The sequence below is a fragment of the Rutidosis leptorrhynchoides genome, chromosome 3 (genome assembly GCF_046630445.1).
Source record: "Rutidosis leptorrhynchoides isolate AG116_Rl617_1_P2 chromosome 3, CSIRO_AGI_Rlap_v1, whole genome shotgun sequence".
In the NCBI taxonomy this organism is placed as follows: Eukaryota; Viridiplantae; Streptophyta; class Magnoliopsida; order Asterales; family Asteraceae; genus Rutidosis; species Rutidosis leptorrhynchoides.
This window is the reverse complement of record NC_092335.1, coordinates 426,948,044-427,020,132: the sequence shown is the minus strand read 5'-3', so window position 1 is coordinate 427,020,132 and position 72,089 is coordinate 426,948,044. Positions and strand designations below refer to the sequence as shown.

The following is a 72,089-nucleotide window of genomic DNA, read 5'->3' as shown; positions in this document are numbered from 1 at the left end:
AACGAGATGAAGTTGGTACCAAAATGAAGAGGATGAAGAGAGGATCACGAATATGTAATTTATTTTGTTGTAAGCCTCCTAGGTCGAATTTAGATGATGATTGAATGAATTTGGTAAATGGGTATGTGTTCTTGCTAGAGAGAAAGAGAGAGAGATGGAGATGATAATGAATGGGTGAAAGGGGTTTGACCCTTTGACCTAGTCAAGGGTTTGATCCCTTGTCAAGTTTAGTCTCTCAACTTTCGTTCGGGTGCGTGAATTACCTAAACGAGATAATTTAAAACGCGTATCAACGGGAGATGTTATAAACATATAACGGAGTTTAAATTAATATAACGTAAAAGTAAATGGAAAAAGGCGGGATGTTACATATAGCACACAATAAATTTGATACAAGATGGTTGTGAAGATAATTCTAGCTAGTACACAAGTCGTTCAGCAAAGGCAATAAAGACACGTAATTCATACATCTAGAAACAAGTCATGCATTCTGGTTTTACTAGGATTACTTCCCATCCTTGGTCTTGTGGAACATAACCGTTATGGCCGTTGATAAGACAGCGTGTTGTAAATTCGTCAAAGGGACGAGGGTTACGTAATGTCCAACAGTCATGTAACAATCTAAAAACCTCATTTCTTACCCCAATTACCGACTCCGTCACTTGTGGGAACGTTTTGTTTAATAGTTGTAGCCCGATGTTCTTGTTCTCACTTTGGTGAGAAGCGAACATTACTAACCCGTAAGCATAACATGCTTCTTTATGTTGCATGTTAGTTGCTTTTTCTAAATCACGAAGTCCTATATTCGGATATATTGAGTCAAAATAATTTCTTAACCCGTTGCGTAAAATAGCATTTGGGTTCCCCGCAATATATGCGTCAAAGTAAACACACTGTAACTTATGGATTTCCCAATGTGATATACCCCATCTTTTGAACGAAAGCCTTTTATAAACCAAGGCATTCTTGAAACGTTCTTCAAATGTCTTACAAACTGATCTCGCCTTAAATAGTTGTGCCGAGGAATTCTGACCGACTCTAGACTAGATTTCATCAATCATGTCTCCGGGTAGGTCTCTTAAAATATTGGGTTGTCTATCCATTTTATATTTTTATACTGTAAAATAGACAAGAGTTAGATTCATAAAAAAAAATACTTATTAATACAAGTAATTTTTACATATATCATAAAGTATAAGCACACTATATTACATATATTACACCACACGAATACAACTATCTTATTCTGACTCGCTCGTTTCTTCTTCTTCGGTTTTGGTTCGTTTTGCCAAGTTTCTAGGGATATATGATGTTCCCCTAATACGATCTGTCGTTTTCCACATTGGTTTAGAAAAACCTGGTGGTTTAGAGGTTCCCGGGTTATTGTCACAACTTAAGAAATACGGGTGTTGACGATACATATAAAGTTCATCGGGTTTGGAATCAAATTTCTCTATTTTTATGCCCTTTCTCTTATTGTTCTCTTTTGACTTATTAAATTGTGTTGGGTTAATTTCTATAACATCATCGGAATCCTTGTCGGGATCCGATTCATCGGAGAATTGGTAATCCTCCCAATACTTTCCTTCCTTGGCGGAAACACCGTTGACCATAATTAACTTTGGTCGGTTGGTTGAGGATTTTCTTCTACTTAACCGTTTTATTATTTCCCCCACTGGTTCTATTTCTTCTTCCGGTTCCGATTCTTCTTCCGGTTTCGATTCTTCTTCCGGTTCCGACTCTTCTTCCGGTTCCTCTTCGGGAACTTGTGAATCAGTCCACGAATCATTCCAATTTACATTTGACTCTTCATTATTATTAGGTGAGTCAATGGGACTTGTTCTAGAGGTAGACATCTATCACATAATATCAAACACGTTAAGAGATTAATATATCACATAATATTCACATGTTAAAAATATATAGTTTCCAACAAAATTTGTTAAGCAATCATTTTTCAAGTAAACACGGTCGAAGTCCAGACTCACTAATGCATCCTAACAAACTCGATAAGACACACTAATGCAAAATTCTAGTTCTCTAAGACCAACGCTCGGATACCAACTGAAATGTCCCGTTCATATTGATTATAAACGTTCCATATTAATTGATTTCGTTGCGAGGTTTTGACCTCTCTATGAGACGTTTTTCAAAGACTGCATTCATTTTTAAAACAACCATAACCTTTATTTTATCAATAAAGGTTTCAAAAGCATTACGTAGATTATCAAATAATGATAATCTAAAATATACTGTTTACACACGACCATTACATAATGGTTTACAATAGAAATATATTACATCGACATATGTTTCTTGAATGCAGTTTTTACATAATATCATACAAACATGGACTCCAAATCTTGTCCTTATTTTAGTATGCAACAGCGGAAGCCCTTAATATTCTCATGAGAATAAAAATGCTTTAAACGTCAACAAAAATGTTGGTGAGTTATAGGTTTAACCTATATATATCAAATCGAAACAATAGACCACAAGATTTCATATTTCAATATACATCCCATACATAGAGATAAAAATCATTCATATGGTGAACACCTGGTAACCGACATTAACAAGATGCATATATAAGAATATCCCCATCATTCCGGGACACCCTTCGGATATGATATAAAATTCGAAGTACTAAAGCATTCTGTACTTTGGATGGGGTTTGTTTGGCCCAATAGATCTATCTTTAGGATTCGCGTCAATTAGAATGTCTGTTCCCTAATTCTTAGATTACCAGACTTAATAAAAAGGGGCATATTTGTAACATCCCACCTTTTTCCGTTTACTTTTCCGTTATACTAATATAAAGTCCGTTATATGTTTATAACATCTCCCGTTGATACGTGTTTTAAATTATCTCGTTTAGGTAATTCCCGCACCCGAACGAAAGTTGAGGGACTATACTTGACAAGGGATCAAACCCTTGACTAGGTCAAAGGGTCAAACCCCTTTCACCCATTCATTATCATCTCCATCTCTCTCTTTCTCTCTAGCAAGAACACACACCCAATTATCCAAATTCATTCAATCATCATCTAAATTCGATCTAGGAGGCTTACAACAAAATAAATTACATATTCGTGATCCTCTCTTCATCCTCTTCATTTTGGTACCAACTTCATCTCAATTGGGTAACTTTCTAAAATCACTAGATTTTGTGTTCTTGATGTTTTTAACTTATAAAAGTGTTAATTAGTGTCTATGGCTCAAGTCTAACATGAATATATAATTTATATGCTCGATCTCGTTGTTTTAGTGTAACTAGCATGAACTTGAATTTTGGTGTGTTGTTCTTGAAGTTTGGATGATCATATGTTGTTAGATGTTAAAAGTTCATGTTCTAATTGTGTTCCTTGTATCACTAGCTTCAATTTGATGTGTAGGTTGCCTTAGAAAACTTCATGAACTTGATTATTGATTTTGGTGAATTTGGGTTAGGGTTTGATGAATTTGAAATGGACTTTTGATGTATTGAATGCCATGGATTATTATTGGTAAGTGTTTAGTTGGATTGTATCCTTGATTACCTTCGAAACGGCATATCATTCATGTAAATTGGTTGCCCGAATCATTGAATTGCATTTATGAACTTGTATGCGGTTAATGTTAAGCATTAGATGCGGTTTTGGTTGTTGTAATAGGTAGATTGATTGATGAAATGTGTTTAGTTGTTTTCCTCGTCAAATTACCTTCCCAACGGTATAAGATACTTGTCTTGATTGTTTGCGGATCATAAATGGTGATTGTTTGAAGTTAGGTTCGTGCATAAAACTTAAAAACTGCCAGAATTCTCTGCACAGGTAATGGCGCGGCGCGCCATATACCCGCGCGGCGCGCCATTCTGGTCTGTCCAACTTGATCAATTTTTGAATAATGTTTGCTATGCTACGCACCTCCGATTCACATGTAACTTGTCCTAACATGCTCATACATGATTAAAAACCTCAGAAAAATAGTTCGGGACACGACCCGAACGTGTTGACTTTTTCGTTGACTTTGACCGACCAAAGTTTGACTTTTTGTCAAACTTAACCAAATGATTATGTAACCTTCCTAACTTGTTTATATACTTGTATCTTGCATGAAACTTGACAATTTGATTTCACATGCTAAATAATCGAGTCGTAACGAGCCATAGGACTAATTGAACATCCTTGACTTATCGTGTTTACCGTTATTGATACGACCTATTTGTTTAGGTCAAGACTAGCACTATCCTTCGCACACGTTACTTTGTGAAGTACTTTTCATACGTGTACTCAAGGTGAGATCATAGTCCCACTTTTACTCTTTTTGAACTTATATTTGGGATGAGAAAACATAAACGATTCTTTTGAACTAAGTGAACACAAGAACGGGAAAACAAACATTCTACATACGAGTTTAGAACAAAAATCCTCAATTCGATTATCATTAGTTACACTTGCCGGGTGTAAGCGAGAACTTATGTTATATGGCCATATGGGTTGACAACCCTCATCTTTGACGGTTCGCTACCGTCTACGGATGAAATATATTTTCGAGAATCAGTGTTTGTTCTAGCACTATGGATGGGGTATACAATGGATGGAATGTTAAGCTTTGATAATTGGGTGCTCGTGAAACAAACTTTTGGAATGTATTACTATTATTTCATTAATGCAAATCTTGTGGTTCACTTGTACTTACTTACTTAAACTTATGATTTCACCAACGTTTTCGTTGACAGATTTCTATGTTTTTCTCAGGTCCTTGAACGATACATGATACATGCTTCCGCTCATTATTTTGATACTTGCATTGGATGTCGAGTATACATGCATACATGGAGCGTCTTTTGGATACTTTTAAATTGTGTCGCATAAGTTTCATTTGTACTTAAAACTTTGTATCGTAACTTGTGGTGGAACTATTCTTGTAAAACTTGAACAACCTTTACATTTGAAATGAATGCGACATATCTTTTGGTCAAACGTTGTTTTAAAGACTTATGACCACGTAACGGGACCTAAGTAGACGGCGCCGTCAACGACGATTTGGTCGGGTCGCTACAGATGGTATCAGAGCGTTGGTTGTAGGGATTTAGAGTTCATTAGTGTCAACCCCGAGTCATAGGGTACATTGGTGAGTCTAGACTACAACCGGCATATAGACTTGACGTAGGAATTACTTGACTACTTGTGCATTTATACTCGAACGCTTCTACTCATATCTACTCTTAGTTCATCTTAATCTCACGTTGTTTAATTTGATTGACGCGCCACCTTGACTATATGAAATGATGTTGAATGCACATATGAATCAGGGTAATATAATTTCCGGGATTATATTACGGTGACTCATATGAACGTTCCGACATTATGACATAAAGAATTTAAGGCGAGTCGAGGAAAAACTTCTCTTTATCTTTATTCTATATCACGGTTAGTATTATTGAGAATACTAATCAATGATATTCTTGTGTCTTGAAGGAACAATGGCTCCTCGTCGTGTACGCCGCAATGAAACTCCCGAACAAGCTCTCGAACGGATGATAGCCACCGCCGTAGATGCGGCCATGGCCGGTCACTCATCCAACAACAATAATAATAACAACCACAACAACAACAACAACAACAACAACAACCAAGGAGCCGGTAACTCTAGCGAAGGGTGCTCCTACAAAGCTTTCATGGGGTGCAAACCCCACACTTATGATGGAACCGGGGGACCGGTTGTGCTTACTCGTTGGTTTGAACAAACCGAGGCCGTCTTTAGCATAAGCGGTTGCCGGGATCAAGACAAGGTCAAATACTCCACTCACACTTTCTCCGGAATTGCTCTAACATGGTGGAACACCTATGTTCAATCGGTGGGTACCGATGAAGCTCATGCCCTCTCTTGGGCCGATCTAAAGGAAAAGATGATTGTTGAATATTTTCCGCGCGAAGAAACCCGAAAGCTTGAGGAAGAACTAAGAGCTTTGAAAGCGGTCGGAAACGATCTTAAAGCTTATAATCAACGCTTCGCCGAACTATCCTTGATGTGTCCTAATCTTGTTAACCCCGAATCTCAAAGGATTGAGCTCTACATGCTCGGTCTCCCAAAAAGCATCAAACAAGGGGTGATGTCATCCAAACCCACTACTCATCAAGCCGCTATGAACATGGCTCGCCAACTAATTGAAACGGTTGACGAAATCGTAGTTCCGGCACCTAAGGCCGAGGATAAATCGGGCGGCAACAAAAGAAAGTGGGAACCCTCCCAATCAAGCAACAACAACTTTGCTAAGAAGCCTTACACCTCCGACGGCAAGAAAGGTTATGCCGGGAACCTACCTCTTTGCAACAAATGCAACAAACATCACTTTGGCGAATGTAGTAAGTTAATTTGCCACCGGTGCCAAGGAGTTGGTCATAAGGCCAACGATTGTAAAAGTGCCACTCCCGTCGCTCGAAAGTGGCCCAATGCACCAAAGACGGGCACTTGTTACGAATGTGGACAAACGGGTCATTATAGAAATGCATGCCCAAAGAAGAAAGATAACCCCAATACGCGCGGCCGAGCTTTCAACATAAACACCGAGGAAGCCCGGGATGACACTGAACTAGTCACGGGTACGTTTCTTCTCAACAATTCTTATGTCTCTTGCTTATTCGATTCAGGTGCCGATAAATGCTTTGTGTCCAAGACTTTGACTCATTCTTTTAACACTCCACCTCTTCCATTAGATACCACTTATACCATTGAAGTGGCTAACGGGAAACTATTAAGTGCCGACACATATTACCAGGGGTGTACGATAAACATTTTGGGTAAGGAATTTGAAATTGATTTGATACCCATGGAACTAGGAAGCTTTGATGTAATAATCGGTATGAATTGGTTAGTCAAAACGAAATCTCACATTCTTTGTGATCTTAACGCAATCCGAATTCCTATCGAGAATGGTGAACCTTTGATCGTCTATGGCGATAAGAGTTGCACCGGACTCAACCTCGTTTCGTGTGTTAAAGTTAGAAAACTACTCCGTAAGGGTTGTTTTGCGATCCTTGCTCACGTTAAGAAAGTCGAGTCCGATGAGAAGCACATCGATGATGTGCCAATTGTTAGTGACTATTCCGATGTATTTCCCGACGAATTGCCGGGTCTTCCGCCTCATCGACCGGTTGAATTCCAAATCGATCTTATTCCGGGAGCCGCACCCGTAGCGCGTGCACCATATAGACTCGCTCCATCTGAAATGCAAGAATTGCAAAGTCAAATCCAAGAACTACTTGATCGTGGTTTTATCCAACCTAGCCATTCACCTTGGGGCGCTCCGATTTTGTTTGTTAAAAAGAAAGACGGATCCCTACGAATGTGCATTGATTATCGTGAACTAAATAAATTGACGGTTAAGAACCGATATCCTCTTCCTCGCATCGATGACCTCTTTGATCAACTACAAGGGTCTTGTGTATATTCGAAAATCGATCTCCGCTCGGGTTATCATCAATTGAGGGTTAAGGGGGAAGATGTCTCCAAAACCGCTTTCCGAACTCGTTATGGTAGTTATGAATTCCTTGTCATGCCATTTGGTCTCACTAACGCACCGGCGGTGTTCATGGATCTTATGAACCGCGTGTGCAAACCGTATCTCGATAAATTCGTTATTGTGTTCATCGATGACATATTGATTTATTCTAAAAATGAAGAAGAGCACGAACAACATCTCCGACTTGTGCTTGAACTTTTAAGACAAGAACAACTCTATGCCAAATTCTCCAAGTGTGAATTTTGGTTAAAGGAAGTTCAATTTCTTGGTCATGTTGTAAGTGACCAAGGTATTAAAGTCGATCCAACGAAAATCGAAGCCATTAGCAAATGGGAGACTCCTACTACTCCTACTCACATTCGTCAATTTTTGGGTCTCGCCGGGTACTATCGTAGATTCATCGAAAATTTCTCTTTGATTGCACGTCCTCTAACCGCATTGACTCACAAGGGAAAGAAATTCATTTGGGCGACCGAACATGAATCCGCATTCCAAATCTTGAAAACGAAGCTAACCACCGCTCCTATCTTGTCACTTCCCGAAGGCAATGATGACTTTGTTGTATATTGCGATGCCTCAAAACATGGTTTTGGGTGTGTATTGATGCAACGAACGAAAGTCATTGCTTATGCTTCTCGACAACTCAAAATTCATGAACGAAACTATACGACACATGATCTCGAACTCGGAGCCGTTGTCTTTGCACTTAAAATGTGGAGACACTATCTTTATGGAACCAAGAGTACTATCTTTACCGACCACAAAAGTCTCCAACACATTTTCGATCAAAAGCAACTAAACATGAGACAACGAAGGTGGATTGAAACCTTAAACGATTACGATTGCGAGCTTCGTTACCATCCCGGGAAGGCAAATGTAGTAGCCGATGCCTTAAGTCGAAAAGAAAGAGTGGTGCCTCTTCGTGTCCGAGCCTTAAACATCACCATCCACACAAACCTTAATAGCCAAATTCGGGTAGCCCAAGATGAGGCTCTCAAGGATGAAAACATCTCTCTCGAACACTTGAACGTCCTCACCTCTCGATTCGAAGTTAAAGAAACCGGACTCCGATATTTCGCCGGAAGGATTTGGGTGCCTAGTTATGGGGACCTACGAAGCCTTATTTTAGATGAAGCCCATAAGTCACGATACTCGATTCACCCCGGTGCCAATAAGATGTACCACGACCTTAAACAGCTATATTGGTGGCCGAACATCAAAAGGGACGTAGCTACTTATGTTTCCAAGTGTTTGACATGTTCCAAAGTCAAAGCCGAACACCAAAGACCGTCCGGACTACTTCGACAACCCGAGATCCCGCAATGGAAGTGGGAAAAGATAACGATGGATTTTATCACCAAACTACCAAAAACGACGGGCGGTTATGATACCATTTGGGTTATTGTTGACCGTCTCACCAAATCCGCACACTTCCTTGCCATGAAAGAAACGGACAAAATGGAGAAACTTGCACAACTTTACATTAAGGAGATCGTAGCCCGACACGGTGTACCTTTATCGATTATCTCCGACCGAGATGGCCGTTTCGTTTCTAGATTTTGGCGTACATTGCAAGAAGCGTTGGGAACGCGTTTAGACATGAGCACCGCATATCATCCTCAAACCGATGGACAAAGCGAACGTACAATTCAAACCTTAGAGGACATGTTACGAGCTTGCGTGGTTGATTTTGGAAAAGCTTGGGACAAGCACTTACCTCTCGCCGAGTTCTCTTACAATAATAGTTATCACGCGAGTATTAAAGCCGCACCTTTTGAAGCGCTATATGGCCGCAAATGTCGTTCACCTCTTTGTTGGGCCGAGGTAGGCGACGTGCAAATCACCGGACCCGAACTCATTCACGAAACCACCGAGAAAATCGTTCAAATCCGAGATAGGCTTAGGACGGCCCGAAGTCGTCAAAAGAGCTATACCGAAAAATGACGCAACGATCTTGAATTTCAAGTCGGTGACCGAGTAATGTTAAAAGTCGCACCTTGGAAGGGTGTAATCCGTTTTGGGCAACGCGGGAAGCTAAATCCGCGGTATATTGGTCCTTTCGAAATCTTGGAGCGTATTGGAACCGTTGCTTATCGTTTAGATCTTCCGCCTCAATTGAACTCCGTTCATCCTACCTTCCATGTATCTAACTTGAAAAAGTGTCTTGCCGAACCCGATATCGTCATCCCTCTCGAAGAACTTACTATTGATGACAAACTTCATTTTGTGGAGGAACCGGTTGAAATTGTGGACACCTCCGTCAAGACATTGAAACAAAGCCGAATCCCGATTGTCAAGGTTCGTTGGAATGCCAAAAGAGGACCCGAGTTTACTTGGGAAAGACAAGATCAAATGCAAAGGAAGTATCCTCATCTATTTGTGAATTCAGAAACGCAAGATCTCGAGGAAGAAACAACGACTACTATGCCTACTTAAATTTCGGGACGAAATTTCTTTTAAGGAGTAGGTAATGTAACATCCCACCTTTTTCCGTTTACTTTTCCGTTATACTAATATAAAGTCCGTTATATGTTTATAACATCTCCCGTTGATACGCGTTTTAAATTATCTCGTTTAGGTAATTCCCGCACCCGAACGAAAGTTGAGGGACTATACTTGACAAGGGATCAAACCCTTGACTAGGTCAAAGGGTCAAACCCCTTTCACCCATTCATTATCATCTCCATCTCTCTCTTTCTCTCTAGCAAGAACACACACCCAATTATCCAAATTCATTCAATCATCATCTAAATTCGATCTAGGAGGCTTACAACAAAATAAATTACATATTCGTGATCCTCTCTTCATCCTCTTCATTTTGGTACCAACTTCATCTCAATTGGGTAACTTTCTAAAATCACTAGATTTTGTGTTCTTGATGTTTTTAACTTATAAAAGTGTTAATTAGTGTCTATGGCTCAAGTCTAACATGAATATATAATTTATATGCTCGATCTCGTTGTTTTAGTGTAACTAGCATGAACTTGAATTTTGGTGTGTTGTTCTTGAAGTTTGGATGATCATATGTTGTTAGATGTTAAAAGTTCATGTTCTAATTGTGTTCCTTGTATCACTAGCTTCAATTTGATGTGTAGGTTGCCTTAGAAAACTTCATGAACTTGATTATTGATTTTGGTGAATTTGGGTTAGGGTTTGATGAATTTGAAATGGACTTTTGATGCATTGAATGCCATGGATTATTATTGGTAAGTGTTTAGTTGGATTGTATGCTTGATTACCTTCGAAACGGCATATCATTCATGTAAATTGGTTGCCCGAATCATTGAATTGCATTTATGAACTTGTATGCGGTTAATGTTAAGCATTAGATGCGGTTTTGGTTGTTGTAATAGGTAGATTGATTGATGAAATGTGTTTAGTTGTTTTCCTCGTCAAATTACCTTCCCAACGGTATAAGATACTTGTCTTGATTGTTTGCGGATCATAAATGGTGATTGTTTGAAGTTAGGTTCGTGCATAAAACTTAAAAACTGCCAGAATTCTCTGCACAGGTAATGGCGCGGCGCGCCATATACCCGCGCGGCGCGCCATTCTGGTCTGTCCAACTTGGTCAATTTTTGAATAATGTTTGCTATGCTACGCACCTCCGATTCACATGTAACTTGTCCTAACATGCTCATACATGATTAAAAACCTCAGAAAAATAGTTCGGGACACGACCCGAACGTGTTGACTTTTTCGTTGACTTTGACCGACCAAAGTTTGACTTTTTGTCAAACTTAACCAAATGATTATGTAACCTTCCTAACTTGTTTATATACTTGTATCTTGCATGAAACTTGACAATTTGATTTCACATGCTAAATAATCGAGTCGTAACGAGCCATAGGACTAATTGAACATCCTTGACTTATCGTGTTTACCGTTATTGATACGACCTATTTGTTTAGGTCAAGACTAGCACTATCCTTCGCACACGTTACTTTGTGAAGTACTTTTCATACGTGCACTCAAGGTGAGATCATAGTCCCACTTTTACTCTTTTTGAACTTATATTTGGGATGAGAAAACATAAACGATTCTTTTGAACTAAGTGAACACAAGAACGGGAAAACAAACATTCTACATACGAGTTTAGAACAAAAATCCTCAATTCGATTATCATTAGTTACACTTGCCGGGTGTAAGCGAGAACTTATGTTATATGGCCATATGGGTTGACAACCCTCATCTTTGACGGTTCGCTACCGTCTACGGATGAAATATATTTTCGAGAATCAGTGTTTGTTCTAGCACTATGGATGGGGTATACAATGGATGGAATGTTAAGCTTTGATAATTGGGTGCTCGTGAAACAAACTTTTGGAATGTATTACTATTATTTCATTGATGCAAATCTTGTGGTTCACTTGTACTTACTTACTTAAACCTATGATTTCACCAACGTTTTCGTTGACAGATTTCTATGTTTTTCTCAGGTCCTTGAACGATACATGATACATGCTTCCGCTCATTATTTTGATACTTGCATTGGATGTCGAGTATACATGCATACATGGAGCGTCTTTTGGATACTTTTAAATTGTGTCGCATAAGTTTCATTTGTACTTAAAACTTTGTATCGTAACTTGTGGTGGAACTATTCTTGTAAAACTTGAACAACCTTTACATTTGAAATGAATGCGACATATCTTTTGGTCAAACGTTGTTTTAAAGACTTATGACCACGTAACGGGACCTAAGTAGACGGCGCCGTCAACGACGATTTGGTCGGGTCGCTACAATATTCGATTTCGATAATTCAACCATAGAATGTAGTTTCACGTACTTGTGTCTATTTTGTAAATCATTTATAAAACCTTCATGTATACTCATCCCAAAAATATTAGATTTTAAAAGTGGGACTATAACTCACTTTCACAGATTTTTACTTCGTCGGGAAGTAAGACTTGGCCACTAGTCGATTCACGAACCTATAACAAATATGTACATATATATCAAAGTATGTTCAAAATATATTTACAACACTTTTAATACATTTTGATATTTTAAGTTTATTAAGTCAGCTGTCCTCGTTAGTAACCTACAACTAGTTGTCCACAGTTAGATGTACAGAAATAAATCGATATATATTATCTTGAATCAATCCACGACCCAATGTATACATATCTCAGTATTGATCACAACTCAAACTATATATATTTTGGAATCAACCTCAACCCTGTATAGCTAACTCCAACATTCACATATAGAGTGTCTATGGTTGTTCCGAAATATATATAGATGTGTCGACATGATAGGTCTAAACATTGTATACGTGTCTATGGTATCTCAAGATTACATAATATACAATACAAGTTGATTAAGTTATGGTTGGAATAGATTTGTTACCAATTTTCACGTAGCTAAAATGAGTAGTTTTTACCAATTTTGTTTTGCTCGCCATTTCTTCGTTTCTAATCCGTTTTGAGTGATTTAAGCGGCCACGGTTTTGTATTGAACTTGACTTAATGAAACTAAATATAAAAGGTATAGGTTTATAGTCGGAAATACAAGTTACAAGTCGTTTTTGAAAGAGGTAGTCATTTCCGTCGAAAAAATGACATCTTGATGACTGTTTTGAAAAACATACTTTCACTTTGAGTTTAACCATGATTTTTGGATATGGTTTCATGTTCATAAGAAATATCATTTTACCAGAAGTATAGCTTTTAAATCAAAGTTTTTCATAGTTTTTAATTATCCAAACCAAAACAGCCCCCGGTTGTAACTACGACGGCGTAAATCCGGTTTTATGGTGTTTATCGTGTTTCCGGGTTTTAAATTATTAAGTTAGCATATCATATAGATATAGATCATGTTTATAGTTGATTTTAAAAGTGTAGTTAGAAGGATTAACTTTATTTGCGAACAAGTTTAGAATTAACTAAACTATGTTCTAGTGATTACTAGTTTACCACTTCGAATATGATAGCTTTTTATGTATGAATCGAATGATGTTATGAACATCATTACTACCTTAAGTTTCTTGGATAAACCTACTGGAAAAGAGAAAAATGGATCTAGCTTCAACGGATCCTTGGATGGCTCGAAGTTCTTGAAGTAGAATCATGACACGAAAACAAGTTCAAGTAAGATCATCACTTGAAATAAGATTGTTATAGTTATAGAAATTGAACCAAAGTTTGAATATGATTATTATCTTGTATTAGAATGATAACCTACTATAAGAAACAAAGATTTCTTGAGGTTAGATGATCACCTTACAAGATTGAAAGTGAGCTAGCAAACTTGAAAGTATTCTTGATTTTATGTAACTAGAACTTGTAGAATTTATGAAGAACACTTAGAACTTGAAGTTAGAACTTGAGAGAGATCAATTAGATGAAGAAAATTGAAGAATGAAAGTGTTTGTAGGTGTTTTTGGTCGTTGATGTATGGATTAGATATAAAGGATATGTAATTTTGTTTTCATGTAAATAAGTCATGAATGATTACTCATATTTTTGTAATTTTATGAGATATTTCATGCTAGTTGCCAAATGATGGTTCCCACATGTGTTAGGTGACTCACATGGGCTGCTAAGAGCTGATCATTGGAGTGTATATACCAATAGTACATACATCTAAAAGCTGTGTATTGTACGAGTACGAATACGGGTGCATACGAGTAGAATTGTTGATGAAACTGAACGAGGATGTATTTGTAAGAATTTTGGTTAAGTAGAAGTATTTTGATAAGTGTCTTGAAGTCTTTCAAAAGTGTATGAATACATATTAAAACACTACATGTATATACATTTTAACTGAGTCGTTAAGTCATCGTTAGTCGTTACATGTAAGTGTTGTTTTGAGACCTTTAGGTTAACGATCTTGTTAAATGTTGTTAACCCAAAGTTTATAATATCAAATGAGATTTTAAATTATTATATTATTATGATATTATGATATATTAATATATCTTAATATGATATATACATTTAAATGTCGTTACAACGATAATCGTTACATATATGTCTCGTTTCGAAATCCTTAAGTTAGTAGTCTTGTTTTTACTTATGTAGTTCATTGTTAATACACTTAATGATATATTTAATTATCATATTATCATGTTATATATAATATAACAATGTATTAATATGCTTCATATATATTTAGTAAGACGTGGTTATAACGATAATCGTTATATGTATCGTTTCGAGTTTCATACGTCAATAGTCTCCTTTTTAAGTATATAACTTATTGTTACTATTTTTAATGAGATACTTGATGATCATTATATCATGTTAAACATATATATTTATTCATTTATGTATCATCATGTCATATACAACTTATAGCGTTCGTGAATCATTGGTCAAACTGGGTAATCAGACGTTTACAAAATTTCTGTTTCAATTAACCAAGTCTTAACAAGTTTGATTGCTTAACATGTTGGAAACATTTAATCATGTAAATATAGTTTTCATTAAACATATAATCATAGAAAGGTTCGGAAAAGTTCGGGTCACTACATCGGTTATACCCGTATTCCTCCTACCCCTTCTTTCATGGAGGTTCTTCGTCATTAATCAATCGGTATTAGCCAACTGCACCCTTATGGTGCCAATCGTATTTCTATCTTTGAAATATGGTGTCGTGCAAACGGTCGCAAACCTTCTTTATCCATTTTTACCAACCTGTTTCGTGCTTCGATGAGTGATGAGAGTTGGTATTCTTTCGATAATGTCTGCAAGTTTTGTGTTACCCCAAAATAGGGTGTGAAGGGAATGTGGAAAAAATCCTTTTTCTTTGTTAAAGCTACTTGCGTTCTTGAAGAATACAACAGCATTCTTATCTGGTATTCTGGCAAAAAAGGAGAGAAAAACAAACCTCTGCCGATTCTTCCTGAGGAAGATAAATTTTACAAGTCTTGCCTTAATCTACTGCTTCCATCTCACGTTTATCCTAATGTCCCACTAGTTCTTGGCTTCATTTCAACCCACTGAACGCACTCTGATAAGCGTCCCGTTATTATTAGAAACAAAAAGGGTATATCCCTTTTTTATTTGCATTACCTTGGGCGTATATTTAACTCCTTTTTTCTTATACGTTAATTTCGTCTTGTATTGCAGAAATGGATTTGAATGAGTTTATGATGTTGAAGGCGTCTGATAGCGTTGTTTTTGGACAAAAAGATCTGCATGAAACTGACCCCGATGTTCAACCAGAGATTATTAAGGTTCCAACCAATCCAGTTGCTCCTGCAACTTCAAAGCGCATAACAACTAGCCTGCGTCAAGAAAGAGAGACTGATGTCTCTTCTTTTGTTGAAATTCAGTAGTCTCCTACTGTGGAAACATCAAAAGCGGCCAGAAAGAGGCCAATTATCGATAAGCACTCGTTATGCTTTATTTACACATTCAATAACAATTAATCTGCATGCAAAGTTAAATGTTACTCCCAATTTTTGCAGATATTAGCAAGCCGATTGAAATTGACCAGGAGGTTGAGTCTGACAATCGTGCCCTTGTTTCGGAGAACCATGCATCTCAAACATGGGAGGATACTACCCCAAATTCTCCTGTTTTTTGTCAATTGATTGTTGATCCTAATCTTTCCCGCAAGCTTCCACCATTTCAAAGGCGCACCGATTTGTATACTGATGCCCCTTCACTGGATACTAGTCACAATAAGCGTGCCCGACTTAACATCCCTACTAGCTTTTCTTTGTCTCCTGACATAAATCTGGATTATTTTGATGAGTTCTTTAAGATATCTGTGCCTACCTTTACTCAGTAGTTTTCGCATCTTGGTGCATGCGCTCCTTCCAACCTTACTGCGAACTTTGAGCATCTGTCCCCTGTGCAAGACCTTCTTATTGACACGCAGGCAATGATGTTCAATCTTGTCAAAGATATTAGCCGCTTGAAATATAAATCCAATTCCATAATTCTTGGTCACAAACATCTGTCGCGTGAACAAAGGGAGTTTGCCAAACTTGATGCTAAAAAGAAACAGTTATCTGAACAACTTCACCAGTCTGTTGCAGCTCGTTTGAAGGCGGAGGAGAGGAGTTCTCATCTTGAGGGTGAATGTCAGCGTTTGATGAATGAAATCAGGCGTTCGAAAACTATTCGAGCTGATCTTGAGACTCAAGTGAATGATCTGTCTTTGTAACTTGGTACTGTGACCTCTGATAATTGCCAGCTTAAGAAGCAACTTGATGAACCGGACGCGAAGAACAAAGCAGTTGTAAGTGAGCGTGACAATCATAAGGCTGAATGCTCAATCCTTCAATCTGAATACTCAATTTTAAGATCTAGTCTTCCTGAAATTGCTAAACATATCATGGCCTGTCCGAGTGTTCACGTTCCTTTTGGTCATGCCATACTTGCTGCACGTGCATATGAGCGATCCCTTTTCTAGGATGTTGTTAAATCAAACCTTGCTGTACCGAACATTATTCCGGTCCCCATTTCGAATGAGCTTGTGGAAGATGCCACTGGGAGATGCAATGAGGCCTGTGTTGCTTTAGCGAGCTTGAGAATTCCTCTTTTGGAGGAATTTGCTAAAAACAGGGATTTTACGTCGTGCCAGGTGGTTGATGACATGCTAGCTTAGGCTTGCATGCGGTTTGGATTGGAAGGGAAATGATTGTCCGCTTCCAAGTTGTTGTTTTGAGTCAGCGAGGGATGGGCCCAGCAGTTTAAGGGTTTCGCATCTCTATATCTATATTTATTTATTTCCTTTTTTGTTTGAAAAAGCAGGGTATGCGTATGATCGCTGCGGGCGAGGATTGTATATTCTCCTTAGTGTAGGGCATCGTTCCAATTAAGCCACCCCAAGTATATTAGTATGTTTGTAGGAAATAATTATCTTGATCGTTTTGCGCAAGAGTAAAATTCTATCTTCTTAGGCATCTGCTTTTTCTTTCATGCCGTCGCAGTGTAAGATATTTTCTTTTGCTAGAGGCATTAGATTTAAGTACCCTTGCGCTTAGCGTTAGGCGTATGTAACCTTTTTTTATGGATATTTTATTATATTTGTGCTATATGCTTTCATACTTATTGCAAATTTATGAGCGGTTTTCTTTAAATACTTGCACTTGTATGCGCATTATAGCATATGAATAAATGTTATTTGCATATGACGGGAGCGACCCCTCTATACACGTATAATCTTTTTATTCTTGCGTCTTAGCAAATTAACACTAAAATTTAAAAAGCAAACCAATGCTTATACATATTATACTCTTGATAATTGAAAATTGTTTGCACGCATTGATAATCCAATATCGAATCCGTCTATATAAGCAACTCAATGCTTATTTCAAGAGTCTTCCGGACAATCCAATGTGTGTGTTATTAACAAGTAACCAAACTTGTATTTTATAGTCATGACTTTGCAAGTCTCCGTCTTGCGCGGTGTACAAGCATTTGAAACAATCCAATGTTTTACTACTGTCACCATTGGAAATAGTACTAGTAACCAAACTAAACTATGCTACTTGGGATTCGCAGTGCATCCCTGTGCAGCCTGGGGCTCCATAATTAAATTTAAATGCAAGCATTATTGGCTTAAATTGATTGATTCAATTTATTAAAAATAAACGACAAAAGTCTTTATTTAAAAATATAGCGAGTATAACAAAATGTCAACAGATGTCTGGGTGATCAATCCTATTGTTGATATCTTTTGCTTTTTTATGCCTTCTAGATTTATGCAAGGGGCATCCTGCCAAATTATTTTCAAGCCATCGTGCCCCCTTTGTTCTTTTTCCCGGTAACCATATTATCTGGGTTATCCACTGCACAGTAACTTCTGGGTGATTTATTGTTCACTGCCTTTACCGCCATTAATCTGGAAGATTCATCGCCTTCTTGCAATTTAACCCCGTTACTCTTTCGTGGCAGATTTATGTTTTTCCTTGACTCTTTTCCGCTTGCATCAATCATTTCACGAACCATCTTCAGAGGTTTATTTTTGATTTGGTGTTTGTTCAACCCATCACTTAAGTGTCGTTGTTTTAAACGCCCAAACCTCCTGCTGATATATTGTCCAAAAATAAATTTCAATTTAGCTTAGGGTAAAATATTTAACTTAGCTGTTATTTTATGTATGTAATTTTACCTCCTCTTGACAACCATGTTTGAATGACATCAGGAGATGTGTGAGTGCTCATACTTTGCTCTGTAATGCATTCTTCAGGCACATAATTCTTTACAGCTGCACAAATTTTTGATGATGCGCATGCTCCTTTATTTGATTTGATGTATGCGTACACCTACGCATTTCGCTTTTTCTTTGGTGTGCGCTTTTTCATTAAGCTCACGATGTGGATGCGGATCGCTTTGCCGCTTCCTCTTGGGATCTCATTGATTATTTCAAAAAAAAATCGGAGAATTTCCCAATCCTGCACCTTGTTTATTCTAATAACGGGTAAAAAAAGAATTATAACGAATTTTTGTGCATTTACGCCATACATTTAAGCATTTGTCTTCATCGTTTACTCTTTTGCTGAGTTAGATTTTGATTGTGCCGTGAATTTATACTTTAGCTTTTCCAAGAATTATAAATTGCTTATCTTACGCAACATCAAATACTAAATCAAAATATTTGTACATACGACATACCTGTGAGCAACGTGCGTCTTCCAATGCCTGAACTTTTTGCTGTTCATCCGACTCTGCATTTTTGCGACCCTGCCTTATGCCCTTTTGTACCATTCTCACTTTTCCATCCACTTCTGACTTTATAGTTGCGACTCCCCACTTTGTTCGGAATCTTAATAAACTGTGAATTGTGGATGGTATGGCTCCTAACTTTTGCAAGGTTTTTCTGCTTAACAGCGCATTATACTCAGCTTTCGACTTGACTATAGCAAACTCAATGTCAACATCCATTCTATTTTCACCATTGTTATCGTCTCGTACCTCTAACTTAACCCTAACCGTCCCTAATGACGGGACTTGTTCACCAGCGAAATCGTATAAATTAACTGCTTGCTTCTTTAGCTGTGACTTAACAGATCTAGGTAGCGACATATAACAGTGCTCATATATGATATCCATGTCACAGCCAGTGTCTATATACAGACCTTTAAGTTCCTGATTACAGCTTTTGATGTACCCTTTAATCACTATGGGTGCATTAAACTGCTGCTTTTCATTTGCTCCGAATGAGATTGTCGCATCTTCCCAATCTTTCACTTCCTTTAGCTCTGCCCTCATGCTTTTATTCATTACCATGTTTATTGTTATTTACGCTTCTTTTGCCTTTGATTCGTTCTTCTTTTGCCACGGGTATACTTTTTCTTGCTTTGACTTATTACCCTCTGTTTTGGCGGATTTCTTTAGGTGCTGCAATCTCCTCTTTTTTAGTTGTGCGACCACCTTTTCAATTAACTGCCTGCACTTGTTAGTTTCATGACCGAAATCGTCATGGAAGTCACAAAACTTGGTTTTGTCTTTCTTCGCATAATAGGGTAGCGGCGCCGGAGCTTCAAAGGTTTTACATACTGGCTCAGTTGCTAGTATTTCCTTTGGTGTTTTGCTGAGATCTTTTATGATTGCGTAATTGTCATCGTGGGCGCTTCTGCTTTTGTAACTGCTTCCTCCTCTGTTATTGCTAAACTTGCGGTATTTGCTGTTACTATTGTAACTTCTACCTTTTAACGTGCTGTTATTGTTATACCTCTTTGCGGATCCAGAGCTTTTGCCCTAATCACGATGGTGATCATCATCATTGTTCCTTCCCGTATGGCCTTTTCCTCAATTTTGCGTTATATCTTCTTGCGCCCGCATATAATCATGCGCCTCTTTTATTGCTTCCGCGAATGTTTACGGTACTTTCCTCCGCAACCTCTGCCATAATGACAAGTGTCTGTCTGTATCAAGGCAATGAATAAACCCTGACACCTTCTGGCTCTCTGGTAGATCTGGTATTTTTGCTACTTCCTTTGTATATCTATCAATAATCTCACCCAAAGATTCTTTGGGTTTTTGTTTGACGTCATGGCATTCTACGTGCGTTCTTCTGCGTGCGCGCAAACTATGGAAGTTAAGTAGAAATCGAGATCTTAAGTTCGCATAACCTGTTATGCTCCTGCGAGTTAGATTGTTGAACCACTCCCGTGCTACTCCTTGCAACACAATTGATAACATATGACATGCTACCGCATCTCCCCAATTGTGGGTTCTTACAATTCCTTCAAATCTTTGTAGGAAGTTATCGAGGTCAGATAACCCGTCATAGCTTCCTAATGTTAATGGTATTACTGGTGCCTCCAGAAACGGGTGATTTGCTATGTGCGCGACAAATTTTTCTGTGGTAGGAGCCACTTCCAGAGATTGTCTTGCTTTATGCCCTTGCATCACTGCAAACCAATTTTGCATGAACTCCTGGAATCGTGCTAGTTCATTAAGCGCTTGCGCTAGGTGCGGAGGTGCAAGTTGCTGTAGTTGCGATATGAAGTTATTTGAACTGCTTGGCTCTAGAGGGTCATAAGGCACTCTTCCCTGGTCACCCTGATGTTGAATTTGCCTCAACTCACATACGTTTAGCTGCGGTGATGTATAAGTCATTATTGCTTGCAGGGGCGCTACTGTTATGTATGAACCATCCAGGTTTCTCAAACCCATTCTCCTAATTTCTTCCTGTGCGCTTGCCGGGGTAACCCTTAAAGTTTGGGTTCCCGGTTCTATCGTTGTGATAATTGAAAGGACCCATTCATACCGATTATAAACGATTCCCAATAGTTGATTTCATTGCGAGGTACTTGACCTCTATATGATACATTTTACAAACATTGCATTCGTTTTTAAAAGACAATCTTTCTTTACATCGAAAGTTCACGACATGCATACCATTTCATAATATATCCAACTATAATTGATTTAATAATAATCTTGATGAACTCAACGACTCGAATGCAAAGTATTTTGAAATATGCCATGAATGACTCCAAGTAATATCTTTAAAATGAGCAAATGCACAGTGGAAGATTTCTTTCATACCTGAGAATAAAAAAGCTTTAAAGTGTCAACCAAAAGGTTGGTGAGTTCATAGGTTTATGTGATGACCTGTCCAAATCCATTTGGACGAATACATCATTCATTGATTTCATAGTGAGGTTTTGACCTCTATATGATATGTTTTGTAAACATTGCATTCTTTTGAAAAGGGCACACCATAAATGAATATATAAATCCAAGGTTTTCGACATCTGATGATTTCTACGTATAGACAATCACCGTATATAATAGTTTTTAACAATACATTTGTTGACAATACAGTCAAATAAGATACATGGTGATGATTTTGTGAATGCAAAGTTTTCTTGAATAAAGCATGTATGACTCCATGCACATAGCTTGTATAACGTATAAGCAAACAGCGGAAGACTTCTAGGAACCTGAAAATAAACATGCTTAAAAGTGTCAACAAAAAGGTTGGTGAGTTCATAGTTTTAATGTTGCGCATAATCTGTATATAAAGGTGGATCACAAGATTTCAGTTGTTTCATCCAGAAACATTTATCAAATATTCTACAAGATTGAGCACCCTGGTAACTAAGCTTTAACGTTATAATAAGTACCCATGTTTTAACATACATGCAACCAACATGTACAATACACGCAATCCAACGTGTACTAAACTCAAATAGGATACGTCTGTTTTATAGTTCAGGCTAGGGTTTCTATACTTGGAACAGACGGGGATGTCAAGCCCTATGGATCCATATACAACTACTCGCGCCCACCAGTTCTTATAACAGGCAGTTACTAGTTACCAAAGATAAGGGATTTTCGGTTCAAACTCGGTGTAGAATTTAGTATGTACTTGTATCCATTACGTTTAAAATAAAGTGCATGTATTTTCAGCCCAAAAATATATATTGCAAAAGCAATTAAAAAGGGAGCAAATGAAACTCACCTTAGCAGCACATAAGGTCATTCATCGAAATGTGACCGAAAATCGGAATGCAAAATAACCGTAGATCTCAACCTAGAGAACATATGTTGGTCAATGCATGTCTCACAAGCAAGGTCTGGTCATAATGTATCATAATCCTAATGCTCGAGACCGACATGCAAAAGTTAACAAAAGTCATCTCAAAAGTCATCTCAAAAGTCTACCTGACCCAAAATGATCTTTAAATCTATACATGTTTATTAACATAGTATATGTCTTGATAATTGAACGAAATTATAGTTTATTAAACTCAAAATATCATTTATTTCAGGAGCTATATTATATTTGAATTATCATGGCAATCGAAAATATTTTATTATTTCACATAGTTTTTAGTGTTTATTAAACTTTAAAACATGATAAGTCAGTCAACTTTGACAATTATTCAACAAAACAAGACGTGCCTTATATAGAAATTCATTTACTCGATTAGTAATATCCAAAAATCCAATTTATCAATCTCATAGACAAGTTGTTTAAATATTAATTTGCAGTTTCAAACACGATTTCAATTAATGTCAAACATAATTCAGTTGACCATATCTTTTAATCCGTTCATCGAAATACGCGATTTCTAAATGAAAAGTTATTAATTTTTCGATAGCTTTGCAACGACATGCATATCATATACTTTATATCAATAGCATATGTATCAAATTTGTGATTCATCATAAAACTATCTAACGACGAAATTTAGCGTACAAACATGCATAAACATATATACTCGAGCACTAGACATGGATACACTATTAATATATAAAAGATAAGATATAAATGCTCACGTATCAATATTGTGATTCAATATTGTAGGAAAGTACGTAGACGTATCGAAAATGATAAATGCTAGGTTGACCTATGACTCATGATCATAACCCTCAAGCAATACCCATAACTTCCATAGCTATAACCCATATTTTCCTTAGCTCTATCCCGCTTGAAAAATACGTTTGAATGTACTCACTCATAACCTCGTCGTAGTATTTTATGTAAATACTTACTAATACTTATATTAATTAATAATAATTATATTAATAATAATAATAATAATAATAATAATAATAATAATAATAATAATAATAATAATATAAATAATAAATATCATACGGAGAGAGTAATATGTGTTTATGTGTGTGTGATTGAAGTCAGAACTCGCGAGCTTTATAGAACATTTCTGTCCCCAGCATCCATGCTATCGCATGGATTGTTAGGCTTATAGCCATGCGATCGCATGGCCACCTGTCTCCAGCTCACAATATTTTGTTTTCTTATTTGTCGACATATTTTTATAATATATATATAATTTATATAATTTATATTAATTAATTATATATTATATTATATTCTCGTGCATAGTTGATTTGTAATATTTGTTCCGATGACTCGTACGTCTACGTTCGACTTATGTCCCGGTTACGGTTTTTCGAACGTCCTTTCGTACGCTTAAAAAACTTGTACTTTATGTTTCGTGATTCGTACCTTTGTCAAAATATAGTCTTAAATTATCAATAAACTATATTACTCAAAGTGTATCTTGAACTTTCGAGTGTTTTGATTATTTGCTTCTTTAAATTATTTTCTCGTTATTTATCAAAGTATATTTAATAATATTGTTTTAAATCAAAACGTTTTATATCTAAGTTAATATTATATTTTATAACATTTGTAAAATATACATACATTTTTATTTTGAAATAGTGTTTTACTGTAGCAAAATGATTTTTACTGTAGCAAATAGTGGTTTTTGAAAACACTGTAGATTTTCGGGTACTGTAGCAATTCGAAAATATTGTAGCAAATTAGTGTTTTACTTGTTCATCTTAAAGGTTTTAGTTAACTTATCTAAATATCAATCGAATCAATAATCAAATCTTACTATCGTTTACTAAATAACTTGAAATTATATATATGTATATATCTTTATTTAATATACATAAATCAGTTTTTAAATACACATTGCAAGTTATTTATAATTAATTTTAATATTCCAACTTATTGTATATATATATATATATATATATATATATATATATATATATATATATATATATATACACAAATAGGTGTTCGTGAATCGTCGGTCAATAGTCAAAGGTTAACTGAATATATAACATTAGTTCAAAAATTTTAAGAATCAATATTACAGACTTTGCTTATCTTGTCGAAATCATATAAAGATTAAGTTTTAAATTTGGTCGAAAATTTCCGGGTCGTCACACTACCTACTCGCTAAAGAAATTTCGTCCCGAAATTTGATTGGGATCGTCATGGCTGACAATAAGTATGTCTTCATGACTCATACGAGTTGAAAAATAGAGTTTTATCATCATTGAGTAATATGGATAAAACAATTCGTTTATGTGAAGAGTACGAGTGAAGCTATCGCAAAAGAGTGAAATGAGAAAATAAAGTTTCGTCATATCTTTTGACGTAGATAGGGTTGATTTCCGGAGTTTAAGGGATTTAGAGAAAATCTTCGTAATAAGATTTAATTCTTCGGTAATTAAGGAAATTAGAATCCTCTTTGGTTAAATGCGATGATCTGTCCCGATTGCTCTATCTAATATTTCACTATAAATCCACCCTCTTTGTTTTCTTATTTCCACAGCTCACATCTTCTATTCTTTCTCCCTCAATTCATACTTTAAAGTATTCGTTAATATGCTCCATCCAGTTCTGGTTCTTGATATACTCCTAACTTTCATATCTGTCATTCTTCTTTTTCATCTGCCGCCGGAAGAATCTATTTACTTCTACTATACTCTTGGTTTTATAGTGTTTTTAGTTCTCCCGTGTCTTTATATTGCTATATGCATTGATATACACGGTTTGTAATTTCTGGGTTGTTGTTGAGCTTTATATCTTCCCTTATATTTCGATGTCTCTGCTTCTGTCTTTCTATAATCATTGACATTCACAGTTAATGCTCTCTTCTATTTGCTACGATTTATACTCCCATTTCTATTTCGGAGCTTCATGTTTTTATTTTCTTCTTCCCGACTTCAAGTCAAGCGAATAATGGTCCAGAATTCGTAAGTATGGAGTTTCGAATGAATATGGCTAATGTTTTAAGAGATAAATTGTAATAGCATGATCTTGATTGGTTAAATTACCAGAATTCAAGAGAAAAGATAGAACTATCAAGAAATTATGTTCTTGATATGTTTATATATTAGATAGAATGTAAGAGTCATGTAACATAACACATGATGATGTTATGGTCTGTGAATCATCACATTCCATTAGAAACTCAGCATGACTTACTGTAATATAATCACGTTGATCAAGTGTCATTATATTATACTAACTCATGCTTCAGTTCCCAACACTGCTTCAAAAATATTCATAATTTAAACTCGAAGGTTTATAGAATATAGAAACTAAACAGTTTCCTTTTTGATGTAATACAGATAACGCGAGGAGATAAATGATTTCAGATAAGAATAGTTATGAAAATATCTTCAGAAATATCGAGGATATTTATAATGAAAGATATGATGATATCTTAGAATTTCTAATATCAAAGGACAATAAAGAAGATTTGTCCGTAAAGATTTAGAGTCAGAAGCAAGGTATTCGTTAATGACTTCAGCAGATACTGAATCATTTGGATTCTTTGAAGGCAAATTTAGTTTTTGTGATTTGTCAACAGTCTCCTTCATAGTTTGCTCAATTCGTTTTTCAGTTTCAAATCTGAGCTTTTTCAACACACCACTCTTTATTATCAAACTTTTGGCCATTAAGACCATTCACAGTTTTGCTGCTTCATCAGCATTCATAGTTATCATAACAGAATCGTCGGTTATCAATCCGAGGTGTTTTCAAGAGTTCGAAGGGTTTGAATAAAGATTGTAATTGTCAAGATACATATGATGTTTTAGAATTTTGAATGATACAAATATTTTTCTGGGTTTTATGAATAGAAGTGATGTCCTAGCACAATTCTAAAGTCAAAGTATAGCTTTGAAAGATGTAGGAATCTAAGAGTGATATCTTCTGTTAAATCTTAACTTGGATTCTGATTTGTCAAAATCAGAATATGTAATCAAATTTGGGTGAGAATGGTTGTTTTGATTTCTATGAAAGAATGTATATCGTTGTGAAAGTAGTGAGTATAGTTGATGATTTGCTGAATCAAAATCGAACATATTAATTGTGACTTTATATATCTCCCGGGTATTACCTACCCGTTAAAAGTTTCACAAGTAATATTTTGTATAAAAGAATTTTCTTTACAGTCTTTATGAAAATATATGTATGTATATTTTCTTCAGATATAATACAGATTTAATGAGTTAATATCATATTAAGCTTATTTGATTTTCGGCTGGAATTAGAAATGAATAATCTCTAAACCATTAGAGATTACATAATCTTCGCGGAGTATTTCACTAATGTAATCAATACTTCATTATTTATTGATATTGATATTCCTCGGTGAAGGATGTTGGTGCTCGTGGAATTCTTGTGAATTTTGCAAGGTACGAATGATGTTTTCTAGAAAGTTTCGAGTACATCAAAAATGAAAGTTTACAATTAAACATGTATTTGAATAATACACTTGGTTTATTATGGAATGGAACTTATTGAGTTGAAACAGAGATTATGGTTAACGATTGTTAAGTCATTAACGAAGGATGTACATCATAACATATTAGTGATATGAATTAATCAAGTAGTACCTACCAGTTAAAATTCACACGTAATAGCTTAGTAAGAAAAGATTCACTATTGTGGTTTCAAAACTTATATATATATATATATATATATATATATATATATATATATATATATATATATATATATATATATATATATATATATATATATATATATATATATATATAAAATATACATATAAATTCTTCAGAGGAAATGAGTTAATACTTCATAACTCGTTGATACAATGTATCCATTGATGATTGTGGTGTCGATATCGTTGATGGTTATGGAGCTGGTGTAGCTTATGGTGCTACAGGTGTTGCCGGTGTTGGTGATACTGATGGTGATGCTGGTGGTACTACCGGTGGCACTTGTATAACAAGTCTAACTTGTAAATCACGCACCATTCTTGTCAGGGTTTCTACTCTTACTTCTATCATTTCGATCCACTCATTTGATTTATGGTTAAGGCTGGAATAGATAATCTCTAAGACTTTAGAGATTACATAATCGCTGCAGAATGTTTCTGCAATGAAGTTATGAATCAATACTTCATCGGTTATTATTGTTGGTATTCCTTGGTATCTACAGGGCGTATGACATTGATGCTCGAGATACAGATTGTGATGTTGAGGCATGTGATGCGGACGTTGTTGTTGGTGGTGGTAATGGTACTGTTGGTGTTGACGATGGTGGTAGTGTTGATGTCGGTGATGCTGCTGGTGCTTATGGTATTGAGGATTTCGATGTGGATGTTGTTAGCGGTACTGGTGTTGTTGATGGTGCTTGTAATCTTTGCACCATATTCTCCAAAGCCGTCACGCGAGCGCGAAGCTCGTTGACTTCTTCTATCACGCCGGGGTGATTGTCGGTTCGGACAAGCGGATGAATAAGATCTAGAATTTGAGATAGTATATAATCATGATGAGATACTCTTTAAATGAGAGAGAAAATGGTATTACGAAATGGTTAGCCGGTAAGTGCTTCAGGTTCTTCGCCAAGAGGGGAATGTGGTGGATGGAAGGGATCACCTTCTTCTTTTCTCCAATGACTAAGTAGGCTACGAACCCATCCCCAATTCATCCAGAATAGGTGATGGCTGATTGGTTGATCCATTCCGGTTACACTGTCTTCGGAGTTTAGGTGAATATCCATATCGGAATAGCTGTCAGAGTTTAAGGAATTTAAACTAGATACGGGATCTATCTTATATAATTAGAGAGATGATTTTTGATATGAAATAGATTATAGAATTTAGATTGGTACTCTTCAATACATAATTTACACACACAAACACACACACACACACACACACACACACACACACACACACACATATATATATATATATATATATATATATATATATATATATATATATATATATATATATATATATAATACCAAAATTCCATAAATCACGGAGGAATTTTCGAAAGATGTCAAGCAAAGTTTACAGTAATAGATATGCTAAGATATGAATTCGTCTGTATAATATATATGCAATAATTACAGGAAAACGTGTCTAGACTTAAGAATGATAAGCAAGTAATTTCTGACAAGAAATGATAAGAAAAACTAGGTAAAAACAGATACGGTCATAGTCTAGACTCACTAATGCATCCTAACAATTACCAGTTAAACACACTAATACAAATTCTGGTTCCCTATGACCTCAAGCTCTGATACCAACTGTGATGACCCGTCCAAATCCATTTGGACGAATACATCATTCATTGATTTCATAGTGAGGTTTTGACCTCTATATGATACGTTTTGTAATAATTGCATTCTTTTGAAAAGGGCACACCATAAATGAATATATAAATCCAAGGTTTTCGACATCTAATGATTTCTACGTATAGACAATCACCGTATATAATAGTTTTTAACAATACATGTGTTGACAATACAGTCAAATAAGATACATGGTGATGATTTTGTTAATGCAAAGTTTTCTTGAATAAAGCATGTATGAATCCATGCACATAGCTTGTATGACGTATAAGCAAACAGCGAAAGACTTCTAGGAACCTGAGAATAAACATGCTTAAAAGTGTCAACACAAAGGTTGGTGAGTTCATAATTTTAATGTTGCGCATAATCTGTATATAAAGGTGAATCACAAGATTTCAGTTGTTTCATCCAGAAACGTTTATCAAATATTATACAAGATTGAGCACCCTGGTATCTAAGGTTTAATGTTATAATAAGTACCCCTGTTTTAACATACATGCAACCAACATGTACAATACACGCAATCCAACGTGTACTAAACTCAAATAGAATACTTCTATTTTATAGTTCAGGCTAGGGTTTCTATACCTGGAACAGACGGGAATGTCAAGCCCTATGGATCCATATACAACTACTCGCACCCACCAGTTCTTATAACAGGCAGTTACTAGTTACCAAAGCTAAGGGATTTTCGGTTCAAACTCGGTGTAGAATTTAGTATGTACTTGTATCCATTGCGTTTAAAATAAAGTGCATGTATTCTCACCCCAAAAATATATATTGCAAAAGCAATTAAAAAGGGAGCAAATGAAACTCACCTTAGCAGCACATAAGGTCATTCATCGAAATGTGACCGAAACTCGAAATGCAAAATAACCATAGATGTGACGCCCCGTACTAAATCATCATGTACGGACCATCAAAAACAGGATCATTACAAGGTTAAGTACTATATGCGTTTTCAAAACAGAGTTTACATTCATAAATAAAAGTGACGTCATAACATACGTCAATTGTTTTACAAATCAAAAGTATGCTTCGCTAAGTAGAAGCATTAAATAAGTGTACATGACCATAGTGGTCGTTACATAACATAAGTTTATAAGTAAAAAGTTTGAATGCAACATAAGTAGTCATGCGATAACAACTCTAGGCAGCGGGTTCTACAGCACGACTAGTAAGATAGCGGAAGCGACTTCAAGCACCTGAGAAAATACATGCTTAAAAAGGTCAACACAAAGGTTGGTGAGCTATAGTTTAAGTATAACAGTAACGTAAGTAGGCCACGAGATTTCAGTGCTACAACGAGCGTTTCAAAAGTATGTAAAAGTATATGCTTAACCGTGGGCACCCGGTAACTAACTTAACGTTTAATGTACCCCCTTAAAGTGCACTTGGCAAGTGCGTATAACCTCGAAGTATTAAACACTCATTAAATGCTAGCGCTACTAGCTCGAGTGGGGATGTCAAACCCTATGGATCCATATCTAAGATTCGCGTTCACGGTTCAAAAACCAATGATTAAACGTTACCGAGCTAAAGGGAATGTTTCTGCCGTTATATAACCCACACATATATAAAGTTTAAGTACTCGTGCCTAGTATGTAAAACATAAAATCCGCATGCATTCTCAGTTCCCAAAATAAGTTAAAGTAAAAAGGGAATGCTATAACTCACAATGATTAGTAGTAATGGTAAGGTAGTAGTCGGAAAGTGGTGTGCAAGTAACGGTCCAAACGTCCTCAACCTAAGTCAAATAGCACTAAGTCAATAAGTCGTCTCAAAAGGTTTACAAGTACGTAATTAAGGTCATAAGGGTCATCATCAATCATCATTAAACAAAAGGTAACAAGTAAGACTCGTTTATGAAAGTCGTTTAAAACAAAGGCTGACTTCGGTCAGTCACCACGGCCTCTACCCTTACTGAATTAAGGTGAGACCAGTGGTCATGGCTCCGTCTATGAGTCCCTTAAGTGTGGTAAAATTTACAGAAGCAAACTCGTCTTGGTTTGACCGTGGCGACGGTCTAAGTGCGAGTAGGTCAGAAATTTCTGCACAACGTTAAAGGACATGGTAACGATCGGAGGGCCATAAATCCTAAACCGTAACTCGGATTAAGACGAGTCCTATATGAAAAGTTATCTACTCGAAAAGTTCTATCTAAAAATCAAGGTTAGAACAGCCCAGGTCTACTGGTCTGTTCCAGAAGCAGTAGGTCAGAAACTTTTGGACAGAACAGTGGGTTTTCAAGGGTTCCGGTGATCTTGGTGTTGGATGCTCATCATGGTTCTCATCCTTGATGCGTCTAGCTTCAAGTGCACCACTCATGGATGTGTATACATCATCTTAACCAAGATTTGTCCATCATAACCTTAGTGCAAGTCTAAGACATGAATTTGATGAACCAAAGTTACATCAAGTCCTAGATCTATACACACATGAACTTTAAAACAATAATAAGTTACAAACTTGAATTGAACTTAAGTAAGCAAGATCTTAGCTTGTAGGACATAGTTCTTAGTTAGATCTTGAAGATTCAAGACTCAAAAGTTTAGATCCATAGTTCTTAAGTCAAATCAACACAAGTTAGAGAGTTTAAAGTGTTGTTCTTGAACTAACAAGTTAGATCCAAGAAATATAAGATCAAGATTAACTAGTAATCATGACCAAGGTTACATGTAAGTTTATGAACAAGTTCATGAACACTAAGAAAGATCACAACCAAGTGTTGGATCCATGATACTTGCACCAAAGTGTAAGCTCTTGTTGGTTTCATGTCCTTGTTCAAATGTGTAGTAAGCAACTAACAATAAGAAATAAAGAAAATGAATGATAAGCCTAAACCAACCATGAAGGTGGTATTCTAGTAACATACAACAAACAAGAACACAAGTAACAATTATAAAGATTATAAACTTTAAATCTTTTGAAACAAAATATGTAGAACATAACTAGATAGATTATGTTCTTGAATGTTCTTGAATTCTACAAGATATTATGAAGAATCAAGACTAGAAAGTTTGATTCTTGAAAGCATGTAAGTAGCTACAACAAGTAAGTAAACTATAAGTAATGAATCTTTAACAAGAACAAGTAACTACAACAAATGATGATGATGATTATGGGTCTCATGGCCACGGTTTTCACAAGGAAAAAGAAGAAGAAAAACTTCAAGTAACTTACAAGAACAAGAGAGAATTTGAGAGAAAATGAAGCAAGTTTTGTGTGTGTGTTTGAGTGAGAGATTTCAAGTGAACAAGTAATGCAAAATAATGAAGTGTGGACTCCTTTGAAGCCCCCCAAACTCACGGCCTGCAGGTGGGTCAAGGGGAGGTCTTGGTTTGTTGGATAATTGCATGTAAAGAGGCTTAAAGTTGGTTAAAGAATGGGGTTACATGGGGATTATGGCAACTAGATTCCATTTGCAAGTTAACTACCTAGTTTGAGTTCAAGTATTACTTACACTTAAAAGAATGGGCTAAAGGTCCACTAATATAAGTAGGGTGGGCTTGGAAGCCCAAGTCAAGAGTCCACTTCATTAATTAAAGCCCAAGTTCAATAAATCCCAAGTTAAACCAAATAAAGCCCAAGTAATTAACCTATCACCTTAGTTAATTAAAATGATTAATAAAATTAATCATGGATGTAAATAATATCTTAAAATATTATTCGTGCATGTTCCGGGTGTCACAAAGACGTTTCGGGCATTTAAAGTTCAAGTACGGGCAATTAAAGCAACATGTAAATGTAATAACATACATTCGTTTAATCAAGCGTATTAATAATAATAATTATTAATAAATAACGTAGGAAAAACCAGGGTCGCTACATTACCCACCTGTTAAAGAAAATTTCGTCCCGAAATTTAAGCTGAAGTAGATGGAGGAGTCGGGAAAAGATGAGGATATTTCCGCATCATTTTATCCTCTCGTTCCCAAGTAAACTCAGGTCCTCGTTTGGCATTCCATCGTACTCGTACAATCGGAATCTTGTTGCGTTTCAAAGTTTTGATCTCACGATCCATAATCTCAACAGGTTCCTCCACAAAGTGGAGTTTGTCATCAATAGTAAGTTCTTCCAAAGGTATGATGAGTTCGGGTGCAGCAAGACACTTCTTCAAGTTTGACACATGGAAGGTAGGATGAACTGAGCTCAATTGTGCTGGTAGATCCAAACGGTAAGCAACTGGTCCAACACGTTCCAAGATTTCGAAAGGACCAATGTATCGTGGGTTCAACTTTCCACGTTTTCCAAAACGGATCACACCTTTCCAAGGTGCAACCTTCAACATTACACGATCACCAACATTAAATTCAAAGTCTTTCCGTTTAAGATCGGCATAGCTCTTTTGGCGATCACGGGCAGTCTTAAGTCTAGCTTGGATCTGAGCAATCTTCTCCGTGGTTTCGTGAACTACCTCGGGTCCGGTGATTTGCTTTTCGCCTACTTCGGCCCAACAAATAGGAGATCGGCACTTACGACCATACAATGCTTCAAAAGGTGCAGCATTAATGCTTGAGTGATAACTGTTGTTGTACGAGAATTCGGCGAGTGGCAAATGCCTTTCCCAGGCCTTTCCAAAATCAATGACACATGCACGCAGCATGTCCTCCAAGGTCTGAATCGTTCGTTCACTTTGCCCGTCAGTCTGAGGATGATAAGCAGTACTCATGTCAAGACGAGTTCCCATAGCTTCTTGCAAAGAACGCCAAAATCTGGAAGCAAAACGGGGATCGCGATCGGAGATGATTGATAAAGGTACACCATGACGAGATACAACCTCTTTGATGTACAGCTGAGCAAGTCTTTCCATTGTATCAGTTTCCTTCATCGCTAGGAAGTGTGCAGATTTGGTGAGGCGGTCAACAATAACCCAAATAGTATCGCATCCGCCCACCGTCTTCGGCAGCTTAGTAATGAAATCCATTGTGATCCTTTCCCACTTCCATTGTGGGATTTCCGGCTGTTGAAGTAACCCAGAAGGTCTCTGATGTTCGGCTTTAACCTTCGAGCAAGTCAAACACTTACCAACATAAGTCGCAACGTCCTTCTTAAGATTCGGCCACCAATACTGTTCTTTAAGGTCGTGGTACATCTTACCTGCACCGGGGTGAATTGAATATCTTGATTTGTGTGCTTCATCAAGTATCAGGCTTCGTAGATCTCCATAGTAAGGTACCCAAATTCTTCCGGCATAACATCGGAGTCCAGACTCTCTAACCTCGAATCGAGAGACAAGTATGTTCAAATGCTCGTGAGATATGTTCTCCTCCTTGAGAGCCTCAACTTGGGCTACTCTGATCTGGTTGTTGAGGTTCGAATGGATGGTGATGTTCAGAGCCCTAACACGGAGAGGTGCCGTCCTCTCCTTTCGGCTTAAAGCGTCAGCTACAACATTGGCCTTGCCAGGGTGATAACGGAGTTCACAATCGTAGTCGTTGAGCGTCTCGATCCATCGACGCTGTCTCATATTCAATTGCTTCTGATCGAAGATGTGCTGGAGACTCTTGTGATCGGTGAAGATAGTGCTCTTAGTTCCATACAAATAATGTCTCCACAATTTGAGTGCAAAGACAACGGCTCCAAGTTCAAGATCATGTGTAGCGTAGTTCCGCTCGTGAATCTTCAATTGGCGGGAGGCATAGGCAATAACCTTTGATCGTTGCATCAATACACAACCAAAACCACTCTTCGATGCATCGCAATAAACAACAAAGTCGTCACTGCCTTCAGGAAGTGATAGGATAGGTGCGGAGGTTAACTTCTTCTTCAAAGTTTGGAATGCTGATTCGTGTGTGGGTTCCCAAATGAACTTCTTGCCCTTGTGAGTCAGTGCGGTCAAAGGACGCGCAATCAGAGAAAATCCTTCGATAAACCTTCGATAATAACCGGCGAGACCTAGAAATTGGCGAATATGCGTTGGAGTAGTGGGGGTCTCCCACTTGCTGATGGCTTCAATCTTGGCGGGATCAACTTTGATACCCTGGTCGCTCACAACATGACCCAAAAACTGTACTTCCTTCAACCAAAATTCGCACTTGGAGAATTTGGCGTAAAGTTGCTCTTGTCTTAAGAGTTCAAGCACTATCCGAAGGTGTTGCTCATGTTCTTCTTCGCTCTTAGAGTAGATGAGGATATCATCTATGAAGACGATAACAAACTTATCCAAGTAAGGCTTGCAGACACGATTCATGAGATCCATGAACACGGCAGGTGCATTTTTCAAACCGAATGGCATCACGAGGAACTCATAATGACCATAACGGGTCCTGAATGCAGTTTTCATCACGTCACTTTCCTTCACCCTCAGCTGGTGATATCCGGATCGCAAATCGATCTTTGAATAAACGCTCGATCCTTGTAGTTGATCAAAAAGATCATCAATTCGTGGAAGAGGATATCGATTCTTGATAGTCAATTTGTTGAGTTCACGGTAGTCGATACACATACGGAAGGATCCATCCTTCTTCTTTACAAACAACACAGGTGCGCCCCAAGGCGAGAAGCTTGGTTGGATAAACCCTCGATCTAATAGCTCTTGTAGTTGACTCTGTAATTCTTGCATCTCGGAAGGTGCGAGTCTATAAGGTGCGCGAGCTACAGGTGCAGCTCCTGGCGCTAAGTCAATCTGAAACTCTACTGCTCTCTGCGGTGGTAATCCAGGCAATTCCTCTGGGAAGACATCAGAAAATTCGTTCACAATTCGAACGTCGTTCACGTTCTTCACCTCAGTTTCTACCGCTTTCACATGTGCTAGGACAGCAAAGCGTCCCTTCTTCATAATCTTTTGTGCTTTCACGCAACTAATGAGGTTCAACTTCGAGGTACATCTCTCTCCATAGATAACCAGTGGTTCGCCATCTCCTTGTGGTATGCGAAGTGCTTTATCTCCACAGATAACATCGGCCTTTATCTTGCTCAACCAATCCATACCGACGATCACGTCAAAACTTCCCAGTTTGATAGGTATCAAATCAATTTCGAAATCTGCACCAGCTATGTTGATAATAGCTCCACGACTAATATGGTCAACCTTTTCAAGTTTTCCATTGGCGACCTCGACAAGCATACTTTCCTTCAAAGAAACTAACGACCAATCTAACTTATCACAAAAATGTCTACACACATAGCTCCTATCGGCACCAGTATCAAATAGGACAGAAGCTAAAAGATTGTTGATCTTGAATATACCTGTCACCAAGTCGGGGTTGTCGCGAGCGTCCCTTGCATTAACATTGAAGGCTCTAGCACGTGGTGGTCCGCCATCCTTACGCTTGTTAGGACACTCGTTTCTGAAATGGCCCGTCTTTCCACATTCATAACACTTCTTAGGCCCATTGTTGTTGTGGTTTGGCTTCACGTTCAAAGTGGTAACCTTGCAATCCTTGCCAACATGTCTAGATCGTTGGCACTTCTCACAGATAACATTGCAATACCCAGTGTGGTGCTTGTAGCACCTATTGCATTGTGGTAAGGTTCCTTTGTAGTTCGGATTGGTGCGGTTGTTGTTGTTGGGGTTGGTGTTGTTGTTGTGTATGTTGTTGTTTTGCCTGAACCCTTCATGTCGTTTTGCCGGGTTTTGATCATAGTTCCTACCCCTGTTGTTGTTGTGGTTGTTGTCCCATTTCCTCTTTTCACCACTAATAGTTTCGAACTTAGCCTTCTCCGGCTCGTCAAGGATGATTTGATTCAAGAGAGTATGCACCATGCGCATTGCTTCGGGAACACTTGGTGGCTTGGATGAGGTAACATTACCCTTGATGGACTTAGGAAGTCCCGAGAAGTATTTCTCCAAACGCTTAAATTCGGGGGTGACCATGGTTGGACACATAAGAGCCAATTCCAAAAACCTACGGTTGTAGCTGTTAAGGTCGTTCCCTACGGTTTTCAATTGCATAAATTCGATTTCCATCTTTTGAATCTCGGTTCTCGGACAGTATTCCTCGATCATAGCACATTTAAATTCTTCCCAAGGCGTAGCATACGCCTCATCAATTCCTTTCGCTTGGGCCATGGTATTCCACCATGTGAGCGCGCCATCAGACAGCGTGCAAGATGCAAATTTCATTTTGTTAGCCTCAGAACAATTGCTAACCCTGAATACCGATTCCAACTTTTCGAACCATCTGGTGAGACCGACGGGTCCCTCAGTGCCACTGAAGTAGTGTGGCTTGCAGTTTTGAAATTCCTTGTAAGTACACCCATCTCGGACGACAGGTGGATTGACAGGCGGTGGTGGTGGAGCTTGGGGTTGTCTTTCAGCTAGTGCAGCAGCGACTCGCTCGTTAATCATTTCCTCAATTTGTGCCGCGGTGGGGATAGATCTCCCGTTGGCCATGATGTTCTATACAAACATTTTGACTCAAGTCAAAATCCATTATGCAAATAATAATAGTACATTATATAACAACCAACATGAAAACAGCACAACACATGTTGATTAAATAACGCAAGCAGATATAGGTACCACAAAACCATGAGATGATAACGTAAATAGAACACTTGCGCAAGAAGTAAGCAACACAAATTCCATTCATTAATGATAATAAGTTCATACATTACAATAAGTTCGTACATTACATAAGTGAAATATGAAATTACAAAAGAGATTACAATACAGAATCTAGTACAAAGTCCTACGGCGATGGTGGGTACAAGATGTCCAAAACATGAGCCAACTGCTCCTCGAGCTCAGTAACTCGAGTCTGGAGAATCTCAATCTCCCGCCTCATTTCCTCATTAGAGGAAGATGGTGGGGCAGGCGGTGCTGGCGGTGCAGGTGGAGCCGGTGGTGCTGAAGTGGATGGTCCGGCTCTGGGTGGAGACGGTAATATCTGTGGATCGGCGGGGTACGACACCAGCCGTTTACGTGCAGTGATCCTACGACGCCGACCATAAGCGTCAGTGACAGTACGACCAGGAATTATGCCAGCGAAGCGATACCGCTTCTTCGGCGGGGTAGAAGGTGCCTGAATCGGTCGGTCAGCGGGATCCTCCTCATCACTGGAGTCGTCAGATGAGGTGTCGTCTGAAGAAGCATTGGTGGAAGAACCGTCGTCTGAATCATGCGGTGGTGGCGCGGGTGGCTCAACATATCCGAAAGCGGCCAACATCTGTCGGTGTCGGCCTGGCGTAATCACGGCTAAGCGGCCGTCGGCAGTGCGTCGGCAAGGTGTGCGCCAGTGATTACGGAAGGGTCCTTCCCCGAACTCCGCGGGGATCTCCATGCCACCAATGCGAGCCAGTTGCCTCAGGGGTCTGGAAGAAGACGCCGGGATAGGCACACTAGAGCTAGCTCCAGAACTAGAGGCGCCGGGGTCGCCAGTGGGTGTCGGGGCCGGAATGTCGGCAGCAGCAGCAGCAGCAACAGGTGCAGCAGTGGGTGGAACAACGGGGCCTGAGCCGCTCGGGATGTCAGTAGGTGGAACGTCCGACATCTGAACAAGGAAAAATAAATTTTCCATGTCAGTATGTCATAAAGCAAGCAAATAATAGGCCAACAGTTTAAATCATGTATAACAATAAGTAGCATGGCAATATCAGTAATCGTACGAAACTAGCATGCAATCGAAAGCAAGTAATAGCATGCAGTAGTGAAATCACGTAGTAGCATACGGCATATAGCAGTAACAGTAAGCAGCAGCATGCAGTAAGTTCAGCGGAAACAAGTAAACTAACAAGTTGTAGATTAGCCCTATTAGTGAATCCTACTCGGGTCGGTCTTAGAGTCACTAATGCATCCTAATTCCCTACAACCAATGCTCTGATACCAAATGTGACGCCCCGTACTAAATCATCATGTACGGACCATCAACAACAGGATCATTACAAGGTTAAGTACTATATGCGTTTTCAAAACAGAGTTTACATTCATAAATAAAAGTGACGTCATAACATACGTCAATTGTTTTACAAATCAAAAGTATGCTTCGCTAAGTAGAAGCATTAAATAAGTGTACGTGACCATAGTGGTCGTTACATAACATAAGTTTATAAGTAAAAAGTTTGAATGCAACATAAGTAGTCATGCGATAACAACTCTAGGCAGCGGGTTCTACAGCACGACTAGTAAGATAGCGGAAGCGACTTCAAGCACCTGAGAAAATACATGCTTAAAAAGGTCAACACAAAGGTTGGTGAGCTATAGTTTAAGTATAACAGTAACGTAAGTAGGCCACGAGATTTCAGTGCTACAACGAGCGTTTCAAAAGTATGTAAAAGTATATGCTTAACCGTGGGCACCCGGTAACTAACTTAACGTTTAATGTACCCCCTTAAAGTGCACTTGGCAAGTGCGTATAACCTCGAAGTATTAAACACTCATTAAATGCTAGCGCTACTAGCCCGAGTGGGGATGTCAAACCCTATGGATCCATATCTAAGATTCGCGTTCACGGTTCAAAAACCAATGATTAAACGTTACCGAGCTAAAGGGAATGTTTCTGCCGTTATATAACCCACACATATATAAAGTTTAAGTACTCGTGCCTAGTATGTAAAACATAAAATCCGCATGCATTCTCAGTTCCCAAAATAAGTTAAAGTAAAAAGGGAATGCTATAACTCACAATGATTAGTAGTAATGGTAAGGTAGTAGTCGGAAAGTGGTGTGCAAGTAACGGTCCAAACGTCCTCAACCTAAGTCAAATAGCACTAAGTCAATAAGTCATCTCAAAAGGTTTACAAGTACGTAATTAAGGTCATAAGGGTCATCATCAATCATCATTAAACAAAAGGTAACAAGTAAGACTCGTTTATGAAAGTCGTTTAAAACAAAGGCTGACTTCGGTCAGTCACCACGGCCTCTACCCTTACTGAATTAAGGTGAGACCAGTGGTCATGGCTCCGTCTATGAGTCCCTTAAGTGTGGTAAAATTTACAGAAGCAAACTCGTCTTGGTTTGACCGTGGCGACGGTCTAAGTGCGAGTAGGTCAGAAATTTCTGCACAACGTTAAAGGACATGGTAACGATCGGAGGGCCATAAATCCTAAACCGTAACTCGGATTAAGACGAGTCCTATATGAAAAGTTATCTACTCGAAAAGTTCTATCTAAAAATCAAGGTTAGAACAGCCCAGGTCTACTGGTCTGTTCCAGAAGCAGTAGGTCAGAAACTTTTGGACAGAACAGTGGGTTTTCAAGGGTTCCGGTGATCTTGGTGTTGGATGCTCATCATGGTTCTCATCCTTGATGCATCTAGCTTCAAGTGCACCACTCATGGATGTGTATACATCATCTTAACCAAGATTTGTCCATCATAACCTTAGTGCAAGTCTAAGACATGAATTTGATGAACCAAAGTTACATCAAGTCCTAGATCTATACACACATGAACTTTAAAACAATAATAAGTTACAAACTTGAATTGAACTTAAGTAAGCAAGATCTTAGCTTGTAGGACATAGTTCTTAGTTAGATCTTGAAGATTCAAGACTCAAAAGTTTAGATCCATAGTTCTTAAGTCAAATCAACACAAGTTAGAGAGTTTAAAGTGTTGTTCTTGAACTAACAAGTTAGATCCAAGAAATATAAGATCAAGATTAACTAGTAATCATGACCAAGGTTACATGTAAGTTTATGAACAAGTTCATGAACACTAAGAAAGATCACAACCAAGTGTTGGATCCATGATACTTGCACCAAAGTGTAAGCTCTTGTTGGTTTCATGTCCTTGTTCAAATGTGTAGTAAGCAACTAACAATAAGAAATAAAGAAAATGAATGATAAGCCTAAACCAACCATGAAGGTGGTATTCTAGTAACATACAACAAACAAGAACACAAGTAACAATTATAAAGATTATAAACGTTAAATCTTTTGAAACAAAATATGTAGAACATAACTAGATAGATTATGTTCTTGAATGTTCTTGAATTCTACAAGATATTATGAAGAATCAAGACTAGAAAGTTTGATTCTTGAAAGCATGTAAGTAGCTACAACAAGTAAGTAAACTATAAGTAATGAATCTTTAACAAGAACAAGTAACTACAACAAATGATGATGATGATTATGGGTCTCATGGCCACGGTTTTCACAAGGAAAAAGAAGAAGAAAAACTTCAAGTAACTTACAAGAACAAGAGAGAATTTGAGAGAGAATGAAGCAAGTTTTGTGTGTGTGTTTGAGTGAGAGATTTCAAGTGAACAAGTAATGCAAAATAATGAAGTGTGGATTCCTTTGAAGCCCCCCAAACTCACGGCCTGCAGGTGGGTCAAGGGGAGGTCTTGGTTTGTTGGATAATTGCATGTAAAGAGGCTTAAAGTTGGTTAAAGAATGGGGTTACATGGGGATTATGGCAACTAGATTCCATTTGCAAGTTAACTACCTAGTTTGAGTTCAAGTATTACTTACACTTAAAAGAATGGGCTAAAGGTCCACTAATATAAGTAGGGTGGGCTTGGAAGCCCAAGTCAAGAGTCCACTTCATTAATTAAAGCCCAAGTTCAATAAATCCCAAGTTAAACCAAATAAAGCCCAAGTAATTAACCTATCACCTTAGTTAATTAAAATGATTAATAAAATTAATCATGGATGTAAATAATATCTTAAAATATTATTCGTGCATGTTCCGGGTGTCACAAAGACGTTTCGGGCATTTAAAGTTCAAGTACGGGCAATTAAAGCAACATGTAAATGTAATAACATACATTCGTTTAATCAAGCGTATTAATAATAATAATTATTAATAAATAACGTAGGAAAAACCAGGGTCGTTACAATAGATCTCAAACTAGAGAACATATGTTGGTCAATACATGTCTCACAAGCTAGGTCTGGTCATAGTGTATCACAATCCTAATGCTCGAGACCAACATGCAAAAGTTAACAAAAGTCATCTCAAAACTCAACCTAACCCAATATGATCTTTAAATCTATACATGTTTATTAACATAGTATAAGTCTTGAAAATTGAACGAAATTATAGTTTATTAAACTCAAAATATCATTTATTTCAGGAGCTATATTATATTTGAATTATCATGGCAATAGAAAATATTTTATTATTTCACATAGTTTTCCAATACTTGAAAAATCAGATTATAGTGTTTATAAAGCTTTAAAACATGATAAGACATTCAACTTTGACAATTGTTCAACAAAACGAGACGTGCCTTATATAGAAATTCATTTACTCGATTAGTAATATCTAAAAATCCAATTTATCAATCTCATATACAAGTTGTTTAAATATTAATTTTCAGTTTCAAACACGATTTCAATTAACGTCAAACATAATTCAGTTGACCATATCTTTTAATCCGTTCATCAAAATCACGCGATTTCTAAATGAAAAGTTATTAATTTTTCGATAGCTTTCAAACGACATGCATATCATATACTTTATATCAGTAGCATATGTATCGAATTCGTGATTCATCATAAAACTATCTAACGACGAAATTTAGCGTACAAACATGCATAAACATATATACTCGAGCACTAGACATGGATACACTATTAATATATAAAAAATAAGATATGAATGCTCACGTATCAATATTGTGATTCAATATTGTAGGAAAGTACGTAGACGTATCGGAAATGATAAATGCTAGGTTGACCTTTGACTCGTGATCATAACCCTCAAGCAATACCCATAACTTCCATAGCTATAACCCATATTTTCCTTAGCCTATCCCGCTTGAAAAATACGTTTGAATGTACTCGCTCATAACCTCATCGTAGTATTTTACGTAAATACTTACTAATACTTATATTAATAATAAGATTAATAATAATTATATTAATAATAATAATAATAATAATAATAATAATATAAATAATAAATATCATACGGAGAGAGTAATATGTGTTTATGTGTGTGTGATTGAAGTCAGAACTCGCGAGCTTTATAGAACATTTCTGTCCCCCCAGCATCCATGCGATCGCATGGATTGTTAGGCTTATGGCCATGCGATCGCATGGCCAACTGTCTCCAGCTCACAATGTTTTGTTTTCTTGTTTGTCGACATATTTTTATAATATATATATATATATATATATATATATATATATATATATAATTTATATAATTTATATTAATTAATTATATATTATATTATATTCTCGTGTATAGTTGATTTGTAATTTTTGTTCTGATGACTCGTACGTCTACGTTCGACTTATGTCCCGGTTACGGTTTTTCGAACGTCCTTTCGTATGCTTAGAAAACTTGTACTTTACGTTTCGTGATTCGTACCTTTGTCAAAATATAGTCTTAAATTATCAATAAACTATATTACTCAAAGTGTATCTTGAACTTTCGAGTGTTTTGGTTATTTGCTTCTTTAAATCATTTTCTCGTTATTTATCAAAGTATATTTAATAATATTGTTTTAAATCAAAACGTTTTATATCTAAGTTAATATTATATTTTATAACCTTTGTAAAATATACATACATTTTAATTTTGAAATAGTGTTTTACTGTAGCAAAATAATTTTTACTGTAGCAAATAGTGGTTTTTGAAAACACTGTAGCTTTTCGGGTACTGTAGCAATTCGAAAATACTGTAGAAAATTAGTGTTTTACTTGTTCATCTTAAACGCTTTAGTTAACTTATCTAAATATCAATCGAATCAATAATAGAATCTTACTATCGTTTACTAAATAACTTGAAATTATATATATGTATATATCTTTATTTAATATACATAAATCAGTTTTAAAATACACATTGCAAGTTATTTATAATTAATTTTAATATTCCAACTTATTATATATATATATATATATATATATATATATATATATATATATATATATATATATATATATATATATATATATATATATATATATATATATATATATATATATATATATATATATAGGTGTTCGTGAATCGTCGGTCAATAGTCAAAGGTTAACTGAATATATAACATTAGTTCAAAAATTTTTAGAATCAATATTACAGACTTTGCTTATCTTGTCGAAATCATATAAAGATTAAGTTTTAAATTTGGTCGGAAATTTCTGGGTCATCACAGTTTATCATAAACAATAAAATTCATCATTTTGATAGACCACAAGATACTCTTATTTCGAAAACAATCTGTGCAGGTCTGCTCACTGCTGTAAAAATCATTCATATGAAGAACACCGGAATCTCACCAACGGTAGCTAATGCATCGTGCAATGCAAAAAAAAATATTACCGAGGGTAACTAATGATAAACAATCGATAGCTAATGCATCGTGCAATGCAAAAATTTCTCACCGAAGGTAGCTAATACTAAACAATCTCACCAACGATAGCTAATGCATCGTACAATTCAAAAATTTCTCACCGAGGGTAGCTAATGCTACATAATTTCATTAACGGTAGCTAATGCATCGTGCAATGAAAAAATTTCTCACCGAGGGTAGCTAATGCTACATAATTTCATCAACGGTATCTAATGCATCGTGCAATGCAAAAATTTCTCACTGAGGGTAGCTAAAACGGTAGCTAATGCATCGTGCAATGCAAAAATTTCTCACCGATAGTAGCTACTAAATCGAACCATTTCGGTAGCTAATGCATCGTGCAATGTAAAAATTTCTCACTGATGGTCGATAATACAAACTTTATAGTAATCGAACCTCTGAATCCAAATAATTCTATCACAGAATGTAGTTTTGAATACTTGTGTCTATTTCGTCAAACATTTATAAAAGCAGTTCATGTATTCTCAATTCAAAAATATATCTCAAAAGCATTTAATAAAATAGTTATAAAAACAGTGCATGTATTCTCAGTCCCAAAAATGTAAAGAGTAAAAGGGAGCAAATGAACTCACTATACGATATTTTGTAGTAAAAATATGCATACGACGGAACCGAACAATGCAAGATTGGCCTCGGATTCACGAACCTTAAAAGCTTTTCTTAAAAAAATGCCTCGGCCCGGGTTTGAACCCGCGACCTCCTGGATAACCAACACGCCTCTAAACCATTCCTCTATTTCGATTTTCTGATTTAATTTGCACCCGATTATATATAAGCCTTTTATTTGCCTTGATTCAGCCCAACATATTAACTGGAGCCCAATTAGCAGCCCAATCAGATTTATTGTTAAAAGAAAAAAATTGTTCCAGCCTAGAATCGAACCCTGGTCCTCTCGTTTAATGAGCACCCCTTAAACCATCTGTCCTGTTGTTTGTTTTCTGTTTTAAATAACCAATTAAATCCTATAACCCTCATTATCATTTGACTTAACTTCATCTCTATCATCATTCGTAATGTGTTTTTTTAACGGCATCATCACAAAAACCATATAATCATCATCGCCATTTAATTACGACCAGAGAACCATCATTACATAATCATCTTCAACATCCATAATTATTACAGAAATAGAAGGAAGGAAGAAAAATAGCGAGCAATAGTGACATGAATTACTGTAGCATCGATCATCTTCTTAGTCATTTCAACACAATCAGGAAGTGTGCAGCAGCAGTGATGGTTGCTCATGGGTTTCTGTCTGAACGAGAAACGGAAACTAATTAAGCAGGAGGTGGTTCTTGATCGTATACATGAGAGAGAGAGAGAGAGAGAAGAGAGAGGAGGGAGAGAGAGGTTGAAGGTGACGGTTGTATGGTGGTGATAGGTAACCGGAACAGAAACAATTGAGCAGCAGTTTTGTAGTTACAAACGATGGTGATGATCAGAACTAGTAAAGAGTAGATGGGTTGTTGGTGATGGTTTAGATGAAGGTGGTTTTCGGTGATGATTACAAAAGAATAGTGGTTATTCGTAGTAGTAGGATGGCGTCCATGGTGGAGTGGTGGTTTTAGATTGAAGCTAGCGGTGGACTAGGGTGACATGAGGGAGATGAAGATTCAATATATGTATATGTATATAAATATACATCTTATATGCACATGTATCAAATAAGAATAAAAATTAAGATAGATATAAAAAGTGCTACAGTAATCCCAATCAATACTCAATTATCACGGGTAAACTGTTAGTTCTGCCGACACTCTCAATTGGGTACAATATCGTGCTCCGTTGATAATTGGTGGGGGATAAAAGTTCACAGAAAAATCCCAAATTTTTACAGTAACTATATTTATTTATTTTGGTCATTATGGTATAAAATTCGATCATTAACTATTAAATAAAAATTACATTAATTATTCACTCTCAACCCCAAGTAAAATATAAAAAGTTTTACAATTCAACAAATAGTTCCTAAATACATTTTTAATAAGCCTAAAATTTATATTACTCATTTTCGTATCACCATTTATTTTAAAATTACATAAATTTGAATTTAACTTGCTTAATATCAATCGGAATATCAAACGATTATTACAATTATTTAATATTTATTTTTAATATACTTTATTTATATATAGCGATATATTTTAAATAATAATTATTATAATATCCTATTTTTATTTTTATTAATTTTTAATAACAACAACATATAATACTTCAAATTATATTTCGAATTATTATTTATATATATATACACACATATCTATTTACAATTAATTGTTCGTGAATCGTCGAGAGCAGTCGAAGGGTAATTGATTACATGAATAAAATTCCAAAATTTTTGAGATTCAACATTACAGACTTTGCTTATCGTGTCGAAATCATATAAAGATTAAGTTTAAATTTGGTCGGAATCTTCCGGGTCGTTACAATAATTGGGATTATATATACATACGTAGTTTTTGCCATTAACTTGACATTTCCTGGCGGGGATTCATACCCAGCATCTGCTTCTTTAGAACGTATATAGCTAGTGTTCGCTGGAGATCCGAAACTTATTTTTTCGGGAGACTTCATGCGTCCAGTTTCTATTTCTTTGAAACGAATGTAGCTAGTTTCTACTCCTTGGGGTGTATCTTCCCCAACGCTCTGTAGCCACTCACTTTCTTCCTCATTCGCAGTTGGAGGAACCGCTTTCGTGATTTTAACGCTTGTCGGCCCCATTAGGATAGCCTCTGTTGAAGAGGCTTTTGACACCTTTTTCCCTTCCGCCGTAGATGCCTGTTTTGACGTTTGCACAAGTGTTTGTTGACCTGGGAATGTCGAAAAAGATGGCTTTGAACCTTTATTACCCGCTATTGATTTTAATTAGGCGAATAACCTGAAAGTCTTTACGTTTTAGATCGTATGAAGATTGTTCGTACGATGATGATATGTATGCTATTTATTACGTATGAGTAACCGAATCTGTTTTTAGGGTTTACGAGCTATGTATTTATAGGCTCACAAATTAGGGTTTAGATAGAATCTCTTTCCTAATCAAATGCGATCTCATCCTAACTAACTTTCGTTATTTAAGGAAAAGAATCTGAATTAATTATACCGTACATTCTTCTAGAATGTACTGGACCCTTATGCAAGTATACGAAACTCACATCAGATGGTATAGGCTCATAGAGTGCGGCTATACCCGTGCCATATGTTGTACGTGGCAATTAGTGTGCGGTTCAGAGCTTTGGATGCGTAATCCGCGTAGTCATGCGGATATGCGTATCATTAACGCTCATTACATTGGATAAAAACCTATGGTAAACAAAGTCGTGAACTACTATTGAAACTTCTATCCTTACATAAAATGGCACCAAAACATATGCGAATGCCCAAAAACAATCAGATAAACTTGATGTAACCAAACAAGTCATCACAAATCGAAACTAAAACCGAATAAAAAGTTACCCTATCTACATCTAACAAACGAGAAAGTTGAATCAAAAATCCGTGAAAAACCATTAGAAACCAAGTCGAAAAGTGAGCCCCGCCAAAACTTGAATGTTGTCATAAGGAAATGGATGTCGTAAAAGAATCCTTAAAACTCACAAGCGACAACTAAAAATAGAACTACAAAATGAAACTCAACTCAAGAAAGAGGTAACGTCCATAAAGAAGAGCAGTGGCATAAGGCAAAACATGACGAACGAGAATTTAAAACGATTTAGCATCTGACGGGGAGTTAAGGGTTAATCGGTAAATCTATATGATCCGAAAGAGAAGTGTCTACGTAAATTAGTTTTCTGATTACACAAACAAACAACCATTCATTTATTATTTTGTTTATTTCTTTGTAACCAATATTTAATCAATATAAATACAACTTATTACACAACCATTTCATTCAATTTTACTACCATTGCATACACTTTCACTTCTATCTTAACACTACCAAATAACTTCCTAATTTTTACACAAATAATTACCATGACACGCATTATTGTTTTGATGGATGTTTATTACGGAGGTAGGATTTTGCTCGACTATACGTCGTATGTGATTAGGGATAAAAAATCGTTCGAAAACATTGATGTAAGTGAAATGGATTTATCGAAGATGTACGAGTATCGACAAGAAAATGTAGATCATGCACACTCAAACGTGTTGTATTTCGAAGAAGTTAAGGAAATATTCATGTCGACAAAGAAGAGGTGTGGAATGGAATAAAAGAACGAGCAAAGGCCAGAAAACAACCTATAACGTTGTATCTTGTTTTGATTGATTACAATTTTTCACTTCTATTTACAATCAATTCAATAAAAATGGGAGAAAATGTCACGTGATATCAAACTTTTCATTTCTTTTTACAATCAATTCAATAAAAATTGTCGTAGTGGAGCTAGTTACTTGAATATCTTGGAGACAGCGCGCTAACAATATTGAGAACGTCTGTGTCGGTTTTACAAACGAAGAAGCTTGAAAGTACTTCAAGCATGTCCAAACTTTTGTTGCCCGGGAGGAGTAATGAGCAATTGCAGATTTGGGGCACCGGAACTACCGGTCACTTTGCGATATGACGAACCTTTAAGGGTTGATCCGAACCTAAATCACGCAGATTTATTCGCGGATGGCCCGATCTGTCATCCACTTGGTCGACTAGCTAGTCGTAAAAGTTCAGGTTCGTCTGACGTCGCTTCCTCACATTGCTCATCCGATGAGGTTCGTTCTCAACTCATGATAGCCCAACAAGAAATTGTTCTAACACAACAAGAAAAATATCACGCATCAGCAATGAAACGAATGAATCGCGTCTTCAGAACATTCAACACAACCATCAACCCGACCTTGTCTAAAAAAGACCAAAAAAACTTTCAAAAATACCGGGAAAGTATGAAATCGGTATAGGCACCAGAAAAAGACGAAGAAGAAGAAGAAGAAGAAGAAGAAGAAGAAGAAGAAGATTCGACGCCTCTCGAATAGCTTTATTTATTATAATAATTGCTTTTGTATTATTTGTATTATATTTGTGATGTTTTATTATTTACTCATGTAATGTTTTTTAATGTAAGATAGGAACGGATTAAATTTTTAATGTGATGTGATGGAGAGAAGTTCTGTTAACGGCTATTAAGATAGAGAGTGACCTTTTGATCATGTACTTTGTAAATTTATTCCCTTTGTATTAAACGAGCTGGGGTGCCCTGGCGATGCGTCGGGGACGTTAACTATATTTCATTGAGAAAAAGTAGAAAAAAAGATAAAAGTAATGAATATAAATTGAAATGGATAAAAAACCTAAAGTTTAAAAAATAATAATAATAACAATGAACAACAACAATAATAATAATAATTATAGTTGAAACGAGCATTCAAAGCAGGGGCGGAGCTATTCAGGTGCAAACAGGGTCACCCGCCCCCAATGAACTCGAAATTTTCAGTGTACATTAAGTGTAATTTTATGTGAAATTGATATTTTGCCCCACCTTTCTTAATGTTAAGCTCTCTACACAAGCCTTTATATAACAAAAAAAGGAAGAATGGGTGAAGTTTCATGTCGTGGTAAGATTAATGGAAGTTATGTGGGTTTCAACTTGAGATTGGAAAGTGTTTTTACTTTCAGGGAGTCTGAAGAAGACAAGTACATGGCCCCACCAATATGTCTTTTTTATGTTTTTTATTTTAGATATAAACCCTTTCAATATAAATTAAATAACAATTTCAACCCTCTAATTCTAAACTTTCAGTTTAGACCTCATCTCCTATAATGTAGGTAGTAACTATTAATCAACCACGGTAAACTAAAAATCTTGGGGAAACTTTTTTACTACTTCACATAATTTTATTTTGAATATTGATGTTGATTATAACCTACTATATCGATAACAAATGTCTTGATCGTAATAATTTCCTTTAAATTTGTGCACTCACAAATTGGTAATTTATTTATTCAAATATTATACTATACGATACATATGAAAATAATTTTATTCACAAACACAAAAACACTGATAATGCAAACGACATTGTTGATAATGCAAACGAGATCGAATGGAAGACATATATTTGATAGAATATGATTACCTTACTAGTGTATAAAATTAAAATTAGTTATAATAACCATTTTACTAAATTTGTGACGATAGATTATGACACCTTTATGATTCATAAATAATTTTTAACGTTAAAAATTTCGCCCCCATCGACAAATATCTCTGCATCCGCCACTGATTCAAAGTAGAACATCTCTACAGTTAATTCGCATGAGCACGTCAAACATACACCAAAGACTAAAGACTAAACTGATAGATCTTAAATCACCAAATATGAAAACCCTAAATACATCATGTATGCTTACGTCAAGATATGAACAAGAAACAAAGAAACTAATTTTCTTGAGTCTTGCCTCACGTGATAACATATAGGAGTACATGAAATCACTTTGCATTAAAAACTATGAAACCCAAGTATTAAATTAAATTCTAGTTGCAAATGACTTCCGTTTTGTTTCCGTGTATGGTTTGTAAATCCCTAATGCTAGTATTATTTAAGTTGAATTAGTTTTTTTGTTTGCATAAAATTTAGGCGACTTTTGTTTTGTAAATCCCTGATGCTATTATTGAATTTGAATTAGTTTTTTTGTGGCTTAGCGAGTCCGAAGACACTTTTACTCCAAAATGTATTATTGTTAGGACTATCTACCATCTATGGCCTTACAACAACAACAACAACAATACCCAATCTCACGAGGGTAGGGTATGGGGGAGGTAGAGTGTATACAATCATTCCTCGAACCCTAGATTAGAGGGAAGTCACTACTCCACCCGCGGGTATAGAACCCGCGCCTAGATAAGATCGCCCCACCCTCTACTCGAGAGCCAAGAGATTGCTTCTTAAAGGACCTCCGGCCAGGAAAGCTCATTAAAACGGGAAAGTGCGGGCATACGTACCTGTAAGCGTTATGTGCGTCTAGGAAGATGAAACCATACGAAGAAGCCAAAAAACGAAAACGCATATAGCAGTAATGCACAACAGTATGACAGATAGCATGAATAATATAATGCGCAGTAATAAGTAATTTCAAAAAAAAAAAAAAAAAAAAAAAAAAGTCACATTACCCCCCCCCCCCCCCCCCCAACCCACCCCACACACATACATACACCTATAATTATATAACTATATATGCTCCCACCCACACATAAGCATGTAAAAATACGTATACCTAAACATGTATACATATAGATACAGAAATACATATACACTTAGATACATACATACATAAACAAAAACAAACATATACATGGGACCTTATATATATATATCCTAAATAAAAACACATAGATACCGAGATGCAATAAATAGCTATACAGGAAAAAACAGAAACCATCTATGGCCTTACATATTGCCAATAGTCGAACACTTAAAAATCGCTGATTAATTTGTGATAACACGTGATCTCTTTTACATTCTTGCATTAACTTTGATCCAAAATTTGTGGATCAAAAATACAAACCACAAAATTGAGATGTTATTTCTCCTAAAAAATCTCTACTCTAATCATAATCCAAAGACCAACCAATACCCAAAATAAAATTACAACAAAACAAAATCTGAAACACCCATTCATTCATCAAACAACGTTTTCAATTATCATCTACTAACTAAATGACTAATAATATTGCTTTATTCATGATATGGGCAATGACATTATCTTGTTTAGCAGTTTCATCATCCGCAAATGTGCCCTTTCATCCGAATTGGGTTGCATTGAGTCGCATGTCAAAGGGGCCGGGTCAACTCGTGAGGGATGTGATCGATCCTGATGAAGAGCTCATGATGGAATCTGAAAGTGCACGACGAATCCTAGCTGGAAGGGGGTATATTAGCTACGGTGCAATGCAAAAAAATAACGTTCCATGTAATCAACGTGGTCGATCTTATTACGATTGCAATAGTAAAGGCCAAGCTAACCCATATAATCGAGGTTGCAACATTATCACGAGGTGTGGTGGCCGATGAGCTAGTCAGTATTTATTAGATACAATAATAATGTTCTTTCATTCTTTTATTCTCATAGATGTTATTTCTAATGTAGTTATATCTTCTTATATTGTTATATTTGTCTTGATAATTAATTGATGGATTTTTGTGAACAATAAGGATTGGGGCGTCTTAACACATGTGCAAAGTGTGTGCTCGTATAGGACTCAAAAATTTTAAGGGGCCAATATAATTATATACATTTAACCCAAAAAATTAGTGTTGGGTCGAAATCACTACTAGAAAAGTATAAATTGGGGACGACCTTTTTCGGGACGACATAATGTCGTCCCCAAAAATAAGGAAAACGACAAAAAATGGGCCAGCTTTTTCTGAGACGTTTGACCAGTTTTTTGGGGACGACATTTAGGGACGACATGTCGTCCCCAAAGAAATTACCATTTTTCATTTATTTTTTTGGTAAAAAACTGGCTCCAAAAAGCAAAAAAAATCCCGCCAAACTTTTGGGGACGACATGTCGTCCCTAAATGTCGTCCCCAAAAAAAGAATTATATTTAATTGTTTTTTTGGCGCAGAAATATTTGGCTCCAAAGGTGGGAAAATTTCGTGCTATTTTTTGGGGACGACACGTCGTCTCTAAAAACTTTTGGGGATGACATTTGTGGCGCCTTTTGTGGCGCACCAGCGCCACTAAAGGTACAAACGAAAAAAGGTTGAATTCAACTAGTAATATTATTTTCTAGTATAAGTATTGCGTCACACACTATCATACTATATGGTTGTCCATTTTTATTTATTTTTTTATTAACGATCCGTCAAAAATTATTATTATTAATATTACTAGTTGTTTTTTTACTTTAATTTTTTATTTACTATATATTCAATTTCAATTGTGGATTTATCATTTCTCATATGATGGTTATTTGTTAGGAAGTGGTACAAGTGATAGTTACTTGTAGATTGTAGACAAATACGAAAATCTGAAAGACAGAAATTGTGTATGTTGGCACTTCATCACGAATGTTCATTCATACATGCATGAATTATGAATAACATAACGTTTACAATAAAACTTACACGTTGGTATCTTATTAAGAAAATTGGACAAAACTTTGTCCCACATTAAACCAACTTGCACTACAGTAGTACTAATATATTACAACAATTAGAGTTTTAATAATAATAATAATAATAATAATAATAATAATAATTAGTTCCACCAATTTATCTCGTGATGGCCTCACTACATAATAATTAGTTCCACCAAGTCAAGAGCATATATTACTATATCTCTACCCCACTACATCACTTCCACCAATTTATCTCTATTAATTTCTCCGTAATTAGTTCTTATATTGCAATCAGTCACTTTTAATATATTATTTGGACATTGCCACTTCTTTACCAATAAAAAATAACACTGCCACTTAATAATTTTCACGAAAAATTAAATTTCCCTCCACCAAATTTATGACTCCCCCCAAGTCTAAGAGAGTTAGAAAAAGGTAAAAGGAGTTTTTCATGGTTCCAGTTGTCCAAAAGTTAGAAAATAGAAAACCATAACTTTTTTCATCTTCATTTCCATCTCTGATTTCTCTGCTTCTGGCGTTACACTACTGTATCAAGGTAACTCACATCTCAGTATCTCACTTCTTTCTCTAAATCTAAATGTAAATCTCTAGTAATTTTTTGTTTATTTTTTCACAATAAATAGAGTTAACGATATGAAATAGAGTTACATGATTGTTTGTAAAGTTTTCATGAATAAAAATAAATAAAAAGCAGTAGATGCATTTAAATCAAATAAAACATGGAGTACATAATTTGTTCTAGTTGGAAGGTTGTTCATGAGGTCAATCATCGAAAACTGTGGGATAGAGACATCGTCGAAGAAACCGAAAGGGATGTTGTACACAACGCCAATTCATCCGATCTTATATTGGATGCTGATTTAGATAATATGACTTATACAAGTATGAGTGTACCTGGAGAATCATCAACAATTCATTTCAATCCACCAACACATGCAGTTGATGATGATGTTGACTTTATTATCGATTTAGACCCCATAATCCTTCCTCATGATTTATGTGAAGATGATGCTGATGTTTATGTGAAGATGACCCCACAATTCTGTAACATCCTGACATCGGGCCTAGGTGAAATTTACCTTTTTGCCCTTTAGGAGTGTTAAAGTGAATTTTAATGAAATATATAATTATTAATTATTTATAATTAATTGTTAGACCATTGGGTCCGTTTTATGACCAGGGTCCCGAAACAGGTTATATTATTTAATTATGACATCGTATGCTTTGCTGAATTAAATACGAAAGATATCTGATAACAGATAAATACCCGTGTATTATCGGGAATGGGTTTAAAACCCATTTAATTAAGTAAAACTGCTCGTGGTTTTTGTGGTTCCAGTACATTGTTTTATTTTCTTTTTATCTAGATCAAATAAAAACACACACATCACAAACACTAAAGCCTAGCCAAAATTGTTGATGATGAAGATGTAATTGAAGATTAAATTGTGGGTTTGTTCATCTCTCTCCCTCTCGTCTCTGTCACGCACCACTCGCCATCACCATTGAAAGACCTAGTTTTTATTGTTGAAGAGGATGATAAAATTGAAAGCTTTCAATCATGATTCGTGCTTCCTTTAACATCTAGCATCAAGGTTTGTCTTTAATTTATGCTTAATCTATGTTTATTTAGGGTTTTACTATTTGTTATTAAATGATGCAAATGGGTGCTTGAATCTTTTGATTTTGGTGATGAAATTGCTTGATAAATGTTAGATTTAAGTTGAATAATTGCTAGCAAATAATTTTGGGTTTGAATATAGCTAAAAAAAAATTGGTGTACCATGGGAGTGGACAGCAGCTTTTAGCTGCTACTGCTGCTGTTCGGTGGGCTGCCACCACTGCCACCACGGCTGCCCGCGGCAGCTGGTGGCCAGTGGTGGCGGTTGACGGATGGTGGCGGTGTTTGTCGATTTTTGGTACGCGAGATGGTTCGGGTTACCCGTTTGGACCCCGAATCGTTCGTGTTAATTTAGTAGTGATTGGTTTCGTCGTTTTTAGACTATGACCCATTTTTCTAGTTATAATTGGATTGTAAATGGTATAAGTATGTAAATAGTGTGGATTGCTGACTTTTAACTCGTGACCATAATGGTGAGTTAAATTTGGGTTATAAATTATATAAGTGGACTTTTTATACGGAATGCTCGGTTGGTAGTGACCCGAAACCCGTGGCCATAATTATGAATTGTGTGTAATATGTTTATATTTTAATGATTAGATCGCCCATTTGAACCCGTGACCCATTTGTGGATTTTGATTTTGTGTACATATGTGCATGTATAAGTGTATATATAGATTGATATATATTGATGTGTATATATGGGTATATATATTAAAATATTAACACACATATATATAAGAGTATATGTGTATGCAAATATGTGTGAATCGGCCATTTTGACCCCGTTGACCCATTTGCTTTCAAGTAAATTCCGGGCTCGTTCTGCGCAGAACAAGAAAAATAGGGCGAAGATGGAATACGCCAGTACGCAGGGTAGCAGGTCAATTGCCGACCGTGTGGTAAATCCTATTTTTAACTTTAGTTTATGGAAAATATTAATACGTGTCTGTAAATTTTAAATGGTCAAATATTAATATGTGTTTGCAGGCCTCTCTGGATCCTCCGAGTCTTATCGAAAACTTCAAGAACAACCACACTTTTAAGAAAGGTGGATGGAGTGGGGATAAAGCTAGGGTGAACCACGTAAGTACTTACATATATATATATATATATATATATATATATATATATATATATATATATATATATATATATATATATATATATATATATATATATAAAGTCAAACGAAGTCAACAAAAGTCAATTGGGTTAAAATTGGGTTAAATTTAGTCAATTGGTCAATATGGGTTAAAATTGATTTAAATGAAGTCAATTGGTCAATATAAGTATATGTATATGTATATGTGGGCCAAATGGTCAATATGGGTTAAAATTGGGTTAAATTGAGTCAATTAGTCAATATGGGTCAATATAAGTATATGTATATGTATATACGGGTCAAATGGTCAATATGGGTCAAATGGTCAATTGGGGTCAATGTGGATTAAAATCGTCCCCAATTGAGTCATTTAGTCAATATGGGTCAATATAAGTATATGTATATGTGTATATGGGTCAAATGGTGAATATGGGTTGTCGTATTGTTATATGATAATACTAATAATAATATTTGTTAACTATGTAGGAAAAAATGTTGAAATTAAAAGAAAAATATCCGGAAAGGAGTGATGAAGTCATTATGTTGGAAGTTTTAGGCAAACGTCGCGGGTACCGTCGCGGAGTGGGTAAAACGTTACCCGGATCGGCTAGTACATCATCTTCATCATCAACTTGTCAAACAAGACGACCACCACCACCGGGTTCCGAAAACCCATTGCTAAAGGAAGCGGTATACGATACTTTTGCCTTTAACAATATGGCAATCCCGCCCCAATGGCAATCTTTTTTCCCAACCCCCAATCAAACTCAAGAAACCGAAGGTGAAGACGAAGGTGATGACGATGAAGACATGGAAGAAAGTGGTGCGTCTCAAAGCGAAAGTGATGAAGAAAATGAAGATGAAGCAAGGTAAGTTTGTAAGTTTGTTTGCTATTCGGATTTGGTTTAAGTTTGTAAACTTTGGATAATGTTTTAAGGTTGTAAACTTTGTGTCGGATTGTAATCTTTTAGTATTCGGATTAAGTTTGTAACGGTTGGATAATGTTTCGGACATGTTTTAATTAATGTTGAGCTTGTGTTTGTGAAATATATTGTGTTTTGTGCAACAGGTTTTGATTTGGTTTAAATGTGCCGTTTTTACGGCTGGAAAAGCAGTTTTTAATCGGCCCAAAAACGATAACAGCTTATTGGGGACGACATGTTGTACCCTTTTGTCGTCCCCAATTACATTTTAATATTATTATTATTATTTAGAATGAAAATAGGATATTTTAATATTATTTTTTTAGAGACGACATGTCGTCCCTAAAGAGTCGTCCCAATTAGATTAAAAATATTATAATTATTAATTCGTTGGAAAAATGATTTTTTTAATATTATTTCTTTAGGGACGACATGCCGTCCCTAAAAGTCGTCCCCAAAAAATGGACAAGATTAACAATTGAAAAGTCAAAGTGGGTCCCACCGTCGTCCCTAAAAAAAAATCAGTCGTCCCGAAAAACTTTTCGCGACAGAACACTGGGGACGACTTTATGGGGACGACATGTCGTCCCGCAAGATTATTGAGGACGACATGTCGTCCCTAAAAACAAAATTTTGTTGTCCCCAATTGGGGTTTTTCCAGTAGTGAATAGTCATAAACATTTCACCCAAAGAATAATTAACGTTTAAGGGCTCATTTTTGTGTCTGCACAAGGGTCTCAGAATTAATGAGACGACCCTGTATAAGGATAATTTTACGAGGTTCTTACCTCTCTTATATCCTACTTATGTGAGATTGAGTTTTGTTGTTTTATTGTTGTTGTTATGATTATCTCAAGATTGTTAATCTTTATGCACATATTAATAAATGAAATTATTCCTTTCAGACTATCTTTATCAACTCTTTGTCGTTAGACCATTTTGTATTATATTAGGGGACTAATTAACATTTATTTATTTCATATTAATATTTATTTAATTAATACAAGCTATGTATTCGTGGATGTTAATATTGATTGTTAAGTTAATTATATATACAATGAGATTGTAAGACCACCATTAACCGAGACTGTTACGTTATAGGCAAACGGTGTATTTTTTTAATGACGTGACAAGGCTATTATTTGACATTCGTTAATCTTAAAGGTTAAATGTTTGTGTCAAATATTTGAAAGGTGATGTAGTAAAATTTGATTGAAAAAAAAAAAGTTAATAATGAAAAATATATTTATTAATATGAGGGTTAATTCTGATTGATTGTTGGTTTTCTCACGCCTTAACCCATTATTGTCACAATTGTGACAGAAGAAATTGACTGCTGCCCATTACCATCGTTTCCTTCCGTCAAAATTGGCCCAGGTCATCTAACGTCCAAAGGATTATTACTTGGTGTGTCTAATTTTTTTTTCTTTAAAGGCAAACTCACACACCCACCTTATACTAACATGAATTATATACACCACGAATTGTCCTAAACATGATTCGAACCCTCAACCTCAATGTTGTAAGGGTGACTTCAATACTGTCAAGCCATTGGCTCTTTAGTTTTGTGTGTCTATATATATTTTGTTGTTTTGCTTCTTTATTATTATTATTTATTTATTTTAATTTTAATTTTTATTATTTTGTAATCCCTTCCTCCGAATTTAATACTCCGTTGTCTCAAATTAATATTTCACTAAAAAATAAATAAGTAATAATATGGTGAAGTTCTTTTATGATTTTCTAAAGTGTGGTTTTTGCCTATAAACTATTAAATTGGAACAGAACAAGTAGTTTAGATACTCAACTTATACTCCCTCCATCATTTTATTAGTGTCTATCTACTTTCTGCACACAATTTTAAAAAATCTTATTAATTGTATTTTTCACCAATATAATATATGAAATAACACTATTTAATATATATATATATATATATATATATATATATATATATATATATATATATATATATATATATATATATATATATATGAAAATACATGGAGTTTATTAAATGCCCTTTATATTATAGTAAAAAAATTGAGTGAATTTAATAGTTCTTATGTTATGCCCTAAGGCACAAGTTACCCATTCCAATTATTGTTTACTACCCACTAGATCAAATTTAAATACAATTTACTGGTACATGTGTCATGACCCTTGATAGTGCTCCAAATGAACATATATTTAGTAGCAATATCCTCCCAATATGTAAATTATTTAGTTGTAATTGTCCTATTTTAAGTTGTAATCGTTTATATTAAATAAGTGCGAAGACAAAAGGCGAAAACGAAGATTTGAAGATGCAAACGTCCAAAAAGCTCAAATGTACAAGATACAATCCAAGTGGTTCAATTTATTGATGAGAAACGTCTAAAAATGACAAAAGTACAAGTTGCGGAACGCAAAGTACAAGATATTAAATTATACGAAAGGACGTTCGAAAATCCGGAACCGGTACCCGAGCCAACTATCAACGCCCGACGCAATGGACCAAAAATTACAAGTCTACTATGCACAAGAATATAATATAATATATAAATAATTATATTAATTATTTATATTTTATATTTATATATTTATTATGTCGACAAGCTAGGAGCCAAAAGTTTGTGAGCTGGATTTTCAAACTCCACGACTCGCGGAGTTTGAAGGCCAAAAACTCCACGACTCGCGGAGCTGTCAGAAATCAAAATGCCTATAAAAGGCCATGCATTCTGCGTAGTTTAAATACAAAAAAATAATAATAATAATACTCTGTAGTATAATATAAATAAATAATATATATATATATATATATATATATATATATATATATATATATATATATATATATATATATATATATATATATATATATATATATATATAGGGTAGTTTTATATTAGATTAGTTCGGGTTATGTAAAGGTTATTTTTACGGGTTTTGAAGTCGAAATTCTGTCCGTGTAACACTACGCGATAAATACTCAATGTAAGTTATGTTCTCCTTTTTAAATTAATGTCTCGTAGCTAAATTATTATTATGCTTATTTGAGCCAAAGTTATCATGATGTTGGACTAAATATTAAAGACGGGGTAATTGGGCTTTGTACCATAATTGGGGTTTGGACAAAAGAACGACACTTGTGGAAATTAGACTATGGGCTATTAATGGGCTTTATATATGTTTAACTAAATGATAGTTTGTTAATTTTAATATAAAGATTTACAATTGGACGTCCCTATAAATAACCATATACACTCGATCGGACACGATGGACGGGGTATTTATATGTACGAATAATAGTTCATTTAACCGGACACAGAAATGGATTAATAGTCACTAGAATTATTAAAACAGTGGTGAAATTATGTACAAGGACACTTGGCATAATTGATAACAAAGTATTAAAACCTTGGGTTACACGCAGTCGACATCCTGGTGTAATTATTAAACAAAGTATTAAAACCTTGTTACAGTTTAAGTCCCCAATTAGTTGAAATATTTGACTTCGGGTATAAGGATAATTTGACGAGGACACTCGCACTTTATATTTATGACTGATGGACCGTTATGGACAAAAACCAGATGGACTTATCAAATAATCCAGGAGAAAGGACAATTAACCCAGGGTAATAAATAATCAAAACGTCAAACATCATGGTTACGGAAGCTTAAATAAGCATAATATATTTTATTTCATATTTCCTCGTACTTTTATTTATTGTCATTTTAATTATTGTTATTTATTTTATCGTTATTTAAATATCGTCATTTACTATACGCTTCGCTTAAAATATAAATCGACAAACCGGTCATTAAACGGTAAACCCCCTTTTATATATTTTTATATATAATTATATATATTTTATACAAATATAGTTGTTTAAAAATATAGTGTGCAATAAGCCCGTTCCCTGTGGAACAAACCGGACTTACTAAAAACTATACTACTCTACGATTAGGTACACTGCCTATAGTGTTGTAGCATGGTTTAGGTATATCCATTTTGTAAATAAATAATTAAAACTTGTGTAATAATTTGTAACGTATTTTGTAGTAAAATATAGTACTATCACGTACCCCCACGCTAACACATCAAGTTTTTGGCGCCGCTGCCGGGGACTCGGCAAAACGCTATATTTTTAATTTATTTTTGTATAAATATATTTATATATCATTTTAGAAAAATAATATAAAATTTAAAAAAAAAACCAAAAATGCAAACTCCGCGACTTGCGGAATTTTAGGGCACGTGGCACCGCGACTCGCGGTGCTGCCCTGACAGACGCACCCAGAACCCTAATTTGGCAATTATTACGAGTATAATTTAATTATTATTATTAAAACTTAATTAGGTTATATTTAATATTAATATTTAGTTTTAGTTTTTAAATTAATTTGTATTTTAAATATTAATTAGTATTATTAAATATATATTTAAATTAATACTTTTATAAAATATAATATAAAAATAATATTTAAAATTTGTATTTTTATCATTTTAATTATAATTTGTATTTTTATCGTTTATTGTTCGTAGCTAGTTTTAAGTTCTAGTATTTTGCCGTAGCTTATTTTTATTTTTAGATTTTTAGGCTTTGCCGTAAAATCCCTTAAGTGCTTTCTCTTTAGACTAAGATTTAGGTGCTTTAGAATTTTGCGACGCCGTTTTTAGATTTTAGTGCCTAATTAAGTTATTGCCGTTTTGGATACAGAATTCCTTTAAGCTTTAATACCTTTAGGCGTAACTTTTTAGATTTAATTTTTAGACTTTTAAGTTACGACGCACTATTTTCTTATTTTTATTTTTCGACGTTTTTCGACGCGCATTCTTTTTCTTTCTTATTTCTCGATACACTAGTTTTTAGGACATAGAATTTTTCTATTTCTTCTCTAAAATTTCTTTAAATTTCAACGAAAAAATTATTTTAAGTGGTTAAATTGATAGACATCCAAATTTTCTGCTTCGTAGTAATAGTTGGATTTGTTAGTGCCTGAGTTGTGAGCTTCCGATTTAAAGGGTTCTGGCTCCCTGCTGCATCTATTGGCTATTCGAAACGTGAGCAAAAGCAGAAAAGTCTATTAATTTGATAACTTATAATTTTTATTTTTATAACTAATAGGATAATTAAAATTTGGTAATAAGCGCATTATGAAAAGTCTCGAAGATATTTTGGAAACTCTTTATGAAATACGAAATCAATACTCTCAACCGAGTGTTGATGACAATTCGATCAGTCAATCTTGGATCACGAATGACGAAACAATAACTGGTTGTGAAATCTGTGGAGATTATCACTCAACATGGGAATGTTTTTATTACGTTCCTATAGAAAATTATGCACCCATAGAACCTGAATGGAATGATTATGAAGAATACAATTCAAATTGGGTTTATTCCCAAGAATATATCCAAACTCAACAACCAGAGGACGAGGAAAATTATGTGTCTGAAAATTCTTTAGATTATATGAAAATCAAACTCGAAGAACTTGATGCTCAAAATGAACAAATGAGAGAGTTTGTAAATAGGCAAGCTGAAACTCTATTAGACTACACACCTGTTGATCCGAGGAGTATTGTGCAAGAAAATCTCATATCATCGAATTTTGATGAATTCGAGAGCTCCGAAATCACCAATTATCCAGATGATACTTTTTATTCAGTTTTACCAATTTCACAACATATCGACACATTAGCCTCTACCAACGAAATCATCGATCCATCATTGGATGAAGAAGAAGTAAGGGTGACAAATTGGTACTCTTGGAAAAACGATAACGTTGAAAATTTTACCCTCGAAACCAAAATGGTGGGACCAATAAGTACCATTAATGAAGAAGAATCTACTTCGATCCCGAAATTCACCATTCCACAACCTTCCAACCCAATATTCTCAATAGACGAGTCATCTACCGAAGATGAACTACGAGCTGTAATAGATATTGACACCTCGAATTTTACCCAATTGGGTAATAGAGGTGAAAACTTTTATCCCGAGAATGAACGGAAGGAAATGTTAGGAATTGTCCACCCTATAGTATGTATGTCGGTGTATATCGATCCATTTGACCAAGAACCAGAAAAGAGACATATCCATTTACTAAAAGCTACACTTAAAAAAGAATTAAGTAGTGACGATCGGGTAGGTCTAAACTTTAAACCCATTGATATATTATACACCACCCGATATGCAAATAACTGGCTCACTATTTTAATTTGTGGAACTTATTCTACCGACTTCACATGTCGTCAGCTAAGTATAGGGAAGTCTAACCCCACTTAACGTTAAATTAGGGGTTCGGGTTAGTGCATAACTCGTTAATAAAAATGCATGATAAATTAGGGTAAAAGACGCATTTTCAAAGATTAGCAAAGAGTTCAGAAAAGCAACCGTTTTTGAAGAAAAACATGTGTGATAAAACAAGAAGGAATGAACGATGAGGCGCACCATCTATCATTCAACGAGCTTTGTAAGTACAAACTAAGTATTCTTAATCACTTTTCTACACTAATCACCCTCATGAATTTATAATTATAGTCTGATTTCATGCAATTGAGGGCATTGCATGATCTCAAGTGTGGGGAAGGGTTATAAATTCTCTCGGGTCTATTCTTGGCTTATTTTCTAAATTTTGTTAAAATTTTAAAAAAAATTTCAACTAAATGAATTCAAAATCATGTTTATACATATTTATGAACGATGAAAACTAGGTGTTAATACCGAAATTATCGTTACCTCGAAAAGGACATAAATTGAGAAACAACTAAAACGCTTGAATACATTTAAAATGGAATAAAGGAGAATAAAAAGGCAAAGAAAGAAACTAAGTGTGAGGAGAATGTACCAAGTTATTCAATTAAAAACTATCTATCACATGTTTCTGTAAAGTTATTGCAGGTGCTTTTGTTTTGGACTAAATTAACTGTTTTACCCGATTTACTGTAATGAAAGATGGATCTATACGATGAATCAATTCCATCATTAAAAGGAAGTAAAGTCTTCCGAAAAAGACACGCACTTCTTGATTTAAGTCAAGAAGTTGTCGTCCAGACCAGCTGTGTAGTGACCCGAACTTTTCCATGTTTATATATATTAATTGAGATTGATATTTACATGATTAAATGTTTCCAACATGTTAAGCAATCAAACTTGTTAAGACTTGATTAATTGAAATATGTTTCATATAGACAATTGACCACCCAAGTTGACCGGTGATTCACGAACGTTAAAACTTGTAAAAACTATATGATGACATATATATGGATATATATATATAGTTAACATGATACTATGATAAGTAAACATATCATTAAGTATATTAACAATGAACTACATATGTAAAAACAAGACTACTAACTTAATGATTTTTAAACGAGACATATATGTAACGATTATCGTTGTAAAGACATTTAATGTATATATATCATATTAAGAGATATTCATACATGATAATATCATGATAATATAATAATTTAAAATCTCATTTGATATTATAAATATTGGGTTAACAACATTTAACAAGATCGTTAACCTAAAGGTTTCAAAACAACACTTACATGTAACGACTAACGATGACTTAACGACTCAGTTAAAATGTATATACATGTAGTGTTTTAATATGTATTTATACACTTTTGAAAGACTTCAATACACTTATCAAAATACTTCTACTTAACAAAAATGCTTACAATTACATCCTCGTTCAGTTTCATCAACAATTCTACTCGTATGCACCCGTATTCGTACTCGTACAATACACAGCTTTTAGATGTATGTACTATTGGTATATAAACTCCAATGATCAGCTCTTAGCAGCCCATGTGAGTCACCTAACACATGTGGGAACCATCATTTGGCAACTAGCATGAAATATCTCATAAAATTACAAAAATATGAGTAATCATTCATGACTTATTTATATAAAAACAAAATTACATATCCTTTATATCTAATCCATACACCAACGACTAAAAACACCTACAAACACTTTCATTCTTCAATTTTCTTCATCTAATTGATCTCTCTCAAGTTCTATCTTCAAGTTCTAAGTGTTCTTCATATATTCTACAAGTTCTAGTTACATAAAATCAAGAATACTTTCAAGTTTGCTAGCTCACTTCCAATCTTGTAAGGTAATCATCCAACCTCAAGAAATCTTTGTTTCTTACAGTAGGTTATCATTCTAATACAAGGTAATAATCATATTCAAACTTTGGTTCAATTTCTATAACTATAACAATCTTATTTCAAGTGATGATCTTACTTGAACTTGTTTTCGTGTCATGATTCTGCTTCAAGAACTTCGTGCCATCCAAGGATCCGTTGAAGCTAGATCCATTTTTCTCTTTTCCAGTAGGTTTATCCAAGGAACTTAAGTTAGTAATGATGTTCATAACATCATTCGATTCATACATATAAAGCTATCTTATTCGAAGGTTTAAACTTGTAATCACTAGAACATAGTTTAGTTAATTCTAAACTTGTTCGCAAACAAAAGTTAATCCTTCTAACTTGACTTTTAAAATCAACTAAACACATGTTATATATCTATATGATATGCTAACTTAATGATTTAAAACCTGAAAACACGAAAAACACCGTAAAACCGGATTTACGCCGTCGTAGTAACACCGCGGGCTGTTTTGGGTTAGTTAATTAAAAACTATGATAAACTTTGATTTAAAAGTTGTTATTCTGAGAAAATGATTTTTATTATGAATATGAAACTATATCCAAAAATTATGGTTAAACTCAAAGTGGAAGTATGTTTTCTAAAATGGTCATCTAGACGTCGTTCTTTCGACTGAAATGACTACCTTTACAAAAACGAATTGTAACTTATTTTTCCGACTATAAACCAATACTTTTTCTGTTTAGATTCATAAAATAGAGTTCAATATGAAACCATAGCAATTTTATTCACTCAAAACGGATTTAAAATGAAGAAGTTATGGGTAAAACAAGATTGGATAATTTTTCTCATTTTAGCTACGTGAAAATTGGTAACAAATCTATTCCAACCATAACTTAATCAACTTGTATTATATATTATGTAATCTTGAGATACCATAGACACGTATACAATGTTTCGACCTATCATGTCGACACATCTATATATATTTCGGAACAACCATAGACACTCTATATGTGAATGCTGGAGTTAGCTATACAGGGTTGAGGTTGATTCCAAAATATATATAGTTTGAGTTATGATCAATACTGAGATATGTATACACTGGGTCGTGGATTGATTCAAGATAATATTTATCGATTTATTTCTGTACATCTAACTGTGGACAACTAGTTGTAGGTTACTAACGAGGACAGCTGACTTAATAAACTTAAAACATCAAAATATATTAAAAGTGTTGTAAATATATTTTGAACATACTTTGATATATATGTATATATTGTTATAGGTTCGTGAATCAACCAGTGGCCAAGTCTTACTTCCCGACGAAGTAAAAATCTGTGAAAGTGAGTTATAGTCCCACTTTTAAAATCTAATATTTTTGGGATGAGAATACATGCAGGTTTTATAAATGATTTATAAAATAGACACAAGTACGTGAAACTACATTCTATGGTTGAATTATCGAAATCGAATATGCCCCTTTATATTAAGTCTGGTAATCTAAGAATTAGGGAACAGACACCCTAATTGACGCGAATCCTAAAGATAGATCTATCGGGCCCAACAAGCCCCATCCAAAGTACCGGATGCTTTAGTACTTCGAAATTTATATCATATCCGAAGGGTGTCCCGGAATGATGGGGATATTCTTATATATGCATCTTGTTAATGTCGGTTACCAGGTGTTCACCATATGAATGATTTTTATCTCTATGTATGGGATGTGTATTGAAATATGAAATCTTGTGGTCTATTATTATGATTTGATATATATAGGTTAAACCTATAACTCACCAACATTTTTGTTGACATTTTAAGCATGTTTATTCTCAGGTGATTATTAAGAGCTTCCGCTGTAGCATACTTAAATAAGGACAAGATTTGGAGTCCATGCTTGTATGATATTGTGTAAAAACTGCATTCAAGAAACTTATTTTGTTGTAACATACTTGTATTGTAAACCATTATGTAATGGTCGTGTGTAAACAGGATATTTTAGATTATCATTATTTGATAATCAACGTAAAGTTTTTTAAAACCTTTATCTATGAAATAAAGGTTATGGTTTGTTTTAAAAATGAATGCAGTCTTTGAAAAACGTCTCATATAGAGGTCAAAACCTCGCAACGAAATTAATTAATATGGAACGTTTTTAATCAATAAGAACGGGACATTTCAGTTGGTATCAGAGCGTTGGTCTTAGAGAACCAGAATTTTGCATTAGTGTGTCTTATCGAGTTTGTTAGGATGCATTAGTGAGTCTGGACTTCGACCGTGTTTACTTGAAAAATGATTGCTTAACAAATTTTGTTGGTAACTATATATTTTTAACATGTGAATATTATGTGATATATTAATCTCTTAACGCGTTTGATATTATATGATAGATGTCTACCTCTAGAACAAGTCCCATTGACTCACCTAATAATAATGAAGAGTCAAATATAAATTGGAATGATTCGTGGACTGATTCACAAGTTCCCGAAGAGGAACCGGAAGAAGAGTCGGAACCGGAAGAAGAATTGGAACCGGAAGAAGAATCGGAACCGGAGGAAGAAATAGAACCGGTGGGGGAAATAATAAAACGGTTAAGTAAAAGAGAATCCTCAACCAACCGACCAAGGTTAATTATGGTCAATGGTGTTTCCGCCAAGGAAGCAAAATATTGGGAGGATTACCAATTCTCCGATGAATCGAATTCCGACGAGAATTCCGATGATGTTATAGAAATTACCCCAACTGAATTTAAAAAGGCAAAAGAAAATAGTAAGGGAAAGGGCATAAAAATAGAGAAATCTAATTCCAACCCCGATGAACTTTATAAGTATCGTCAACCCCCGAAGTCCTTAAGTTGTAACAATGACCCGGGAACCTCTAAACCACCAGGTTTTTCTAAACCAATGTGGAAAATTACGGCTCGTATTAGGGGAACATCATATATCCCTAGAAACTTGGCAAAACGAACCAAAACCGAAGAAGAAGAAACGAGCGAGTCGGAATAAGATAGTTGTATTCGTGTGGTGTAATATATGTAATATAGTGTGCTTATGCTTTAAGATATATGTAAAAATTGCTTGTATTAATAAGTTTTTTTTTATGAATCTAACTCTTGTCTATTTTACAGTTTAAAAACACAAAATGGATAGACAACCCAATATTTTAAGAGACCTACCCGGAGACATGATTGATGAAATCTTGTCTAGAGTCGGCCAGAATTCCTCGGCATAACTATTTAAGGCGAGATCAATTTGTAAGACATTCGAAGAACGTTCCAAGAATGCCTTGGTTTATAAAAGGCTTTCGTTCGAAAGATGGGGGATATCACATTGGGAAATCCATAAGTTACGATGTGTTTACTTTGACGCATATATTGCGGGGAACCCAAATGCTATTTTACGTAATGGGTTAAGAAATTATTTTGACTCAATATATCCGAATATTGGACTTCGTGATTTAGAAAAAGCGGCTAACATGCAACATAAAGAAGCATGTTATGCTTACGGATTAGTAATGTTCGCTTCTCACCAAAGTGAGAACAAGAACATCGGGCTACAACTATTAAACAAAACGTTCCCACAAGTGACGGAGTCGGTAATTGGGGTAAGAAATGAGGTTTTTAGATTGTTACGGGACTGTTGGACATTACGTAACCCTCTTCCCTTTGACGACGTTACAACACGCTGTCTTATCAACGGCCATAACGGTTATGTTCCACAAGACCAAGGATGGGAAGTAGTCCTAGTAAAACCAGAATGCATGACTTGTTTCTGGACGTATGAATTACGTGTCTTTATTGCCTTTGCTGAACGACTTGTGTACTAGCTAGAATTATCTTCACAACTATCTTGTATCAAAGTTATTGTGTGCTATATTTCATGCTTTATGTAAAATAAGCGGTATTGTAAGTTTGTAAAATATTGTATAAAAGTTTGAACGCGAAATATTATTATAATCAGTTTTTCATATAGAATTGTAGTAGTTGAATTGTATATTAGCTACTAAGTATGAACTTAACGGGTAGGTACTACCCGAATTTAAACTTATAAAACGCTAATATGAAGAAAAAGCTTTTATAAATGAGTTCATATTATGCTACGAAATACTATTAACTACTCTTAAAATTCTGTATGATTAACTTGTTCCATTTGACTATTTTGAAGGAAATGGCACCGACTACTCGACACACCGTGAATATGAATGAAGAGGAATTCCGTACTTTTCTAGCTTCAAACATAGCCGCAGTACAGGCTGCGCTACATACCAACAATAACCTTGGATCTAGCAGTACAGGAAATCGTGTAGGATGCACCTACAAAGAATTTACTGCCTGCAAACCTTTGGAATTTGATGGAACCGAAGGACCGATCGGATTGAAACGGTGGACCGAGAAGGTCGAATCGGTGTTTGCCATAAGTAAGTGTACTGAAAAGGACAAAGTGAAGTACGCTACGCATACCTTCATAGGTTCTGCGTTAACGTGGTGGAATACCTATCTAGAGCAAGTGGGACAAGACGATGCGTACGCACTACCGTGGTCAGTATTCAAGCACTTGATGAACGAGAAGTACCGTCCCAGAACCGAGGTCAATAAGCTCAAGACAGAACTTAGAGGGTTACGAACCCAAGTATTTGATATTACCACGTACGAAAGACGATTCACAGAATTGTGCCTATTGTGTCCTGGAGGATTCGAAGATGAGGAAGAGAAGATCGACGCGTTTGTGAAAGGATTACCGGAAAGAATCCAAGAAGATATAAGTTCACACGAGCCCGCCTCCATACAACAGGCCTGTAGAATGGCTCACAAACTAGTGAACCAGATTGAAGAAAGAATTAAAGAACAGACTGCTGAAGAGGCCAATGTGAAGCAAGTCAAAAGAAAGTGGGAGGAAAACGGTGATAAGAATCACCAATACAACAACAACAGCAATTACAACAATAATCGCAACAATTATCCCAACAATCGCAACATCAATCGCAACTACAACAAACGGCCCAACAACAACAACAACAACAACAACAACAACAACAACAACAGCAGCAGCAACTACAACAATCATCCCAACAACAATAATAACCGCAACAAAAACAACAATTAGAAGCAGCTATGCCATAGGTGTGAAAAGTATCACTCGGGGTTCTGCACCAAATTTTGCAACAAGTGTAAAAGAAATGGTCATAGCGCGGCGAAGTGTGAGGTCTACGGACCAGGGGTTAATAGAACGAAAGGAACAAATGGTGTCGGAACGAGTAATGGCGGAGCAAGTAGTGTCGGAGCAAGTTATGCCAATGTAGTTTGTTATAAATGTGGAAAATCGGGCCACATTATTAGAAATTGCCCGAACCAGGAGAACACGAATGGACAAGGCCGCGGAAGAGTTTTCAATATTAATGCGGCAGAGGCACAGGAAGACCCGGAGCTTGTTACGGGTACGTTTCTTATTGACAATAAATCTGCTTACGTTTTATTTGATTCGGGTGCGGATAGAAGCTATATGAGTAGAGATTTTTGTGCTAAATTAAGTTGTCCATTGACGCCTTTGGATAGTAAATTTTTACTCGAATTAGCAAATGGTAAATTAATTTCAGCAGATAATATATGTCGGAATCGAGAAATTAAACTGGTTAGCGAAACATTTAAGATTGATTTGATACCAGTAGAGTTAGGGAGTTTTGATGTGATAATCGGTATGGACTGGTTGAAAGAAGTGAAAGCAGAGATCGTTTGTTACAAAAATGCAATTCGCATTATACGAGAAAAAGGAAAACCCTTAATGGTGTACGGAGAAAAGGGCAACACGAAGCTACATCTTATTAGTAATTTGAAGGCACAAAAACTAATAAGAAAAGGTTGCTATGCTGTTCTAGCACACGTCGAGAAAGTACAAACTGAAGAAAAGAGCATCAATGATGTTCCCATTGCAAAAGAATTTCCCGATGTATTTCCGAAAGAATTACCGGGATTACCCCCACATCGATCCGTTGAATTTCAAATAGATCTTGTACCAGGAGCTGCACCAATAGCACGTGCTCCTTACAGACTCGCACCCAGTGAGATGAAAGAATTGCAAAGCCAATTACAAGAACTTTTAGAGCGTGGTTTCATTCGACCAAGCACATCACCGTGGGGAGCTCCTGTTTTGTTTGTCAAGAAGAAAGATGGTACATTCAGGTTGTGTATCGACTACCGAGAGTTGAACAAACTTACCATCAAGAACCGCTACCCACTACCGAGAATCGACGACTTATTTGATCAACTACAAGGCTCGTCTGTTTATTCAAAGATTGACTTACGTTCCGGGTATCATCAAATGCGGGTGAAAGAAGATGATATTCCAAAGACTGCTTTCAGAACACGTTACGGTCATTACGAGTTTATGGTCATGCCGTTTGGTTTAACTAATGCACCAGCTGTGTTCATGGACCTTATGAACCGAGTGTGTGGACCATACCTTGACAAGTTTGTCATTGTTTTCATTGATGACATACTTATTTACTCAAAGAATGACCAAGAACACGGTGAACATTTGAGAAAGGTGTTAGAAGTATTGAGGAAGGAAAAACTGTACGCTAAGTTTTCAAAGTGTGCATTTTGGTTAGAAGAAGTTCAATTCCTCGGTCACATAGTGAACAAAAAAGGTATTAAGGTGGATCCGGCAAAGATAGAAACTGTTGAAAAGTGGGAAACCCCGAAAACTCCGAAACACATACGCCAGTTTTTAGGACTAGCTGGTTACTACAGAAGGTTCATCCAAGACTTTTCCAGAATAGCAAAACCCTTGACTGCATTAACGCATAAAGGGAAGAAATTTGAATGGAAGGATGAACAAGAGAAAGCGTTTCAGTTATTGAAGAAAAAGCTAACTACGGCACCTATATTGTCATTGCCTGAAGGGAATGATGATTTTGTGATTTATTGTGACGCATCAAAGCAAGGTCTCGGTTGTGTATTAATGCAACGAACGAAGGTGATTGCTTATGCCTCTAGACAATTGAAGATTCACGAGCAAAATTATACGACGCATGATTTGGAATTAGGCGCGGTTGTTTTTGCATTAAAGACTTGGAGGCACTACTTATATGGGGTCAAAAGTATTATATATACCGACCACAAAAGTCTTCAACACATATTTAATCAGAAACAACTGAATATGAGGCAACGTAGGTGGATTGAATTGTTGAATGATTACGACTTTGAGATTCGTTACC

General features: G+C 35.7%; 2 protein-coding genes across 2 annotated transcripts; both read left to right on the top strand.

The window, feature by feature from the left end:
• Positions 1 to 51,678: 51,678 nt before the first annotated feature.
• Positions 51,679 to 52,731, top strand: LOC139901454 (rapid alkalinization factor-like). The gene is made up of 2 exons (XM_071884167.1): positions 51,679 to 52,016; positions 52,590 to 52,731. The coding sequence occupies exons 1-2, from the start codon at positions 51,679 to 51,681 to the stop codon at positions 52,729 to 52,731; spliced, it is 480 nt and encodes a 159-aa protein (XP_071740268.1).
• A 2,799-nt stretch (positions 52,732 to 55,530) lies between these two features.
• Positions 55,531 to 56,888, top strand: LOC139897849 (uncharacterized). The gene is made up of 3 exons (XM_071880566.1): positions 55,531 to 55,628; positions 55,717 to 55,812; positions 56,318 to 56,888. Exons 1-3 carry the CDS (start codon positions 55,581 to 55,583, stop codon positions 56,702 to 56,704), a joined length of 531 nt encoding a protein of 176 aa, XP_071736667.1. The 5' UTR covers positions 55,531 to 55,580; the 3' UTR covers positions 56,705 to 56,888.
• The last annotated feature ends 15,201 nt before the right edge of the window (positions 56,889 to 72,089 follow it).

Bases quoted from the DNA above. Each gene is read 5' to 3' on its own strand.
- LOC139901454 (XM_071884167.1), top strand. From the start codon at position 51,679: ATGACTAATAATATTGCTTTATTCATGATATGGGCAATGACATTATCT. The intron at 52,017-52,589 runs GTGTGGTGGCCG...TTTTTGGCGCAG, and splicing joins GGTTGCAACATTATCACGAG to AAATATTTGGCTCCAAAGGT.
- LOC139897849 (XM_071880566.1), top strand. From the start codon at position 55,581: ATGGAATACGCCAGTACGCAGGGTAGCAGGTCAATTGCCGACCGTGTG. The intron at 55,629-55,716 runs GTAAATCCTATT...ATGTGTTTGCAG, and splicing joins GGTCAATTGCCGACCGTGTG to GCCTCTCTGGATCCTCCGAG. The intron at 55,813-56,317 runs GTAAGTACTTAC...TTAACTATGTAG, and splicing joins ATAAAGCTAGGGTGAACCAC to GAAAAAATGTTGAAATTAAA.